Here is a 72,089-nt window from a genome sequence, read left to right as displayed (position 1 = left end):
AAGTTTGAGTCTCTGCGCAGCGAACGCCTCGAGACGAGCTTCTTCCTGCAGGTCGGACACTCTTTGTTCCTGAGGAGGGAGCAGATGTGTTTAACATGACACGAGTGTTAACTCTTCATATTAAAACTCTGCACAGCCAAAATATGTGGATTTTAAATACACTGCAATAAAAGTTTGACTCAAGAACGTAGCTTATGTTCTGAAGCATTTTCACGATTTTCTGCTCTGTTAAATGAATTAAAGTGCCCAGAACACTGCAGTATAAATCCAAGCAAAACAGTTCAGCTCATAAAAAGTTTTAAACACAAACACAAGTGTAGCAAGGCTGCAACTAATGATGAGATTCATTGTTTGGTCAGAAAATGTTGATCAGTGTGTCAAACATTCTAAGACGACGTCCTTGAATGTGTCGTTTTGTCCACAACCGAAGACATTGTCAGCCTGTCGGTCGCGGCGGCGTGCTCACCCGGATCGCAGTGCGGTGACGATGCAGTCGGAGCAGAAGCGATGCAGACACTCTTTGGTCGTCATGGTGTTCTTCAGCATGTCCAGACAGATGGGACACATCAGCTCGCTGTGCAGAGAGCGAGGAGACACGGCCACCTCCGTCCCATCCATGATCGCCTCCTGAACACACACACACACACACACACACCAACACTTTTATAAGATTACATCACATATCAAAGTTACCACGGGTGAATCACGTGATATGGAGGATACTAAAATGATGTTTGCCAACTTTCCCAGAGCAGATGGAGACACCAGCAGAGGACGTCACGTAAATATTTATAATATGTTGACTTTTCCTCTAAGAAGCAGACGAGGTCAAACAAGCAAAAACAATCAGTGCTTCTAAATGTTGAACAGATAAAATGGAGGTTCCCCGACTCTGATGTTCACCAACAGCCCCGGGGATCAGGTGGTCGCACCGTCACCTCACAGCGAGACGGGTTTGATTCCCGACCGTGTGCATGTTCACATGACATCATAATAAATCAGCTGCTCAGTGGCCGCCTTCTTAAATACAGAGAAAAAGTTCCACCATGCTGTGCCGAGTGTGACTGTATGTATGAAAACAATTTATCTTCATTAATGTTATGAAAAAAAAAAAAAAAAACAGGTGGATAAAGAACTTTTAAACTGCTGATATCTGGTGTTACACACACACACACACACACACACACACACACATTACCTGAGGGCTCCTGTGAAGCTCGTACAGACTCAGCTCCCAGGTCTTGCTGGGAGTAATGTTTACCGGAGCCGCCATGATGGCTGAACACCACCGACGTCACCGGACTGACAGAGAAACAGAACACACACATTAACACACCTGCACACCTGTTCACCTGCACACCTGTTCACCTGTACCTGTGAGGCACAGACGGCCTGAGTCAGTTTATTTCCATCTGCAGCCAGTCAGACTCAGGACTCAGATCTCTGCAGTCTGTAGGATCAGAATTCTGTTTTCATGTGATTATAATCACCAGAATCTGAGACTGGTTGTGTTCAAATAAAATGAGCCTGTTGTGTCTTCAGAGGGAGCGAGTCGTCTTCGTCTACAGTAGCCCAGAAGGGACAAACCGGCATATAGCGCACACTGTTTTCATATTTTATTCAGTTCTTCCCTGATTGCATCCTGACCTGCAGAATCTTTATTGATCTGTTCTGATGTTGTGTTTGTTGTTATGAATCAAATATGTTGTATGTGTGACTCACTTCCTGTCTGTGGTTTAACACAGAGGTTATAAAATGAGGTTATTATTATTATTATTATTATTATTGTTATTATTACAAACTCAGCTCACATCCAGGCGGTTGAAACTCAGGCATTTCAACATTAGATCAGATCTGCACACATAATTAGATTTGAGAGGCTCCGAGCTGCTGCAGTTTCTCTCTGGAGGATGTAGAACATGACATCAACACAACAGACACACTCAGATGTCCTCAAGTGACCTGATGAGAGGCAACATGAAGCTCAGACAAGTTCAGGAACACACAGTAACACATGAGGAAGTCATCAGAGGAGGATTTATGGACTCCGAGCGCAGTTTATCTCTCCTCTCCTGGAACAACGCAGCCGAGAGCCGCTCAACGTTCAAACTTCCTGCGGGGAGCAAACCGGGACTCTTCTGCTCGGTTTCAAATCAATACACAAGTTTGTAAAGTTGTTTTTGTGTCCGTGGTGAACAAACACAGAACAAACTCCGTGTAATCTCCGACGGACACGTTAAAGTGGAGACGAGAAAGCAGGAAATTAAAAGCAGAAACTCACCTGACGGTTAAACTGACGGACAGCTGACCGGGGCTGACACGACCCCCTCCCCCGGCACGAACACACAACACAGCCGCCAAAAAACTACTTAATTACTCGCTCCAGTTACAAACTCTGAGGATTACTTCCTGCCTGAGGCGTTACACTGTCGGCTGAGTAGGTTTTAGAGACGGCTGCGTGTGTTCGAAGAGGAAAATACGTCAATAAAGATCGAGAGCGCGACATTTTTCGAGCCCCACCTGCTAGCTAACATTAGCTGTGGCCATCTTTCTTCTTCTTCTCCCCGGAACGACTGCTGCTGTCCCCGGCTGCTCGGGGGGCGCATCGCCGCTCTGCCAGCGGTGGTGACACCCAGCGGCCAGTCGGGGAACTACAACAGAAAATTAAAAATCAAGTATGAGATAGATAGATAGATAGATAGATAGATAGATAGATAGATAGATAGATAGACAGATAGACAGACAGACAGATAGATAGACAGATAGACAGACAGACAGAAAGACAGACAGATAGATAGATAGATAGATAGATAGATAGACAGATAGACAGACAGACAGACAGACAGATAGATAGACAGATAGACAGACAGACAGACAGACAGATAGATAGATAGATAGATAGATAGATAGACAGATAGACAGACAGATAGATAGATAGATAGACAGATAGACAGATAGACAGACAGATAGATAGATAGATAGATAGACAGACAGACAGACAGATAGATAGATAGATAGATAGACAGATAGACAGATAGACAGACAGACAGACAGACAGATAGATAGATAGATAGACAGATAGACAGATAGATAGACAGATAGACAGATAGACAGACAGACAGACAGACAGACAGACAGATAGATAGATAGATAGATAGATAGATAGATAGATGAACTTCATTTCTGACTTTAGGCTTAATGTAGCTGCCATGTTATTGTCATTTGAATTGGTTATTATTAACAATTATAAATATGTTCTTACCTGAAGTTCACTTGAATTTATATGACATTGTGCTCCACTATTGAACCTGAACATGTTGCAGCTGCCATATCACACAAATTGTAAAACAGGAACCAAAATACATTAAATAGTAAATTGAGGAGCCAAATTCTTGTTAACTTTACCGGCTGCTGCAGCTTCATGCAAGTTTTGCAAACATTTTAAGCCTTTATTGCTGAAACACAGAAGTATAGTAATCAGTACTGGAGAGGATTAAGAGCAGCAGACTCCCCCTGGGGAGCGAGAGAGTTGGGAAAAGAGCCAAATGCTAATCCAGATTGGTTTAAACTGCTCCTGGCTAATGTGAAATCAGAGACTGTTGTGTCTGCAGAGACCTGTCTCCATAATGTCTTTACAGAGACCGGTCTCTACCGTGTCTTTAGAGAGATTTGTCTCCACCATGTCTTTAGAGATGTTTCTCTACCACGTCTTTACAGAGACCCGTCTCCAACACGACATCTCTGATCAAGCTGTACAGGACTGCAGCTGAACGAGGAGAGGTGGACTCTGTGTTTATAACATCAGTGCTAACACTGACACACAGTCGATGGACAGTGTTTACCTGATGCCGGCTTTTAATGGGAAGACGTCGACCACATTTTCATTCAGAGTTCATTCAGATCATCTTGTTGTTGCAGTTTAGATTCACCTTCACCCAGATTCATCAGATGTGTTTATGTATGTCTGCACAGAACTCATCCTACAGTCTTGTTTTGTATGATGACAAATAAAAGAATCTTGAATTAAACGTGTAATTAAATAGTTCCAGCTCTGAGTGATGATGATGAACGTGAGTCATATTCCAACTAAAAGTTTCAGGGAGTGTTGTGGTGTCATCATGAGTGTTTCCCTGGTAAATTATTAAGGAACGATGTTTGGAATGTACTACTTTCATTATAAAGGTCAACCTGTGGCTTCCTGAACCACGCCTCACATTGCAGGTGTTAAGTTAATCATTTCCTGTTGAAAAAAATTGTAGAGCTTGTGTACCTATATAACCTGACAAAAATGTAGGTCGACACAGAACCAATTTATAGCCTGCCAACCTCCAGCAAGAGTGGAACAGAATTAAAATAGCTAAAGATAATTGATGCAATCTTGCAAAGTTGTGTGTAATAACAGGCCTTGAAACCAGGTCAGATATAGCCTACGCCAACAATCAGTTCTGACAGTCAGTACGTTTACATGCACAGCTTAGTCAGATTACAGCCATAGTTCCACTCTGCTACTCAATCAGACAACTGCAATTGTCCGAGTATACATGCCGGTGAGAAAATCGAGTTATTGTCCGGAGCATGTCATACCCGGTACGCTAGGTGGCGCTGTACCCATTTCAACTAGTGGTAACAGAAACACCTCCGGCTGACCTCTTTACGTCACCAGCAACAACAAACTGCCTCAACATTCAAGAAAGATGGCATACGAAGAGAAATCCAATCCGGACCGATTTTAGTCAGACTAAGGTGTATACATGCATCTTAAAGATCCCACCATAGTCGGACTAACACAGTAATTTGGTTTTCTCGAGTGTCATGTAAACGCACTGAGTGGAGCTTAAACTAAATGTTAAGTATGTTTACTGAGAAAGAAAGGAACAGTCTTGGTCACTTTGTTTGATCCGTGCTTGAACCCATTTTGCATGATGCATTTAAGGTTTACTGACCGGCATCAAGGAAACAGACACCTAGATCAATGCAGATTGAAAAAACAGGGAGAAACATTAGTAGAACAAGTGAACTGAGAACAGAATGAAGACTAGCGATGAATATCAACAATCTAATGGTGGAAGTCCCCAGTTAGTTTTACTCCTCGGACAGAGGAGTATTCCTAAAACCACCCTGCAAAGACAAGTGAAGGGTCTCGTAGAGGAAAACAAACTTGTCTGGAATGAAGACACAGAACAGGATGAGGCCAACCTGTGTGAGCTCTGTTGCAAAGACAAGCTTTACAATGAGATAAATGAAGGTTTAGAAGCTTGCATTTTGATTTGCAAAGGTGGATGGTCTTAAAGGCCTCTTGGGGAGTAAGGGAGGAGCAGGTCAGAAGGCCTCTCAGCAGCCCCAGTTTGTCAGTTTCAGTCCAGCCATTATGGGCCAGCGGTTCCACCGGTACAATCTTGAGGTTTTTGCGAATCAGGGAGGTGAGACCACCGCTCTCAGGGCCGCCGATAGTCCCCAGATCCCAGGACAAGATGATCTCCAAAAGCCACTCGAGCAGATTCTTTTTAAAGGGTTAGTGGTCCATGAACCGGGGCCCTGGACAACCGACCTGATGTTACCCTACCCTAACCATCCTCCTCGCAAGTCTCAACATGGCAGGGGAACACGGCCCACCGTTGGTTATCGTCATTGGTCGCACCATGAGTAGTGCTACAGGATTCCAAAAATCAGACTGTTCAAAGAAAACAGATCGGGTGGATCAATACTGACGTGCTTCTGGACCGGGGAATTACTCACTAGATGAGCTCGGGTTGATTTGTAGCAGGAAAGTAATTCCTCGGTCGAGTTTCTGGACCGGAGAATTACTTCCCTGCTGTAAAATGACCCAAGCTCATCTATCATCCTCCTGCATGGCTACTGCTCACATGTGATTATTTATCAGCCATGAAATCTTTACTTTTACTAACGTATGACTTGAAGAACCTTTTCAAGCTGTACAGATAAAGTTGAGAGTTGGAACCACAGACTCAATGAAACAGAAGGAGGCAAAAATTCATTGATCATTCATTTATTGACAAAGCAATCAGCATGTTCATTAGAAAATTCAGGTTAGTGCAATCACAAACATTCATTATTAAAAATAGTGATAATTGTATTGAATATAATTTATTTAAACTATATGATTATTAAAATGATACATTTGTACATCTTTTGCACACACACACACATACACGCAGCACAAGAACAATGATTTGACGTGAAATCAATCCAGAGATCATTTTCTGTTATTGAACACAATAAATAGGACAATAAATAGCATAATTTAAACCTATATAACATTATATATATAAGCTGTTTGCCTCTGTTATTGATTCTTGAAAGTTATTATTAATATTTTGATTACTTCACCCAGAGTCAGAGGACCAGCCGATCCTTCCTCTCCTTTCTGAACACTTCCATTTTCTGAATTTTAATAATTATGGACATAAACATGATACATGATACATGACAAGTAGAATAATAAATATATAATTGTATTGGACAGTCCATCAGTCCTGATGTAGCTGCGTCGTGTTGCTCTTTACAGCAGGACAGCAGCTACGACAGCCACTGTGACAGAAATCAGACCCATCCTGTTGTTGCCTGCGGCTGCTGTTGTTGTGTTGGATCCGTCTCCTGCTCCAGTTTCAGCTTCGGCTGTTGTTTCTGCTGGTGCTGCCGTTGTTGCTGCTGCGTTGCTGGAAGGAGCTCTCGACACTGCTGCCTCAGCCGCTGCTGCCGCTGCCTCGGCAGACGCCGCTGCCGCCTGCATTGCTGACGTCATGGCGGCTGCTAGGTCTGCTGCGTCTGCTGCTGAAGTTGCTCCTGCTGCCTCTGCTGCTGTCTCTGCTGCTGCTTTTGCTGCTATTGCTGTTGCTTTGGCCATCGCTGCCACCACCTGTGCCTCTGCGACTGATGCTGCCGGTGACCCTGGGGTGTCTGATAACATTCTCTGCAGTTCTTCTGCTGCCTCTGCTGATTCTGCGGCCACAGTTTTGGCAGCTTCTACAGCTTCCGACATTGTTTCTGGTGTTGCTCGGGCAGATGCTGCCTTTTCTGCTGCTTTTGCTGCCGTCTCTGCTGCATTTGCTGATTTTAATGCTGACACAGCAATTTGTGCTGCTTCTGGTGATGCTGATGCTGCTTGTATTGCCGCTCGTGATGCTGCATCTGCTGCATCAGCTGCTTTCCTTGCTGCATCTGTTGCCGTTTTAACTGGAGCTAACCCTGCTGCAACTAAGTTTGCAGCTATTGCTGCTTCTTTTGAAGCTTTTGCTGCATTTCTTGCTGCTTCGAATGCTTCTGGTCCAGCAGCCAAAGCTGCTGCTGAGGCTGCTGCCGCAGCTGATGATGCCGCCGCCGTGGAGCTGACCACCGCTGCTTCCTTTGCTTTATCTGCTCCTGTTGCAGGTGTTCCAGATGTGCTTGCCTGTGGGGCTGCAGTCACTGGTCGTGGTGTTGTTCCTTCAGGTGCCTTTGATAGAGCAGATTCTGCTGTTTTTGCTGCTGCTGCTGCAGCGTTTGCTGCTGCTGCCATTAATCCTGGTATCTCTGCGGCTGCAGCTTCTGGCACTTTTTCTGCTATCTTTGCATTTGCCTCTGTGAAATTCGCCACAGTTTTTGCTATGTCCATTGCTGATTTCATAGCTTCTGTCATTTCTCCTGCTTCCTCTGGTGTGACCGCTGATATGGACTCTAATGTTCCTTTTGCTGCCGTTGCTGCTGTTTTTGCAGCTTCTGCAGCGGCTGTTATTGCTTCTGGCGTTGCTGTTTCAGAAGCTGCCTTTGTTGCTGCTGTTGCTGCCTCTCTGGCTGCTAAAGCGGCTGTTGCTGAAGCCTCTGCCATTTGTTTTGCTATCTTGGCTGTTGATGGTGGAGCTGTTGATGCTGCCTGTAATGCTTTTAGAGCCACTGCTTCTGCCGCTTCTGCTGCTTCAATGGCAGCCTTTTCTGCCAATGATGGTGATGCCTTTCCTGCTGCCACTAATGCTGCAGTTGAAGATGCTACTTGTGCAGCTTTTACTGCACTTTCTACTTCTTTGGGCGGTACTCCAGCGGCTGCTGCTGTTGAGGCTGCTAATGCTGTCGCTGCTGCTGCTGTTGAGGCTGCTGTTGCTGCTGCTGCAGTTTTTCCCTCTGTGTCTGGGTCTGTTGCTTCAGGTGTTGGTGGCACTGTGGATAAGTTGAAGCCTCCATCTGGGAGTGTGGCTTTAGCTCCTGTTGCGGCCGCTGCTGCACCTCTTGCTGCTGCTAGTGCTGCTGATTGCCTTGACCTGGACAGGTCCGCACTTCCAGGTGCCGTTGCTGCTGTTATTCCTGTTGCTTCTGCCATTACTGCCACTGATAGAGCTGCTGACAGTGATACACGTCTTGCTGTTGCAGTTGGCCCTGGGATGGAAGATATTTCTGTTTCTAATATTTTTGCCACATCTCTTGATTTTTCTGCCACTGTTGTCGCAGCTTCTGCAGCATCTGTGATCGCTGTTGGTCCTCCCTGAGCTGCCGTTCTTGCTGCTGCTGCTGCCTTTTCAGCGGCATCTGCTGCTATTGATGCTGCATTTGATAGTCGTGCAACTGCTTCTCGTCTTGATTCTGGTGCTGTTTTTGCTTCTTGTGCCGCTGCCTCAGCTGCTTCTTTGGCATCCTTGGCAGCTTGTGTTGCTGCTTCAGCTGCCAGTGTTGCTGGTGCTGCTCCTGTTGCCACCAATGCAGCAGCTCTGGCCGTTGTTTCTGCAGCCAGAATTGCTTTTTCGGCAGCTGGAGATCTTGTTGCTCCAGCAGACGTTGAAGCGGCTCCTGCTGCTGCGGCTGCTGCAGAAGCTGCTGCAGCCGCTGCAGAGGCTGATGATGCCGTCACTGTGGCCACTGCTGTTGGTCCCATCGTTACTGTTGGCTGCACAGTTGTTGTTTTACCCCACGCTCCTGCTGCTAGGTCTGAGAACACGGCTGCTGCTTTTGCTGCGCTGATTGCCTCCTTTGCTTTTTCTGTGGATAATGCTGCCAGTTCGTCTGCCGTCTCTCCTGTTCCTGTAACTGCGATTGCTGCTGTTTCTGCTGCTGTTTTAGCTTCGTTTGCAGTTTCGGCTGCTTTCTCAGCTGCATCTATTGCTGATTGAATTGCAGATGCTGTTTCTGCTGGAGTTGGTCCTGTAGCTGCGGTTTTAAGTATTGCTTTTAGTTCCTCTGCTGCTGCTTCTGCTTCCTCTGCTGCTGTTTTTGCAGCTCTTATGGCAGCTGCTTCAGCTTCTGGTGTTGTCTCTGATTCTTGAAGATGAGCTGCTAACTGTGCTGCTGTTGCTGCTGCTTTTGCTGCTGCTGCAGCTTTTATTGATGCTGCAAGTGTTCCCTCGGCTAGTTCTGCAGTTGCTGCTGGTGCTGCTGTTGCTGCTTGTATTGCTGCTGTTGCTGCTGCTGCAGCCGCGTCAGCTGCATCTGTTGCTGCTTTTGCTGCCATTGCTGGTGATGCTCTTCCCTCTATTACTGCCTCTGCGGCATCAGCTGCTGCGAGAGCAGCCATTGAAGCATTTTTTGCAGCTGCAGATGTTTCTCCGGCAATGGCTGCTGTTGTTGCTGCTGCTGCTGCTGCTGCTGCAGACGCTGCAGCTGTTGCTGCTGTGGCCGTGGCTGTTGCTACAGTTGCAGGGGTTGGTAGTGGTTGTGTATTTGTTGTCATTGGTCCAGTTGTAGATGATGATTTCATCGTAGTTTCCACTGTTGGCGATGCTGCGGTGGTTGTTGCTGTGGGTCTTGGAGGTGTTGCTGCAGAAATGGCCGATGCGGCTGCAGCAGCAGCTGCTGATGTTCTTCCTGCAGCCACAGCTGCGGCTGCTGTCGCTGCTGCTTCCTGAGCTGTTCTGACTGCTTGTGTCGTATTATCAGCTGCGTCTTCTGCTGCTAGTTTTGCCTTCATGACTGCTTCTAAAGCCAATTCTGCGGTTTGTTGTGCTGCTACAATTGCTAATTCACCGAAGTCTGTGTCTGGTCCAGCTGTTGGTTCTTTGGCTTCTGTTAGCGCAGCCTGTAACGCTTTCAGAGCTTCTTCTGCAGCTGCAGCTGCCTCTGATGAAGCTGATGCAGCGGCCTCTGCAGTTTCTGGTGTCGTTGCAGATGTAGCCTTTGCTGCAGCCTCTGATATCTTATCTGCTGCACGTGATACATTTAAAACTGCCTCTGCAAGTTTTTCTGCTACTTCTGGACATGCGGAGTCAGTTTCAGCTGCTTCCTTTGCCGCACTTGTTGCTATTTTCGCTGCTTCGGCTGCTTTCTTTGCTAGTTCTCCTGCCTCTTGTGGTGACATTGATCCATTCAGTACTGCGGCTGAAGCCATCGCTGCTTCATGTGCCGCAGCAGCAGCATCTTCTGCAGCTGCTGCAGCTGCTTCAGCGGCGGGTCCGGTTGTGGCGGCTGCTGTTGCTGCTGCTGTTGCTGCTGCCGTTGCTGCCATCGCTGCAGCTGTAGCTGCTGTGGAACTAACTGCTGCTGCTTCAGTTGATGGTTCAGTTGATGGTGCTGTTGGTCCTCCTGTTGTTGGTCCTGCCGTTGTTGGTCCTGCTGTTATTGGGGCCATTGTGGTTGACCTTCGTGGACATTTCCGTTTCAGGCTTCCTTCAGCAGGCTGGCTGTTGGATGCTGTTTCAATTAAGAGTTTGATCAGAATTAATTAATTGATTGTCATTTTGAGTGCTGGTTTCCAATTTAAATAATCCTTCGAACTTACCAATAAACAGAAAGACGACAATAAAGGTCTTGATGATCATTGTGACCGGTTTCCGTTCTCCCCCGCTCTCTCCTGTATCTATACCACCTGTAAGATAAGATGAAATGAAAATATCTGTAAAAAGACATTTTTACTCTTAAATTAACAAACAGTTATGTAAATACATAAATAATAACATGCATTTTTCTCACACACGATGTGGAAACACAATAAAAATGCAGGACGGTGCTGAAAAAAATGTTGTGTATTCAGAAATGAATTGGGATTTGTTTTCCACCTCCCTGTATATCAGTCATATGTAATTAATTTTGATAAAAAGACTGTAATTGTTTTATCAGCCATCTGTCAGCAATCATTTCAGGTTAAACTGCTATTATGAATTCATATGAAGTTCGTGTTGCAACATCTTACACACAGGAGACATTCCTTTATTTTAAACCTGTGTTGGTGTAAATGATTCATACAGAAAGGTTTCCACCTCAGCTGTGACTCGGCCGTGATAACTGGATCACAATCCTTCGTGGTGACTCAGACCAAGAAAGTTCTTATGAAAAATGTTCTTATTACTCAACAAAAAGCTCTCTCTCTCTCTCAGAACACACACACACACACACACTCAGAATAACAACCTCAGTCTGCCAGTGACAAAAACCCTAAAGGATTAAATCGCATCGTGAGGTGTTCTACTGGACTGATTCTTAAACTTATGGTAAGAAGTTATCACTCACACACCAAACACGATCATAGAAATACCAGAGTGCACCTTTCAGGACCGCAACAACAAGCGAACACAAACAGGCAGACGATCATGTTTTTCAGGTCCTTCTGATCTGATCGATGTTTAAATGTGAAGAGAACACGTCTGCGTACGTGATGTCAAAAGTCAGAACTCAAAAGTGTTTTAACAGTGGCACTAATCCTCTTCTGTACGTGTGCAATTCTATTGATGTCGCTTTAAGAAGTGGGAGGGTGACATTTTTTTTGTTGAATCAAAAAATATGCATAAAACAGTAATTAAAGACAAACCTCAGATGAGAGAAAGTGAGAACCAACAAATGTTTAAATTCTTAAACACGACAAGCAATCGATCTGCTTCAGGTAGAAAACATTTTAGTTGGAATGTAGAAATCCAGTAATGATTTTGAGACACATTTCGTTCCCAAATCAACATGTATGCATTTAATTTAAATCATAAAAGAGTTTCAAAGCTTCTGTAAATTCTTCTATTAGTAAAAAAAACATTTTGAGTTCAAATGTAAGATTTATTTTTTAAGGAAAATAAAACATTTCAATAGAGTGTTTAATTAGTGGAGTAAATGATCATCCTCCCTCCAGGTTCAGACTTCAACTATTCCACATAGAAAAGATGTTAAAGCTCAATTAAATCTAAAAGTTAATGATTGCAAAACATAAAGAAATCAGACATGAAGTGATTTTACTCACCGGGACGATGAAGTGAAGTGATGAAGTCTGTTTCCTCTCCTCGTCTCTTCTTCTTCTGCTGGAGTTCGTCTCGCTGTGTGTCTCTCGGTCCGCTCGACCTCCAATATATATACAGCACCAGTCGCACTTTCAAAAAAAAAAAGACTTACGTATAACAAAAACAATTATAAGGACCAATTAATAATAATCATAGAGTGGAGACTTTCCCCTCCCAGGTGAGGTGTTCCCTTCTTCTGATGATAATTAGATGCTGCATGGTCGTTAAAAGAGGCGTGTAACTAGTCCAGTAACATTTCACTGTGCAACCAGCAATGAAGAAATGTATTGTTTACTTTATGTTGGTTCTACTTTTAATCTATGTGTTTAAGTGTAGAACCGGACATTTTCATTTCATCTGTGTGCTGCTGCAGGCGTCACAGAGTCTCAGCTGCTCCCTCCATGTGACCTGCTTTAAATATTTTTTGATGCTTTATGAATCTTTATTTTTGAGTTTCGTGTCCCCACCAGGGTGTGGGAGAAAAGCATGATTCTCCCAGGACATTCTGACTTCATACGATAGGATGTCAGCGTCATATGTAACCTGTTTAAACGTTAAGGTCACGACAAGGACATAATGATGTCTGATATGAGTTTATATCTCATGATCTTTACAACTTAACGATTCGAAACTACTGTAGAAAATCTACAGAGCAGACGCCCTACAAACCAAAACAAACAAGATGGCCGCGGATCAATCGTACTGTCTGCTACACATTTTCTAACTTCTCCTTCCTTGTCGTTAAGCAGATGTGTTATGTGATGTTGGTTCTCTTTGATCAAGTTTGTATTAACTACTTCAACTCGAGTCATCTGTGTCTCTGAGTCGGCTTCATCTCTCCTGAACGGTCAAACGAGCTGAAATTCCACAACACAAATCGAGAATCGATTCATTGACAGAAGGTAGGCGGTGATATGCACCTTTTCAGCTAGTTGCTACCGGACCTTCATCCGGTTGACCTATGACATCGCAAACCAAACAATTTAACATGGATGACTGAACATTACATGAGATATGTATCATATTAATACCTTCGTTGTCTTCCGCAGTTGGAAGACTTCCAGGTCAGTGCGCAGTGCTGAGTGTGGTGCACGTGCAGAACGCCGAGTAAATCGACTTCCAGCCACATTATCTGAGTTAAAGTGTGTTAGTCCGACTTTGAGAAATCTGATTTAGTGTGATTTTAGTGTTAACATGGACTTTAAAATCCGGTTTCAGTCAGACTAACACAATAGTCACAACACTGACGATCACAGGCCACGATGACGTCAGCACATAAACTCAATCGCTAGTTTATGAGGTTCATTTACCGCCTTCATGACAGCTATAAAGTTCAGTTTTTGTTGAAACTGTTGGAGCAGATGCTGTTTTTCGAGGATGCAGTCTGTGCTGCTGCTGAATTGAATATCATAACTTTAATAAAGAGTATTTAAATGTGCAATATGTAAGATTTTAGTTGTAAAACATTAAGAAAGTGCACCGAAATGATCAACATAATGAGAAATCTTAAGTTAGCATGCTAACCAGTGAACACCAGCCTGTCCTGGTCCAAACATTCACTCCTCCGGTGCGTTGAGCTTCCAGTCTGGACGAGCTAATCTGCTAATGGTAGCTACAGTTAGCGGCACTTAGTGGTTACTGTATGCTATGCTAAACTGGGTAATAAACTGGTGACTGATTGTTTATCTGCAGATTAACGTTTCCTGTGAACATAATCCAGTTAGAGACTTCGTTACCACGTTCTTGATTCCCAGTGTTTTTACAGCAGTACACCACAGGTACGTCCGATGTTGACATCTGTACCAAACCTGTCATATCACAATCACATTATATGGTTTATTAGCTTCCTTCCACATCAGGAGGTGGAGGAGACGGTGCTATTGGTGTTATTACAACCAACAAAGCTGCCAAACGGTCGAGCCACATTTCACGTCACACCAGTGGATATTTTTAAGGAGAGCTGCAGATATTTCCATGATTCTGGTCGCCCACAGGAAGTCGGATCACCTCCAGGTATTTCAAGACAACCCATGATGATTTCCCAACGCTAACCGAGTGGAAATAGAAGATTCAACCTAAACAAACTTAAGGGTGCAACATAAAGAAATGTTCAGTTCAAACTTGTCTGTGGTTGGTTGATTCTGTTGATTGGGTTGTTGAGTAGGATGGAAGATGAAGAGGATCAGAGGATGATGTGAGCTGACTGGATAGTTGTGGCGACATTTCATTTTCAACATCTGTAGGCATGAAAGTACTAACTGGATATTTATTTTCTACGAGACGTGATGACAGAACCAGGTCATTTAGCCCAGAACAAGATATTTTCTAACCCTAACCAGGTGTTTTTATGTGCCAGAACCTAAACAGTGTTGTAACAGCAGAAAATTCAAAATGAAACCAAAAGAAATGTACATTGCAAACATTTATTCTGTTGTTAGACTGAGATGGCAGCCAAAGAGATGTGGAAACTAGGCGAGACTACAGACTTAGACAGAATCATGTGGTTCTTTGTGGCGGTTGTGGTGTTCCGGTCTGGAGTCTTCTCCTTTATCTGTTCCCCAATGAAGGAAAACAAAAGATTCAGAAAGTCCAAACGCTGAGAAATGAAAGCCGACAGGATTTGGCTCACAAAACCTCGAAACATGAACATTCAGACACCTAAATTAAGGAATGTAAGTGAGTTTAGTTTGTAAAAACACTCCTTTGTCGCCTCACTGACTCACAGCATCAGACTCTCAGAGGATGCTGCTGTGATCTGTCCACCTCACAGGTGTAGTTGCAGTCATTTGTTTGGTGGTAAACACACCTCCGCCTATCACTTTTGTTCTGAACCCTCTAATGCTGCAGGCACTCCTACATCTAAATGATAGGTTATTAACATAAATTGCTAAACTTCATCTCAATTCTTCTCTGCCACCAATAGAAATGTAATTGATTACAAGAATGTATCAGCCATTGTTCTCACTGTTTGTCCACAAGCAACGAGGCACGGCCTAAATGAACCAACAAACAGACAGAAAACAGGCTGTCAGCTGTACGTTTGGACCTGAAGCACAACAACAAACAAATCACTGTGTCAAAATTGATTTATATTCACCTTAAAAACAGCCACTTTGATCGAAGTTGAGAAATTAAGGTCAGTATTTTGAGTTAAAGTCACAACAAACTTGATTAAACTGAGAAATGAGGAAATAAAATTGCATCAACGGTAATAACATTTCCCAAATCACATTTTTCACATTTATTTATGCTCAAAATATCCTTTAAGTTGCGTCTCTTACATTCAGATCAACCTATAGCAAATCAATAATGATGATGGAGTACCAGACTGAGGTGGAGGTTGTGTCTGATTGCTGTAACCTTGGATTCAGGAGGAACAACGTGTTAGCGGACCATCTCTTTAACCCTTGTAAGCTTGCTGAGGGGGTTTATGGGAGTTTGCCCTGCTGGTCTACATGTGTTTAGAGGACGTACGACCGTGTCCTGCTGCAGGATTATGGGGCTGCCAGTTGTCTAGTTCCTGTGTAACCAAAGTGTGTCCGTATACTCAGCACAAAGTCAAAGACCTTACCAACCAGGGTTGCCCCTTGTCTCCGATCCTGTTTGTGATATTCAGACAGGAAATGAGAGTTTCCAGTTCGGGAATCTCAGAATTACACCTCTGCTTGTTGCAGATGATGTAGTTCTGTTGGCTTCTTTGTTTCGTGACCTCCTGAGTGAGGTGTGTGAAGCTGTCTGGATGAGGTTCTGACACCATGATTCTGTGGATTGCCCCTCTGGTTTTGGGGGGTGCCCCCTGCCCCAAGCAAAAGACTTTCTCCTGGTTTTGTTCATAGATGACGGGAAGATGGAGCATGAGTTGGGCAGGCAGTTTGGTGCAGAGTCAGCAGTACTGCAGGCATTACGCCGGAAAGTGGTGGTGAAAAGAGAACTGAGTGGGATGGCAAAAACAGTCCATGTATGTTTCAACCCATCATAAGCTTCAGACAGTGACCGTAAGAACGAGATACAAGTGGCTCAGATGAGTTTCCTCCAAAGGGTGGCTGGGTCAGCTTTAGAAACAGGGTGAGGAGCTCCGAGTGGAGCCAGCTGAGGTGGTCCGGGCATCTGATTAGGATCCTCCTGGGCACCTTCTTTTACACCAACTGGGAGGAGAGCCCCAGGGCAGAACCAGAACCAGAAGGAGCTAGAAAGTGTTGCTTGTTAGAGAGACATCTGGAAAATCCTGCTGAGCCTGCTGACATCGTGGCTGACAGGAGGAGAAGGATGGATGGATGATTGTGCGTTTTATAATAATGACCAGAGAGTTAATATATGAAGTAAGAAAAAGTTACTCGACTTGGGTTTCTTGAGACTTGGACCAAACGACTTGAATGTCGTGAACACTTGTTCATGTTGTGATGAACCACAAATGCTGTTGCTTTTGTTCATTAATTAATTTGTGTTGTTTGTTGTAGATGATATTTGGGCTTTTTCTCATAAATTTGGGCAGATTTTTAACAATAATTGGTCTCAAACCTTCCGTGACAGAAGTCATTTGCATCACAAAGCATCCGTGACGCTGGAGAACCGAACGTAAACTTACAATTCCTTTTTCCATCACAGTTAAACAAGAAACCGACAAGAATTTCTAAACAGTTTGGCAGCTAGGTGTGCCTCTAATGAGCAACACCACCCGGTGATTGCAGCCATTGTGTTTAGATGGTGACGCAATAGATCACTCCTCGGGCTCTTTCAACTTATTAACCAATCACAGATCGCCTCTATTTCAGAAAGGTGAACGTTTTGGTTGATTCCTTCATGTCTCAAGTCTTTCGCTGACACTTTCCTCTGAAGAAACTCACATAAGGTGCATTCAACCACGTGGACCCGCTCAAAAATTACATTTCAGACATCACAGCAGACATTTACATCCGCTTCATCAAATGTGCTGCACAGCTTCAAATCCAAGATGGTTTTAAATAGTTTATTAGCTTAACGAGGAGGATAACTTTAAACACATAAAGGAACATTTGAACCTTCAGTTCATCAAAAACAGATAAAATCAACAAATCTGGAGAGACGTGGTGTTCAAACACAATCACCAGAATAAATGTGAGCTGAGGACGTTCCTGCAAAACCACAGATTAGAGTTAGAGCTACAGTTAGAACTGAAAATTTTTTTTCACAACACGAGCGAAAAATCACTGGGTTAGGTTTAGGAAAACATCATGGTTTGGCTTAAAATAGCCCATCTTGGTCGCCAAAAAAACGTCCAGAGAAGCCTTTCGTCACCAGGACTTACTCGTCCACCTCCAGATGTGAAGGTCAGCCAATAAAACAACAGTATAATGTGACCGTGATACAACACGCTTGGTACAGATGTTAACCTTGGGCGTATGTGTGGTTTGCAGAAACATTATCTGCTAATATTATATCGTAGAGACTCTTTTTTTGCTGTCATGCCGAGAGATGATTTTAGGGAAACTTAGCGCAAACTGTGACCAGAGTCAACAAAAACAGCTTTATTGATTTAATTAAAGTTACATAACAGTTTGGTGTGTTTTGCTGGTCCTCCTCACGTTGACATATGATCAACCGCCAACAAGAAGAAAAGAAACCTGCCGCGGGACTCGCACAGTAGCTTCTCCTTGTTGATGCTGTTGTGTGGGTGTCCACAGCAGGACACACCAGTGTCACTCTGAAAGAATGAGACCAATTAGGTGTGACTGCAGGCTTGTGATGTGACTGTTATTAAATTTGTCACCATGTAATAAATGCCTCTAATTATTACATGTTTGAAATGCTGAGAGGTTTGGCTACCGGGCGGATTCACGTAGTGGAAATAAACTTTGACATTTGGAAGCCGAACAGAACAAAGAGACAATCATCAGCTTTTTGTTTGCTAACTGCTAACATTATATCCTGGAGACTGGGCTGACATCCAGTCAAGTGTTGTTCTTAAATACAAATTTGAGGTGATATACAGAAACACGTAGTGCGTCTTTTGAATCTGCGTCAGGGTGAATGTAAGCGGCAGCAGCGAGATGGTCTGAACGAGCTCTGAATGATAACGTGGTCGACGGTCCATCGACTGTGACTGTGTGTGAGCACCAAGCATCGATGTTATAAACACAGAGTCCAGCTCCCCTCGTCCAGCTGGAGTCCTGCGATCCATCGGCTCAGAACATCCACCCATCGAGAGAAACAGCAGAGACCTGTCACCACCGGGTCTTTAGTGGAGACAGGTCTCTGATCTCATCTTGTCAGTCCAACCTGAGTGCCATTCCAACTCTCTTCCTCCCTGGGCCGGTCCAACGGTCAGGTTCCAGGACCACTCTGGACTCAGTGGGCTGTGATGGCCTCAAAGTCCGCTGCTGACATCAGCAATACGTGTTTCAGCAACAAAGCCGATCAAAGTCATGGTTGAAAAAAAAAAAAAAGTCGCTTAATTTTGAGGAGCTACCAACCGCTGCATCTTCATGCACCTCCAGTACCATACCAACTCCACACTGGCCCAGGACCGACCCGGTGGGCCGTGACAAAGTGCACGAGGAGTCAATCAAAAACCCTCAGATCCAAATACGGTCGAGTGTCAGAGAGACATGATGCAACAAGTCTGATCCAGTTCTGTTGTCCATTTGTGCACTGAGATGGTCTTTGGGTGTTGTGTTGCTGCCTTGATGAGTGGAGCAGGGTTGTTTCGATTCTCTGCCGAGACAAGAGACTCGTGTTTGTACCACGACCCGGAGGCCCGCCACTTCTCCTGAAGCCCAAACAGAAGCTCGTCTGGTTCCATTAAATGCATGTTGAGCTTTAACTGCATTCTCTTTATGAACCTGAAAACTCTCATCAAAGATATAGTCATGGAATCACATTCTCATCTTCTCTGACCTCGTGTGGGCTGAGCACATCTTTGAGTCCTGCATCAACTGGGTGTAAAGTCTCTCTCACACTCCTGCAGCGCCACCTGGTGGCCACATGTCCAACAGGCGCCTTCTGTCACAGATTATAACTGAGACAGTTTTAAAATGAAGATAAAATCAATATGAACAGTTGTACTACAGATTTATGATGGATCATGTAAATGCTTTGATCTGATCAGAACTCTGAAGGTGTTGAATACCCGAGCTGATGACAGAACACAGTAACTGAAGTAACAGAACAGAACTTTTGTCAGGAAATGGTGAAACTGCCAGAAACTATGACATCACAGCAGGTATATACGGAAGCCCTGAGGGGCGAGTGACAATCTCTTTTTTCCTGTTGATCCATTTTCTCAAGTCTGATCTAAATTATTTCTTAAATTCCTAAATTATTAATCTGTGGAAACGTGAAAAAATAAATAAATGTGAAGCCGAGTGAAATCCTGTAAAAAACATAGACATTTCAGTGGTTATTTTTTCATGTGTGCGACAGAGCGTTTCTTTTGTTTTTTCTGAGGATAAATGTTGTTTTTTCACCGCCAGGTTTGACATGCCAGAATCAAATCATGACAGTAATGTCACATAACCTGTTTGTGTGCACAGAGGGATCAGGGCCGTGGTGCAGTTCAGCCTCTTGTGGTCAAAATGAGTATCACAAACACAAACACTTAAAAGTCTTACAAAGAAAAACAACATTGTTTTTGTATTCAATTCATTTTTTTCACTCAGATACACACACACACACACACACACACAAAATCTCATGTAAAAGCCTTCAAAGCTCATCAGCACCGGACCTACGAATGTGTCGATCGACAGCGAGGCAGATCGATCAATTTGTTTGTAATGACTCATTTAAATCTCGTATTCAGGTCTGGACATTTAAGGCCAGAAGAGAAGACGCCCTGACTCTGACATTAACAGGAAACACCACCTGTAATAATGATAACAGTGAGTTGATGATGGAGGTAGAACATCACCTGTCACTCCACCTGTGTAACATCTCGTTAATACAGACAGATGATGATTCATCATGTAATTGTATAGTAGAGTTTGTGTTCTGTGGTTTCTATTGTAACCTTATCTGACTGATGCACATCTCATTGTTTGCACTGAGGGAATGTAACTAAGTACATTTACTCAAGTACTGTACTTTTAACAATTTAACTTTTCTTGTAATTCATTTGAGTATTTCCATTGTCAGCGACATTCATCAGCTCAGTGTCTTTACTTTAAGTCAAGTAAGACTTTAAGGTGCCTCTGACATCACAGGAAGCAGGTTTTCATTTGTGTTCGTCTTTGCTGGTTTTCTGTAAGTTCAGTCAACATTTGCATCACTTGTGGTTTGAAGGTTTGAATCCACTTTTCAGCACCAGAAGTCCGACAGTGTGTCGGACCTGATGTGTTTACAGGATGGTTCTGGTTCTTTAAATGAAGCGGGAGGATCTGAACACTAGTTCCAGCGCCTCTCTGATTATATAAAAGATGTGCAGGTCATTAAACCTCTTTGACATGTGTACAAAGAAAACAGGCAGTCGTGAAGTTCATTATTTAAACTTTAAGCAACACAGGAGGCCGACTGCTCCGGTCCAGACTCTGCAGTCCGCTTACACCTGACGGAGAGACATCTTGCCTTTATGACAACAATGTGAACATGTTGTCCAGAGAAGACAGATGGTTTGAAAGAGGAGTCAAATAAGGAGGTGGCCTCTGACATCACTTATCACCTACAATCCTGTACTGAGTTATTCCCCAGACAGTTTAACAACCACTCACAGATCAATGAAAGAGGGAAAAAAAGAACATTAACTCAAACTTTTTATCTAATTTCATTTATTACATTTTTAGGGACAACACATCTTTTTAAACCTCTTATTTACAAATTCAAATCTTAATATTTCTTTCGGATTAAAGTCAGTGTCAGTTTTAGAATCTTTATAAAAACAACAATGAGATTGACATGAAGTCAATGAAGTGACGTCACAAACAAAACACTTCATGCTGGAGCATTTAATAATTTTGCATTAGCATAGCATAGTAGTCTTAGCATAGTATACTATAGTATAGCATAGCACTGTAGGATTATCCTAGTATAATATAGCATGCTACTAATAGCATAGCATAGTCTTATAAGCATAGCATAGAATAATTAGCATTGGATAGTTAAGCATAGTTGTATCAGCATTGTAGGATTAACATGAATTCCAAAACTTACTGGCTGGCAGACAGGTAACAGGTAGACAGACAGGTAACAGGTAGACAGACAGGTAACAGGTAGACAGACAGGTAACAGGTAGACACACAGGAGGCAGAATCAAACCAAACAAAGCTCTGAGGCAACATGTTGGAGCTGACAGAGGATCTGAGCTGAGTGAAGAGTCACTGTGAAGGGTAACGAGGTCCAGGTGAGGTGACGGACAGGAAGCTCAGGTGACGGACAGGAAGCTCAGGTGAGGAGACGGAGAGGAAGTTCAGGTGACGTGACGGACAGGAAGCTCAGGTGTGGAGACGGAGAGGAAGTTCAGGTGACGTGAAGGACAGGAAGCTCAGGTGTGGAGACGGACAGGAAGCTCAGGTGACGTGACGGACAGGAAGCTCAGGTGTGGAGACGGACAGGAAGCTCAGGTGACGGACAGGAAGCTCAGGTGATGGACAGGAAGCTCAGGTGACGTGACGGACAGGAAGCTCAGGTGACGTGACGGACAGGAAGCTCAGGTGACGTGACGGACAGGAAGCTCAGGTGACGTGACGGACAGGAAGCTCAGGTGTGGAGACGGACAGGAAGCTCAGGTGACGTGACGGACAGGAAGCTCAGGTGACGTGACGGACAGGAAGCTCAGGTGAGGAGACGAACAGGAAGCTCAGGTGAGGAGACGGAGAGGAAGCTCAGGTGAGGAGACGGACAGGAGGCTCAGGTGACGTGACGGAGAGCTCAGGTGACGGACAGGAAGCTCAGGTGACGGACAGGAAGCTCAGGTGACGGACAGGAAGCGCAGGTGAGGTGACGGAGAGGAAGCTCAGGTGAGGAGACGGACAGGAAGCTCAGGTGAGGAGACGGACAGGAGGCTCAGGTGAGGTGACGGAGAGGAAGCTCAGGTGAGGTGATGGACAGGAAGCTCAGGTGACGTGACGGACAGGAAGCTCAGGTGAGGTGATGGACAGGAAGCTCAGGTGAAGAGACGGACAGGAAGCTCAGGTGAGGTGATGGACAGGAAGCTCAGGTGAGGTGATGGACAGGAAGCTCAGGTGAGGAGACGGACAGGAAGCTCAGGTGAGGAGACGGACAGGAAGCTCAGGTGAGGTGATGGACAGGAAGCTCAGGTGACGTGACGGACAGGAAGCTCAGGTGAGGAGACGGACAGGAAGCTCAGGTGACGGACAGGAAGCTCAGGTGACGGACAGGAAGCTCAGGTGAGGTGACGGAGAGGAGGCTCAGGTGAGGTGACGGAGAGGAAGCTCAGGTGAGGTGATGGACAGGAAGCTCAGGTGACGTGACGGACAGGAAGCTCAGGTGAGGTGATGGACAGGAAGCTCAGGTGAGGTGATGGACAGGAAGCTCAGGTGAGGAGACGGACAGGAAGCTCAGGTGATGAGACGGACAGGAAGCTCAGGTGAGGTGATGGACAGGAAGCTCAGGTGAGGAGTTGAACAGGAAGCTCAGGTGAGGAGACGGACAGGAAGCTCAGGTGACGTGACGGACAGGAAGCTCAGGTGACGTGACGGACAGGAAGCTCAGGTGACGGACAGGAAGCTCAGGTGACGTGATGGACAAGAAGCTCAGGTGACGTGACGGACAGGAAGCTCAGGTGACGGACAGGAAGCTCAGGTGACGTGATGGACAGGAAGCCCAGGTGAGGAGACGGACAGGAAGCTCAGGTGACGGACAGGAAGCTCAGGTGAGGTGATGGACAGGAAGCTCAGGTGAGGTGACTGCAGGGCAGATGATCATGTAGAGAAGAAGAAAAGTCTGCTGCCATCTGGTGGACAGGTGAAGAACAACACTGAAGCGTTCTGTGCTGATACATATGAAACATACTGTTAGAATATAAAACCTAATAATTTATAGTTGCAGAACAATCATTTCCTTCATCACTAGAATACGTAATAAAGTGCTTTTGTAATATTAAATAAATACAGAATGAACAAAACAATCATATACAATAATATATAATTATTATGTAATAAACATATTAATGTTACATGTAAACAGTGTAAAAAAGGCAAACATCTTCTACTATACATACATAATATATGAATATATATATCTGTAATTATATCTGTATCTTGAATAAAGTACATAAAGAAACTGTATAAATTAATTACTCAGTATTTAAAAAATATATACAGTTCTGTTCTTGTAACTGTGTATAAACACTATATTATGTATTTTTCATTAAAAGTCTTCTATCAGAATCACACAAGTGTAATATTTGAACTAAATTAAAGAGTCGTTCAGTCATTTTCTCAGATATGTTCAGAGTTCGGTGTGTTTAATGATGTAATCTCTGAAACTGACATGAAGGATTACAGTTATGAAACGATCTGCTCTGACATCACACACACGTCAACACACACAGACACACACACACAGACACGCTTCACTGTTGGTTCTGTGACGTCTGCAGACAAACACACACAGCACAAAAGAATTTCCCATCATGCTCTGATGACCTCACGGCTTCCTCTGAGGAATGTAACGAGTCTGCTGAACTGAAGTCGAGACGTCACTGAACACAACACGAGTCTGGTTTCTATGTTGCAACACAACACAACACAACACAACACGACACTGAGTTCTTCCTGTGATGTGGTGGAATCTGAAGTCTGCTGCTCATCTCACATTCTTTACTCAAACTTACACATTCAAGTTAAAGTTGAATTTGAAATCTGACTTTAGTGAATATAAAGTATCACAGTAAAAGTATTCACGACGTTCTCTGTCAGTAAAGATGCTCTGTTACAAGATCACTGACAAAGTGTCTGATATTTAATGTTTCATCGCCTACATTTCCCACAATTCAGCTTAGCCACTGAGTGACATCACACGGCATTAATCAGACTGCATGCAGTTTCATCTGGAGCCACAAAAGGTTCATGGTGCGTTCGTGTGCTGTTGGGATAATCGGAATCCTCCATCAAGTCGGAGAGTTGGAACATTTCAGTCCACAAGTTGCTGAGTTGACGCTGAAACATGATTTGAAACTTTGTGTCGTCCAGTCGTCGAGTCATTTCACTCGGATGCTGGAGACGCTGAAACGCTCTGAGCAGCAACTTCTCTGTGGCGGCCATGTTGCTTTCACACACAGAAGTCAGAGGAAAGTCTTCCCAACTCCAGAAACAGGGCCTGGTGAGGAGCACCTGAACGCAGCATTACATCACTACACGATGATGTCATCCTGATGTAAATCTTTCTGAACATTAAAGAAACTGATTCAGTGTGTTGAGAAGGTTCATAATTACTCTGAATCACAGCTGTGATGACACGTTTAAATGCACCATGCAGGTGAGGATGTCGAGATAAAGGCTGAACAAGAGGACGCCAACACTGACGGTGTGGACGCTGTGATCAGAGGTGATGACCCGGCCCTCCGTTCAGGATCCTTACAGGCAGAGGACAGGCAGGTAGCGTCACCTGCAGCTTCTGGCCTCTGGGCGGCGCTGCAGAACAGCCGCATGTCAACACGAGCAGGTTCTTCCTGCAGGTTCAGAGTGATGAGCTGTCAATCATCAGACCTCATCTTTATTTTCATCACTGTCAGTATTAATCCTGCTCTCTTTAATGTCACTATACTGTAAATCCTGTACACATCTATATACATAATCTATATAATAATCTATATAATAATGTATATACATATGCACCTGCACAGAATCCATCACACAGGTGATCCGAACACTCTCAGCTGTCACGGTCCAGTTCTGATGAAACTGATAAAAAGTTCCATTGTAAATATTAATTATGAGATAAAAAAGTTTAAACTTTGACTTTTATCTCCACAATTCAACTTCTTATTAATCTCATAATTATGATGTTTTCCTCATGATTATGGTTTTTAATCTCATAATTTGTATTTTCATCTCTTAATCTATGATTTTGTTTTCATAATCATTACGTTTTATTCCATCCCATAATAATGACTATTTTCTCATAATTTATCTAATTATTTCGCTTTTTAATCTCATTATTATGATTTTCCCCCTCATAATAATGTTTTTTAAGCTCTTAATCTGAACATTTAGATTTTTAATCTCAGAATTATGACTTTTTAGATAATAAATTATATTTTTAATTCCATGATTATGACACTTATCTCATAACAATGAGTTTTTATACAACAAATTAGATTTTTAATACTTAAAAAAAAAATGTATTACAGGATATATCAGATAATTATGATTAACAAGAGATTTTTCTTTTAATCAGGTCTGTTTCATACATTTGTTTTGTTTCTGGTGGAAATGGACTTCCACAGTTTTGTCTGTTAACAATGATGTCTTTCTATTTTTAATCTAAAAATCTTTTAATCTCATATCTTTGTCCTGTAGTTGCTGAGTGTTTGTGACCCGAGCTCTGGGCGGGACGTCTGCTCCTGACACACTGTGACCAGTTAAACCCGCTGCCACCTTCCTGGTTCTGGTGCCAAGTGTGACCCGACTACTATGTGCTCTACAGTATGATAATTACCTCAACCTATAATAAGACAACGAAAAAAACTACACACCCAAGTCTCCATATGTGTAATTTTTGTCTTCTGTGTGTTTACTGTCATGATGAGGAAGTTTATTCATTTATCCATTTGGATCAGAACCTGAACGACCTCGTGTCTCATCTGCCTGTGTGCAGTGAGGGGATGTAACTTTTACTCACCAACTGTAATCCAGTACAGTTTGAAGGTACTTGGCCGGCATGTATTGTCCTTTACAACACATTTATTAGCTAACTTTAGTTACTAGTTACTTTGCAGATTACAAACTACATCAGAGCCAAAATATTTTGTTGGAATTATAAAAAAACCTGGAAGAAACACTGAATATCTGAAATATGTGTAAAACTCTTCTAATACTTGTATTTTTGAGACGTGAGTAAGTTTTATATCAGATACTTTTACTCAAGTACTCTCTGTATGGTTGACATGTGACATGTTTTTACTCTCAGGTACTTTTTGCGTCAGTGCATGACGTCTGTCTCAGTGTCTGTTTAATGAGTTCTGTATGTCTGAAATGAAATCCTGTGCAGGACTGTGGAGGTCCAAGCCGTCCTAACGCGCTCTGGTTCAGTCTAAACAGATCTCATCAGAATATCAGTTGACTCGGGATGTTTTAACAGCTGAAAAGATCTTTTGTTCTTTTTGAAAGATAGTAAGTGATCCGTGGCGGGCAAGGGCAGATGCACAAGGCTGCAGAATGCACTATACAAACAGCTGTAACCTGTCCTGAATGGAGGTTATTTCAGGTTGTCTTCACACACATTTACACACAAGCGTTTGTTACGTAACTGGACCTTTAGAGGAACAAAACCTCCCTGCTGGATGCCATGCCTGCTTTCTTTGTACACGCGTCAAAGAGGTTTAATGACCTGCCCGTGTTTTCTATAATCAGAGAGGTGCTGGGGAAGTGTTCAGATCCTCCCGCTTCATTAAAAGAACCAGAACCGTCCTGTAAACACATCAGGCCCGACACACTGTTGGACTTGTGGTGCTGAAAAGTGGATTCAGACTTTCAAACCACAAGTGATGCAAATGTTTGACTGGACTTACAGAAAATGAGCAAAGAAAAACACAAATGAAAACCTGCTTCCAGTGATGTCAGAAGCACCTTAAAGCATACCTGAGTAAAAGTAAAGATACTGAGTAGAAATATTACTTTGGTAAAAGTAAAATTTGCCCAAACGAACAGCAGAACTATTTCTGGCAATCAGTGTAATTTGTTATCAGTATGAGTCGACTGATTATCAGATCTGATATTCAGCATTTCTCCGATTATAATATACTCAGAGTACTTTGACTCTAATTCAGTATGTAATCTAGAAAGTGACTAGTAACGAAAGTTATTAAATAAATGTAGTGGAGTAAAAACTTTCACATGTAATTCCAAAATGTGGTGAAGTATAAATGTAGCTGAAAATGGAAATATTTATGTGAAGTACAAGAACTTAAAATTGTTAAAAGTACTTGAGTAAATGTGTTTAGTTACATTCCCTGACGGCAAACAAGGAGAATCAGTCAAATTCAGGTGATGAAAATGAGGAAGTCACTCGTTAAATTCCCAACAGAAGAAAGAGACAAACTTCCTCATCAAATACAGTAACAGACAAAAGACACTAAACACACACACATGCCGAGATTCGGGTGTGTAACATATTCAGTGGCTAATTATAGTAATGATAATAAATCCACTTACGATTAATAAACGTTGCTGGCTAATTAGCATCCAGTAAAACGCGTCATATTTGTGTCAAACTCTTCCTTAATGTTACATCATCTGCAGGAAAAGAAAATATAAACACAAGTTCCTTAAAGTTTGGACTTAAGTGTTGTACTTGAGTAAATGTACTAAGTTACGTGCATTCCTTCACAGTTCAGTTGTGTGATTAAAAAGAGGAGCAGCTGATGGAGATAACTCTCCAAACCGCAGAAGAACACTGTAAAAAGAAAAAGTTGAGAAAACGTAAAATATCAAGGCAACATGATGCAAGAGATTTTTGAGTTTTCTCAACTTTTGCCTGCTGTTGTTGACTTAACTAAGGTTTTTAAGTTCTGCCAACTTGGATCTTCTTGTTCACCTAATTAAGAGAATCCTGTGAGACTAAAACAGAAATTCTTGCTTGAATGCCATGTATTTCTACCTGCACCAAACACAGATTGTTTAGTTGAATTAAGAAACAACTATTATATATATATACATACATATATATGTATACATATATATATATATATATATATATATATATATATATATATATATATATATATATATATATATATATATATATATATATATATATATGTGTGCCATATATTGACAGAAACAAACCACGACGTACGCAGAACTCACAGTGGTAAAAAGGACTGTTACCAGCATGATGTAGCTGTCCAGTAAGAGGAAACAAACATAGCATAGTTTGGCAAACTTTATCTAAAATTTTCCCAATTATCGCGTATACTTGTGAAGCTTAACAGACGGGAAGTCTGTCTCTGCAAACACCCCTTCACTCATGGTGCCAACATTTTTATCATCTTTGTTAACTCGACACAATTTAGTCACAGAACAAGGATGTGAATTAACCTGCAACCGTCTTACACATCATCTTATTCACAACCACATTCACGAACCATAATTACACCAACAACAACAGAATACCCAAGAGTCTTTGCGCTACAGTCCACAAGGGGCGTTACACTATAAATCACTCGTGATTGGTTGGCAGATCTCTCTCTCTCTCTCTGATATATATATATATATATATATATATATATATATATATATATATATATATATATATATATATATATATATATATATATATATATATATATATATATACATATATATAGATATGTATATAAATAGTCACATTGACCAAAAATGGATCTCATCTAATAAATCGACTGGATCAACTCCGAGCTGAACTCGTCACAGCTTCTGCCTGCGATGCAAGATCTGGTTGTTTACCTGAAGCTCCTGTGGACGCACCTGTTCAGCACAGAGCTGTTACATACTGTTCCAGCTGGTTCAGACATGCGCACTTTGCGCAGTGTTGCGCACTTGAAGAATCTACGAGTTGGCCCAACTTAACTCAGAAATCTGCTCAAAGATTTACAAATCCTTGTTGTGCTGATTTTGAAATAGTAGTAAGACAACAATGAGGGAAATTTTCTGGGCAAACAAGATTTTATAGATAGCTTATTGCAAAGCTTTTTTCTGAGTCAGTTTAATTTGAAAACTCTAATGACATAAACAATTACTAGTTATCATTTTTACAGTGAAGAAGAAGACACCCAACAGGATGACATCATAACAAAAAGTAAGTTAAGGGTTGCATTTGTGAGTTAAACCACTGAATATGTTTATAAAGGAGCAGGCAGCCGTGATGGTGACGACAGAAAGAGATTTTACAAACTCTTGACTAGTGACCCGACTGTAAGCACAGCGCCGTGACAACATCAAATTAAAATGTAACCTAAAAACACATTAACAACCTAAATACACAGAGATGGACAGAGTACTGGACCCCAGTACTTGAGTAAGAGTACAAATACTACTGGTCAAAAGTTAATCCGTTACAAGTAAAAGTAGCTCAGTCGACATGTTACTCGAGTAAGAGTAAAAAAGTACTTGCTTTTAAAGGTACTTAAGTATCCAAAAGTACATGCTTTAAATTTACTTTAAGTAAAAGTAAGAGTAAGAGTACATTTCTTATTTTTCACATCAATGAATTACTATAATTTTTTCTAAATGAATTTAAGGATCTTTTAACTCTTGTTTCTGAGAAGGAACTCTTTGAAACCACCTGCACTGATGTGCTTGCTTTTAGAACCACAATGTTATATAAAGCCTGCAGAAACACCCATAAAAACAGATAAAATGAATGGGATCACAGGAGGACAGCAGATGTTGCAGATGCAGATGTTTATTAACAATCATTAAAACTGTAACCAAATGAACCTGCACCGTCCAACTAACTCTCTATCATTTAGTTAAGTTGGGAACTGGAACCCCCTCAGAGACCAATGTTGTCCCCAGACCACTGGTTGGGAATCACTGCTTTACAAAAAACTACATCTGATGCAGCTATTGTCGCGGTTTTGTGTTGACAAACGCAGTCAAGAGCGTGGCTACTTTGGTGGTATCCTTATGAGGAGGGATGACGTATTTCTGCTTTAACGTAGATCTCAGTGGAGAGCGTGCACTGTGATAGGTACTTCTTTGACAAACACAGCTTGTGTCCAATAGTATTTTAGAAAAAACCTGAAAGTAACAAGTACTTTTCAGCCTTCCTAGAAATTAACTCGAGTAAAAGTAAAAATATTTGTCTTGGAAATGTATTTAAGTAAGAGTAATAAGTATCAAAGAAATCTAATACTCAAGTAAAGTACAAATCCTCTGGATATGTACTTAAGTACAGTACTCAAGTAAATTTACTCCGTTACTGTACACCACTGTAAATACATGTAAAGTTTCAACATGTCTTTGGTTATATTCATATTTGAATATCCTGGTTTATGTTCTTGAAGATCAGAATCATTTTCAGTAAATCAGTGAGAAGAAAATATTTGCAGCCACCTTTAAGTTATGTTTCCCTCCCGGATTGAGCCAGTGTGACGCGGCAACAGAAACAAAGCAAAGGTTGAGCTTTTTATGTAGGAATGTGACCTTCATTATAAACATGTCATTAAAGGTGTACATGAATACCTGTGGTGGAGGGAGAGTCCCTGAACAGCGCTCCTGCTGTCATTGTGCTGGATCGACCTGTTCTGTTCTCAGCCTCAGAACATAAATCAGTCACAGCTGCTGCCAGTTATTGTTTTTGTGAAACTGACGTTAACCACAAGCTGCTAATGCAGACAGGAACCGTTTCATCTTATATGAAAAACAAAATGATGATTTAGGAAACATTTGCTTTCAAGGAAAAGCTCAGACCTCGTCCTGTTCAGAGTTCAGATTCTAATAAGTTTAAATTCTGGTTCTGTTCTCCCTCTGAATATCCATCACCATGTATTTATAAATGATCCCGTGGTTCTGTGGTCAGCAGAGTAAACTGTGGAGTTATCTTTGTGTTATTCTGTTGTTGTCTCTCTTTGTCTTGTTTACATTTGTATCATCATTCAGTCACCGTGTTGGAACAAGAAGATTTCTCTGGTGAGGAGTTAATAAAGTCTCATCTTCACCTCTTTTATCTCATCTCGAGGCTGTCCTCCTCTCCTCCTCCTGATGATATAAAGTCCTCCTCTCCTCCTCCTGATAATATAAAGTCCTCCTCTCCTCCTCCTGATGATATAAAGTCCTCCTCTCCTCCTGATGATATAAAGTCCTCCTCTCCTCCTCCTGATGATATAAAGTCCTCCTCTCCTCCTCCTGATGATATAAAGTCCTCCTCTCCTCCTCCTGATGATATAAAGTCCTCCTCTCCTCCTCCTGATGATATAAAGTCCTCCTCTCCTCCTGATGATATAAAGTCCTCCTCTCCTCCTCCTGATGATATAAAGTCCTCCTCTCCTCCTGATGATATAAAGTCCTCCTCTCCTCCTCCTGATGATATAAAGTCCTCCTCTCCTCCTCCCGATGATATAAAGTCCTCCTCTCCTCCTCCTGATATATAAAGTCCTCCTCTCCTCCTCCTGATGATATAAAGTCCTCCTCTCCTCCTCCTGATGATATAAAGTCCTCCTCTCCTCCTCCTGATGATATAAGTCCTCCTCTCCTCCTGATGATATAAAGTCCTCCTCTCTCCTCGCTATAAGTCATCCTCCTCCTGATGATATAAAGTCCTCCTCTCCTCCTCCTGATGATATAAAGTCCTCCTCTCCTCCTCCTGATGATATAAAGTCCTCCTCTCCTCCTCCTGATGATATAAAGTCCTCCTCCCTCCTCCTGATGATATAAAGTCCTCCTCTCCTCCTCCTGATGATATAAAGTCCTCCTCTCCTCCTCCTGATGATATAAAGTCCTCCTCTCCTCCTCCTGATGATATAAAGTCCTCCTCTCCTCCTCCTGATGATATAAAGTCCTCCTCTCCTCCTCCTGATGATATAAAGTCCTCCTCTCCTCCTGATGATATAAGTCCTCCTCTCCTCCTCCTGATGATATAAAGTCCTCCTCTCCTCCTGATGATATAAAGTCCTCCTCTCCTCCTCCTGATGATATAAGTCCTCCTCTCCCTCCTGATGATATAAAGTCCTCCTCTCCTCCTCCTGATGATATAAGTCCTCCTCTCCTCCTCCTGATGATATAAAGTCCCTCTCTCCTCCTCCTGATGATATAAAGTCCTCCTCTCCTCCTCCTGATGATATAAAGTCCTCCTCTCCTCCTCCTGATGATATAAAGTCCTCTCTCCTCCTGATGATATAAAGTCCTCCTCTCCTCCTCCTGATGATATAAAGTCCCTCCTCTCCTCCTCCTGATGATATAAAGTCCTCCTCCTCTCCTCCTGATGATATAAAGTCCTCCTCTCCTCCTCCTGATGATATAAAGTCCTCCTCTCCTCCTGATGATATAAAGTCCTCCTCTCCTCCTCCTGATGATATAAAGTCCTCCTCTCCTCCTGATGATATAAAGTCCTCCTCCTCTCCTCCTGATATATAAAGTCCTCCTCTGCTCCTCCTGATGATATAAAGTCCTCCTCTCCTCCTGATGATATAAAGTCCTCCTCTCCTCCTCCTGATGATATAAAGTCCTCCTCTCCTCCTGATGATATAAAGTCCTCCTCTCCTCCTCCTGATGATATAAAGTCCTCCTCTCCTCCTCCTGATGATATAAAGTCCTCCTCTCCTCCTCCTGATGATATAAAGTCCTCCTCTCCTCCTCCTGATGATATAAAGTCCTCCTCTCCTCCTCCTGATGATATAAAGTCCTCCTCTCCTCCTCCTGATGATATAAAGTCCTCCTCTCCTCCTGATGATATAAAGTCCTCCTCTCCTCCTCCTGATGATATAAAGTCCTCCTCTCCTCCTGATGATATAAAGTCCTCCTCTCCTCCTGATGATATAAAGTCCTCCTAGTCCTCCTCCTGATGATATAAAGTCCTCCTCTCCTCCTGATGATATAAAGTCCTCCTCTCCTCCTGATGATATAAAGTCCTCCTCTCCTCCTCCTGATGATATAAAGTCCTCCTCTCCTCCTGATGATATAAAGTCCTCCTCTCCTCCTCCTGATGATATAAAGTCCTCCTCTCCTCCTCCTGATGATATAAAGTCCTCCTCTCCTCCTGATGATATAAGTCCTCCTCTCCTCCTCCTGATGATATAAAGGTCCTCCTCTCCTCCTGATGATATAAAGTCCTCCTCTCCTCCTCCTGATGATATAAAGTCCTCCTCTCCTCCTCCTGATGATATAAAGTCCTCCTCCTGATGATATAAAGTCCTCCTTATATCATCAGGAGGAGGAGAGGAGGACTTTATATCATCAGGAGGAGGAGAGGAGGACTTTATATCATCAGGAGGAGGAGATGATGATATAAAGTCCTCCTCTCCTCCTCCTGATGATTTAAAGTCCTCCTCTCCTCCTGATGATATAAAGTCCTCCTCTCCTCCTGATGATATAAAGTCCTCCTCTCCTCCTGATGATATAAAGTCCTCCTCCTGATGATATAAAGTCCTCCTCTCCTCCTGATGATATAAAGTCCTCCTCTCCTCCTGATGATATAAAGTCCTCCTCTCCTCCTCCTGATGATATAAAGTCCTCCTCTCCTCCTGATGATATAAAGTCCTCCTCTCCTCCTCCTGATGATATAAAGTCCTCCTCTCCTCCTGATGATATAAAGTCCTCCTCTCCTCCTCCTGATGATATAAAGTCCTCCTCTCCTCCTCCTGATGATATAAAGTCCTCCTCTCCTCCTGATGATATAAAGTCCTCCTCTCCTCCTCCTGATGATATAAAGTCCTCCTCTCCTCCTCCTGATGATATAAAGTCCTCCTCTCCTCCTCCTGATGATATAAAGTCCTCCTCTCCTCCTCCTGATGATATAAAGTCCTCCTCTCCTCCTCCTGATGATATAAAGTCCTCCTCTCCTCCTCCTGATGATATAAAGTCCTCCTCTCCTCCTCCCTGATGATATAAAGTCCTCCTCTCCTCCTCCTGATGATATAAAGTCCTCCTCTCCTCCTCCTGATGATATAAAGTCCTCCTCTCCTCCTCCTGATGATATAAAGTCCTCCTCTCCCTCCTGATGATATAAAGTCCTCCTCTCCTCCTCCTGATGATATAAAGTCCTCCTCTCCTCCTGATGATATAAAGTCCTCCTCTCCTCCTCCTGATGATATAAAGTCCTCCTCTCCTCCTCCTGATGATATAAAGTCCTCCTCTCCTCCTGATGATATAAAGTCCTCCTCTCCTCCTCCTGATGATATAAAGTCTCCCTCTCCTCCTCCTGATGATATAAGTCCTCCTCTCCTCCTCCTGATGATATAAAGTCCTCCTCTCCTCCTCCTGATGATATAAAGTCCTCCTCTCCTCCTCCTGATGATATAAAGTCCTCCTCTCCTCCTCCTGATGATATAAAGTCCTCCTCTCCTCCTCCTGATGATATAAAGTCCTCCTCTCCTCTCCTGATGATTATAAAGTCCTCCTCCTCCTCCTGATGATATAAAGTCCTCCCTTCCTCCTGATGATATAAAGTCCTCCTCTCCTCCTCCTGAGGATATAAAGCCCTCCTCTCCTCCTGATGAGATAAAGTCCTCCTCTCCTCCTCCTGATGATATAAAGTCCCCCCCTCCTCCTGATGATATAAAGTCCTCCTCTCCTCCTGATGATATAAAGTCCTCCTCTCCTCCTCCTGATGATATAAAGTCCTCCTCTCCTCCTGATGATATAAAGTCATCCTCTCCTCCTCCTGATGATATAAAGTCCTCCTCTCCTCCTGATGATATAAAGTCCTCCTCTCCTCCTCCTGATGATATAAAGTCCTCCTCTCCTCCTCCGATGATATAAGTCCTCCTCTCCTCCCTGATGATATAAAGTCATCCTCTCCTCCTCCTGATGATATAAAGTCCTCCTCTCCTCCTGATGATATAAGGTCCTCCTCTCCTCCTGATGATTATAAAGTCCTCTCTCTCCTCCTCCGAATGCTCTCCTCCTCCTCGATGATATAAAGTCCTCCTCTCCTCCTCCTGATGATATAAAGTCCTCCTCTCCTCCTGATTTATATAAAGTCCCCTCTCCTCCTCCTGATGATATAAAGTCCTCCTCTCCTCCTCCTGATGATATAAAGTCCTCCTCTCCTCCTCCTGATGATATAAAGTCCTCCTCTCTCCTCCTGATGATATAAAGTCCTCCTCTCCTCCTCCTGATATATAAAGTCCTCCTCTCCTCCTCTGATGATATAAAGTCCTCCTCTCTCCTCCTGATGATATAAAGTCCTCCTCTCCTCCTGATGATATAAAGTCCTCCTCTCCTCCTCCTGATGATATAAAGTCCTCCTCTCCTCTCCTGATGATATAAAGTCCTCCTCTCCTCCTCCTGATGATATAAAGTCCTCTTCTCCTCCTCCTGATGATATAAAGTTGCAGCATTCTGCTAAAACTGAGGCAGCTGAAGACTTGAAGATTTAAAACACAGAAAATGACCAAAGTAAATAAATTAAACTTCATTTAAACTTTGCAGAATGATCTGTTAGCACTTCCTGTTAGCAGTGAACCAGACGAGCAGTATGGAGACATCTGATGTTTCCTCTGTTGTTTCTCAGTTTTAAATCAAGTCTCCAGCTGTTACATTTTTTTTTGTGAACTGTTCCTTTAAACCAACACAGACCATTACAGGACTTAGAAAAAAAGAAGCATCCACAATTCCAGATCTACAAACTCTGATCTTTGGGTAAAACCAAAAGGTTCCCTGACATATTTTGTGTCTTTGGAAACTTTGGACCTCTACTGGTTTGTTACGTACCGTTTAAAACAGAAAGACACGTAAAGGAAATGTTGATGTATATTTAGATTTCCTGACAACATCAGACGGGACGTCATGCATCTCTGATGGTAATCTGTGCAGGTGTCTTAAAGTCAGTGAAGCGGAGAAGGTATTGTGATCATTCTCTGAGGCTACAAACAGACAGCGGACAGTCATCAGCCAACACAGGAGAACACGTCTGTGTGTTGGGTGTGTTGGGTGTGTGCAGGTGTGTTACTAAAATTATATTCTGCAGTTCAGGTAAACATGCATGGCTGAGATTCTTACCACCATCCTCACACACTGGCTCTCTTTGTCTCTATCAGTGAGGTAAACAACTCACCCACATGATTCTACGTTTGATGGTTCTATTCCCGAACATGTTCTTATAAAAACATCTGCTGTCGTCACAGCTGAGCAGACGTCAGATAAACACAATCTCTCCCAACTTCCAGGAAATGGAATGTAAAAACTGCAGCTCAGTGTAACGTATGAAAGGTTTGATGCAAAAATATATGTTCGGTAGTTTTTTAAAGGATCCAGTGAAAGAGAAATGTTACAGAAACATTTTTGTCATGTACTTTTTGTTATGCTCACATTTTGATGTCGCTGATTGTTATGTTTTATGAGTAACGCTTTATATATAATTAATCCCATATAAGTAATTAATAAGACTTTGTAAGTGTTAAAAATTGTTAATCATAAATGTGTTTATAAAGATTATAAGACATTTATAAGTACTTATAAAAAACTTCTAGCTGGAAACGGCTGATTTTTAATGGAATATCTACATAAGTGTGTTCTAATGGTACATCGTGTTAGCTAAAAGGCTAACTGATGATTATAAAACCCTTGTGCAATCATGTTAGCACAGCTGAAAACTGTTATGCTGATCAGAGAAGATATAAACTGGCCTTCCTTTGAGCTAGTTGAGTATCTGGAGCGTCAGGATTTGTGGGTTGGATTCTACTCTGAAAATGGCCAGAAAAAGAGAACTTTCTTCTGCAAGTCGACAGTCCATTCTTGAAGATTTCCTACAGCGGTGTGTACTACTCCCACCGTGAAGAGGCGACTCTGGGATACTGGCCTTCTAGGCAGAGTGGCAAAGAAAGAGCCATATCTGAGACTGACCAATTAAAGGAAAAGATTAAGATGAGCAAAAGAACACAGACATCGGACAGAGAAATCAAAGTTTGAGGTGTTTGGATCCCACAGAAGAAATTTGTGAGGCGCAGAACCAGTGAAAAGATGCTGTAGGAGTGCCTGATGCCATCTGTGAAGCATGGTGGAGGTAATGTGAATAAGGAAGGTTATCAGTCCATTTTGCCACGCCATGCCTTACTCTGTGGACGGCGCTTGATTGGAGCCAGTTTCCTCCTACAACAGGACAATGAACCCAAGCACACCTCAGAAATATGCAAGAACTATTTAGGGAAGAAGCAGTCAGCTGGTATTCTGTCTGTAACAGAGTGGTCAGCACATCAAGCCGATCCAACCTGTGGGAGGTGCTTCAGGAAGCGTGGGGAGAAATTTCTTCAGATTATCTCAACAAACAGACAGCTAGAATGCCAAAAGTCTGCAATTGCTGCAAATGGAGAATTCTTTGACAAAAGCCAAATTTGAAAGACAAAATTATTATTTTAAATAAAAATCATTATGTCTGACCTCGTCAGTGTCTTGGCTATATTTTCTATTCATTTCACAACTTATTTGATGAATAAACGTGTTGGAAAAAACCTGAAATTGTCTGGGTGACCCCAAACTTTTGAACAGATTTCAGACAGATTCTGAGGACTACGACACGTCACCTGACTTTATATCATCAGGAGGAGGAGAGGAGGACTTATATCCTCAGGAGGAGGAGAGGAGGACTTTATATCATCAGGAGGAGGAGAGGAGGACTTTATATCATCAGGAGGAGGAGAGGAGGACTTTATATCATCAGGAGGAGGAGAGGAGGACTCTTATATCATCAGGAGGAGGAGAGGACTTTATATCATCAGGAGGAGGAGAGGAGGACTTTATATCATCAGGAGGAGAGGAGGACTTTATATCATCAGGAGGAGGAGAGGAGGACTTTATATCATCAGGAGGAGGAGAGAGGAGGACTTTATATCATCAGAGGAGGAGCGAGACTTTATACACTCAGGAGGAGGAGAGGAGGACTTTATATCATCAGGAGGAGGAGAGGAGGACTTTATATCATCAGGAGGAGGAGAGGAGGACTTTATATCATCAGGAGGAGGAGAGGAGGACTTTATATCATCAGGAGGAGAGGAGGACTTTATATCATCAGGAGGAGAGGAGGACTTTATATCATCAGGAGGAGGAGAGGAGGACTTTATATCATCAGGAGGAGGAGAGGAGGACTTTATATCATCAGGAGGAGAGGAGGACTTTATATCATCAGGAGGAGAGGAGGACTTTATATCATCAGGAGGAGAGGAGACTTTATTCATCAGGAGGAGGAGAGGAGGACTTTATATCCTCAGGAGGAGGAGAGGAGGACTTTATATCATCAGGAGGAGGAGAGGAGGACTTTATATCATCAGGAGGAGGAGAGGAGGACTTTATATCATCAGGAGGAGAGAGGAGGACTTTATATCATCAGGAGGAGGAGAGGACTTTATATCATCAGGAGGAGGAGAGGAGGACTTTATATCCTCAGGAGGAGGAGAGGAGGACTTTATATCATCAGGAGGAGAGAGGAGGACTTTATATCATCAGAGAGGAGAGGAGGACTTTATATCATCAGAGGAGGGAGAGGAGACTTTATATCATCAGGAGGAGGAGAGGAGGATTTATATCATCAGGGAGGAGAGAGGAGGACTTTATATCATCAGGAGGAGGAGAGGAGGACTTTATATCATCAGGAGGAGGAGAGGAGGACTTTATATCATCAGGAGGAGAGGAGGGACTTTTATATCATCAGGAGGAGGAGAGGAGGACTTATAGCATCAGGAGGAGGACTTTATATCATCAGGAGGAGGAGAGGAGGACTTTATATCCTCAGGGAGGAGAGGAGGACTTTATATCATCAGGAGGATGGAGAGGAGGGACTTATATCATCAGAGGAGGAGAGGAGGACTTTATATCATCAGGAGGAGGAGAGGAGGACTTTATATCATCAGGAGGAGGAGAGGAGGACTTTATATCATCAGGAGGAGGAGAGGAGGACTTTATATCATCAGGAGGAGGAGAGGAGGGCTTTATATCATCAGGAGGAGAGGAGGACTTTATATCATCAGGAGGAGAGGAGGACTTTATATCATCAGGAGGAGAGGAGGGACTTATATCATCAGGAGGAGGAGAGGAGGACTTTATATCATCAGGAGGAGGAGAGGGACTTTATATCATCAGGAGGAGGAGAGGAGGACTTTATATCATCAGGAGGGAGAGGAGGACTTTATATCATCAGGAGGAGGAGAGGAGACTTTATATCATCAGGAGGAGGAGAGGAGGACTTTATATCATCAGGAGGAGGAGAGGAGGACTTTATATCATCAGGAGGAGGAGAGGAGGTACTTTATATCATCAGGAGGAGGAGAGGAGACTTTATATCATCAGGAGGAGGAGAGGAGGACGTTATATCATCAGGAGGGAGAGGAGGACTTTATATCATCAGGAGAGGAGAGGAGGACTTTATATCATCAGGAGGAGGAGAGGAGGACTTTATATCATCAGGAGGAGAGAGGAGGACTTTATATCATCAGGAGGAGAGGAGGACTTTATATCATCAGGAGGAGGAGAGGAGGACTTTATATCATCAGGATGAGGAGAGGAGGACTTTATATAATAGGAATGAGGAGAGGTAGGACTTTATATCCTCAGGAGGATGAGAGAGGACTTTATATCATCAGGAGGAGGAGAGGAGGACGTTATTCTCACATGAGGTAGAGGAGGACTTTTAATCCTCAGGAGGAGAGGAGGGACCTTAGATCATCGGCAGTGAAGAGGGAGGAGGACTTATATCATCAGGAGGAGGAGAGGAGGACTTTATATCATCAGGAGGAGGAGAGAGGACTTTCTATCCTCAGGAGGAGGAGAGAGGACTTTATCTCTCAGGAGGAGAGGAGGACTTTATATCATCAGGAGGAGAGGAGGAGGACTTTATATCCTGAGGAGGAGAGGAGGACTTTATATCATCAGGAGGAGGAGAGGAGGACAGCCTCTCCTCACATGTGCAGAACTTGCCTTAGAAACATCATGTTTTAAGTTTCCTTCAGTATCACAGTGATCCAGTGATAGTTGTCTGTACATCCACAGGTTCACTGCTAACAGGAAGTGCTAACAGCTGATTCTGCAGAGTTTTAATGGAGTTTTGCATGGGGTCAGGAGATAATGATTGACTTTACATTTTTTGTGAACTGTTCCTTTAAGCCAACATGGACCTTTAAAGGGCCCGGAAAAAAAGAAGCATCCACAATTCCAGATCTACAAACTCTGATCTTTGGGTAAAACCAAAAGGTTCCCTGACATATTTTGCGTCTGGTTTGTTACGTACCGTTTAAAACAGAGAGACACGTAAAGGAAATGTTGATGTATATTTAGATTTCCTGATAACATCAGACGGGACGTCATGCATCTCTGATGGTAATCTGTGCAGGTGTCTTAAAGTCAGTGAAGCGGAGGAGGTATTGTGATCATTCTCTGAGGCTACAAACAGACAGCAGACAGTCATCAGCCAACACAGGAGAACACGTCTGTGTGTTGGGTGTGTGCAGGTGTGTTGGGTGTGTTGGGTGTGTTACTAAAATAATATTCTGCAGTTCAGGTAAACATGCATGGCTGAGATTCTTACCACCATCCTCACACACTGGCTCTCTTTGTCTCTATCAGTGAGGTAAACAACTCACCCACATGATTCTACGCAGCATGAAGTCTATGTTTGAATCTGGGGTTTAATTAGAAGTAGAGATGCACCGATCGATCGGCAACCGATCGCAATCGGCCGATAATGCTTCTAATAGCCTACAAAAACTTGCCAGCCATGCCATGCCAGCAGACATATGCCTCTGAACTCAAGTTTTATTTGTTAAAGAAACATAGCTGACATGTTTGGTCACATCACAGGAACACTGAGGCAGAACTGGATGTCAGGGCAGAGTCGCTTGTTGACACGACTCATGAGCAGTCTGTCAGAGTTTTATCAGACAGCCGGTTCTGTTTGGACACCAGAGTTCAGCTTCACAAACACTTTGGACATTTTGAGATTCAAAAGCATTTTGTTGTTTTTGACTTGTAGAGCTCACATGTGACCACGTAGGTCGCGTCTGCAGATGCATCTATATCCAACATGCAGGGGAGACCGGGGATGGTTGAAACAAAGGGATAGATGTAACAGCATCACTTTCACCAATAAGGGATAACGTAAGAGTCATGTCATCAGTGTTGTGTATAACCACTCCCTCCTGATCTTGCATGTGAATTTGCATGGCTGTGAGAAGATGTGTGCAGATTTAGAGGCAAAACAAACATTTTCAGGTAACAAAGTCATTTTTTGGACCAAGTCTAAATTTTGATTAGTACTGATACTGTTGATGTTTGAATTAGGTAACTGATGTTAGTTTATAAAGTAGCTTCTTATGTAAAATATGAGTCATTTCATCTCTGCTACTTTCAAACAACCATGCTGATGCAGCAAGCTAAACAACAGCTGACAGGGGTGAGAAAATGTCCCCCGAATCACAGTTCACATATTTTATCTACTCTGGATAGAAAGCTGCCCAGTGTGGCGATCACTGCAGTCAAAAAGTCTTTGATGCACAACAAATTTCAATCCCCAAGAAAAGTGTAAATTGCAGAAAAGGTCTAGAAGCACGAAAAACTGCGCCGCTGGAAAACCTCCATACACCTGTCAGCACTGTGACTGTGATCCCTCTGACAGACACATGTGCATGATTGTTGGTTTACTAATTGTCGAACATCTTCCTGTGACTTTACGTGGACTATGAGCTACTTCTGACCTCCTGCTGTAGGTTCCCATTTTTATGTGTATAACATTCGTAGGTATTATCACAAAAAAATCTATAAGAAAGCTCTTCTAATGTTAGGATCCACACCACTGACACTTCATTTAGCCATCAGTGATGTGTTATTCTGAAGCACAGGAAGATGCTTTAGTGTCGGCACATGCACAATAAACTTATATAGATGCATATTTTGTGGTGTGGTCTCAGTTTTTAGTTATTCACTCTTACTGTTACAATAGACCCCAGGTTGTGTTACAACATACCCTGGTAGTGGGGCGAGGTTGTAACAATGGCACTCCTTGCATTTGACATCAAATAATGAATTCTGTGATATATATTGTCTACTACAAATATATATACATATTTGTAGTAGACAAACAAAGGTACTTTGTGTCAAGATTTTAGTGCCCTACCGCAAACATTCTGCAAGTTATAGGAGCTGAGACAAAAAGTGTTCCAACCATCCCCGGTTGGGCTGGTGCGTTCAGGGGCACATCGGGGGTAACAGGAGGGTCGTGCATGATGTACCTGTGCCGTATGAGCTCTGCCCTCCTTTGCACAAAGACCCGCCCACTCTGTGAAGCATCTGAGTGCTGCCAGAGCGAGCCAATCAGAGGCAGCGCTGGCTTAGCATGTCATGCCATGTTTCATGCCTTTTTTCAAAGAAAAAAATAAGGAAATTTATATTACATCGGTCTTTTTTATTTTTTAAATACAAAAATATTTCATGTTATTGGCCAAAATTGTAGTTTGTAAATTGAGAAGTTAAACTACAAAATATGACCCAAAATGAGTTGAAATACTTGACCCAGCACAAAATATGAATGTAGTTTACCTACCAGCAAATTACAGCAAATTGTAGTTGTAGTTCAACTACATGTAGTTTAAGTCTCCCAGACACTGAACATCACATAGTCTCAATAAAGGGTTTTATAAACCGTCCTTTTAGAAAAAAATTAAAACGAGTTAATTGGAAATATTTAGAGGAAAAGCTGAAGCTCAATGTTTAATATTCATGTTCAGTAGATTTATGCACTTGGTCAGTTTAGAGCATCATCATGTTTTGACTGCACAGAGACAGAGATGTCCCGGCATCGCGTCTACAGTATCCAGTTTTTTGCCACAAGCACGGCTGGAAATCATCCCGAGGTCCTTAAACAGCATCCAGCACTTCCACAGCTCCAGATGTTGGTACGCTGTCAGCTGTCGTCAGTGGCTTGGCTGCCTTCTCCCAGTCCAGTCTTATCTCCAGATATCATGTTAGCAGTTAATGTTTCTGCAAACCACAGTCACATCTGTATATCATTATATGCTTATTAGCTGACTGTCACATCAGTACATCACCTGGGAGATGTTTCTGTTGCATTAAATGCAGTTTTCTTTTCAGGACACCTGCACGTTTTTGTAGCTGTTTCATGGGAAGTCAGACCGTCTCCATCTGTGACCGAGGCGACCGAAACAGGACAGAAGAACAGCGTTTTCACAAGAGAGACATAGAAAACAGATCAGATGGAAAACATTTGTTTTGAACTTGAGCCAAGATGAATTCTGCCGACTGGGTTTGATTGCTTAACTCTGCTGCCAACCTCTCCATGACATGATAAAACATGTGCTGTAGAAATGTCAGCGTGACATGTCAAACCAGAATGTATTAATGGTTTGACAGTTAATGCCAACAGCTTGTTGAGGTGACTGGGCTGGTCCGAGCCAGACACACAGTGCTGCCTTGTTGTGTGTTTAAACCTGAAATCAAAATGACTTCTGCACGTCCCATCCAGTCTGAACCCTCAAACACTCTTTCAGTTTTCAGAACGTAAACCTCCTGATCACTGTTTCTTTATAAATGTGCTGCCTGGAGCACAGAAATTAAGAGTGCTTGGTTTGCGGTCAAACTGGTTTATTTGCATAGCTGATTGACAGAGTCAACATCAGGCGCTGATGTGTTTGTGGAGGGAAAACCTCGTCACAATCCATGAAGAGGGGACAGTGGACGCATGTACATCATGATTATTACGATCATCTTCATTTCTCTGTCTCAACACAATAAAACACCTGTTGTCTTCACGTCCACACCCCGCTCCGACAGCCGACTCTCTCATCGACGAATAAAGGCAGAAATATGCGATGTACCAACAGTCGGGCACAATAGACTGAGAGACACACCCGATGATCCTGCTGATGACGAGCAGCTGACAGGGTGGACAGAACTTCATCTTATTATTACATTATATCTGAGCTGCAGCTTGAGAAGGAGAAGAAACAATATGTAGAAATATTTCTGAAAGCCAGAAATACAGAACAAAGAAGTGAATAAAAGACAGATGAAATGAAAAAATGATTCTCCAACTCCAGCCACTGAATAAATGTATGCAGCGTGGCAAAACATAAAGAAACAACAAATTAAAGGTGCAGTTTGTAAGAAAAGTTTGTAAGATTTCTGAGTTTCAGTCCATCTCCAGAAACACGACACTTCGGGATGACGGCCGACCCGTCGTACGATCCCAAAGTGTTGAGAGTCAGACTCAAAAATCAACTTTCCAACTAATTTCAGCCATCAGGTTAAAGTTTGCAAAATTCTCATGAATGTCATGATCACATTTAACCCAGTCTGACTTAAAAGCCGCAGATCAAAGTTCATTGTTGACTCTGGAACTCAGAACTGAGTTGAGACGACATAAAGAACCAGGAAGGAAAAACAATTGATGGACGAGCCTTTAAGATTCTGCTGATTCAGATGTTGTGGTGTGGTTGAACCGTCAGGAACACTTTCTCTAATTGACCTGGAGTTGTTTCAGATGGACTTGACCTACAATCTATTGTAACGTACGTTTAATCGTCTAATTTCTTAGGTAAACAGCAGTTACAATGACCGACAGGCTGCAGCTCGTCCAGGAACACATTCACAGCCGAGTCGGACTGCTTAGCAACAACAACAACAACAGTGAAGTAGAGCCGTCATGGCTCCAGCGTGTGAAACTATAGGTGTGACCTTCCAGGTGCCTGCAGGATGACCCACCCTGTGACTCAGCCGTGTGACATCTCTGCAGAGCGCTCTGCATCTCAGGTTTGACGCAGCAGAATGATATCTTCATCAACATCTTCGTCCTGAACGTGCTCAGTTTTCCATCAGAATGTTGTGCAGTGTTTACAGAAAAACAGTGGAAGCAAATGCAAACTAATCAATATGACTGTTATATGTATATTAGAAGTTAAACACCTCCAGATGAACTGTTGGAGGTGGAGCTGATCCACAACCAGGCTCTGCTGACAGTATCACTGTACTTCACCAGATAAGGTGGTTTTATTCAACTACTGCAAAATTGGAGGTGACGATGAGTTCTGATCATCAAAAGACAGAAAACGTGTTGATGTCCGGTATTAATGTTAATGCTCTGGCCCCCAAACTGTACACATGTACCGAGTTTCGTGCTTTAATGAAACATTTAACGGTTCACCTCAGATTTGTGGCATGTCGTGTGGACTAACGGACAGAAACAACCTCAGATCATCTTCAGTGTCATCAGTGTCCAGGCTGACATTTTAACATCATGTCAGCAGTCATAAAGAGTCTTACAGGTGAAGTTAACGTCTGCACGACCTCTCAGCCTCTGCAGCTCACACGTCTCTCTAATTGTTGTCATGGGATAAAGAAGGACTCTGCTCGGTTTGGTTCTGAGCCCAGGAATCTTTCCCTGTGAACAGAAGGGAGCGGCTGGAGCCGTGCAGAAGGTGACTGAGATGTGTCTGTGCAGGTCTGCTCGGTACTGGTTTTACAGGTCAGCCTGCTGTCTGTCCATGATTTTCCCACAGTTCATCACAACTGCTGTCAGTTTGTTTCTGGGAGTGATTCTGAAAATGTCCATTCAACACAACAACACAGGATCCTCTCAGGACGGATTCTAAAAGAAACAGAAACGCCATCAGCACATGAGCAAAGTGACCTGCTCATCTAATACATGCATTACAACGATGATGACAATGATGTATCAATAAACACGACTGAAAAGAATTAAATATGATACGACATGATTCATTCTGTTATTTTGCAGCGATCTTTCAGATGTGGTGATCAAACACTTCTCAGATAATATCATGTGACGGAGGAAAGATGTTTTATAGTTTAACAATGAACTGAAACAGAAAACTCTGCTCAAATTATTTTAAAACAAAAAAGAGTTTCATATCGGCGGATATCGACAACACATATGCTGATACTGAACGTATAAACAGTGGAAGTGAGTGAATTTGCTAATTGAATTCACTAATCTGCTTTTTATTTATATGTCTAAAAGAAACAAAAACTGCAACCTGGACTTGTTTTTTATTTCAACTAATCCGGAATTAAACTAATCTTTCAATTCAAGATTAGTTGTGTTCTTATATACAAATATTTATATTATTACATCTGTACTGTGTGAAGGACCACATGGATCGGTGAAACATGTCTTGTACATGAACTTTAGATAACAAACAAATGACTGTGGTATTATGGATCAGAACCAGCTTTCTTGGTTGGTATTTATATGCATTAAATAATTTCAAATCTGTTTTTCAATGAGTGCATGAATAAAATAAGATGGATGTTTAGGAAGACGCAGTCAGAACAAGGACAGGAAAGCTCAGCATGCTGCAACATACATATAAACATAAAACTAGTTAATGGGAGCAAACTGAAGTACAGAGTTTGGTTCTGTCCAGTCTACAGAGGAGCTCTCACAGCTACTTACAGTCAAAGATAACATCTATTCAATTCTGCTATAAATCAGGCCGAATTAAGTGATCACGCCTTTCAAACTCTTCTCTCCTGGGTGTGTTAACCTCCAGTCCTTCATGACGAAGATGCTCAGACACAAATGTGTTCACAATGACACAACTGGACGGAAAATAAACAAATGTTTAAAATATCCTCACATACCGATGGACAAGACATCAGCTCGCGTCACGTCTACATGACATTTGCCACTCAACCAGTTTTTTCTTTACAATTAGAGGATAATGAATAGATAATTAAAGAGGCGGTCACACCTTGCAAATTACTTCAACATTACTCACACAATTGATTAACGTCTTTGTGCAGAGCTTGATGTAATCTCACCTGTCGATTGTGAATATAAGCTGCTGTCTGTTCTGAGGAAAGCATCACAAAGCAAACAGTGAGGGATACTGAGCAGGTGGAATCAGAGAGCATCCCAACGTCAGCCAGCACCTGGACACCTGTAAGTCAATTATTATTTAATGTTATTATCATTATTTTTGTCACATTTCAATTCAAATGGAAGTTTGCTTTTATTTCACATCTCAGATTGTCAATATTAAATTATCCATCAGTTCCGTATAAGTGACTTTATGTTTTCTGTGCTGCTTGAGAAAAAGGAAAAGGTTGAAAAGGGTTTTGTATTTTTGGTGGTTTAGTTATTGTTAGTGACCACAGCTAAAGTCATGTAGATATCTGACAGTTGTTTTTAACACAAATTTAAGTAATCCTGGCTAATTCCTGACGAACATAATTCAGAGAACCAAACATTAATTTTGTTGCTATTGAAATGGAAAAAGCTCAAATTACCATGAAGCAAAGTTTGATTGTCTGATAGAAGCAGTTGTTAATGGAATTGTATCATTATCAAGACATTCTGGTTATCAAATAATTTAGAATGATGTAATGATAATAAAATGTTGCCATGTCTAAAACTAGTTGCTACAGTGCTTTAATAAAATGTAATTGTTGTATTTTCAAGAGATAAGAACCTTCCTGCCATGATGATGAAGATCTTTTTCATCCTTCTTCTGCTTGTTGGTAAGTCAAAGAAATGACTCCTTCAGAACATTTGCTGTGAAGATTTGCTTTAAATGCGACATGATGAAATATTAATGTTTTACTGATCCATCTATGACATTGTCAAACAGCCTCAGGCAAAGCACAGACCACAGCACCTGCATCAACCACAACCACAGCTGCTGCAACAACCACAACCACAGCTGCCCCGACAACCACCACCACAGCTGCCCCGACAACCACCACAACAGCTGCCGCAACAACCACAACCACAGCTGCCCCAACAACCACCACCACAGCTGCCCCAACAACCACCACCACAGCTGCCCCGACAACCACCACAACAGCTGCCGCAACAACCACAACCACAGCTGCCCCAACAACCACCACCACAGCTGCCCCGACAACCACCACAACAGCTGCCGCAACAACCACAACCACAGCTGCCCCAACAACCACCACCACAGCTGCCCCAACAACCACCACCACAGCTGCCCCGACAACCACCACAACAGCTGCCGCAACAACCACAACCACAGCTGCCCCAACAACCACCACCACAGCTGCCCTGACAACCACCACAACAGCCGCCCCGACAACCACAACCACAGCTGCTCCGACAACCACCACCACAGCTGCCCCGACAACCACAACCACAGCTGCCCCGACAACCACCACAACAGCCGCCCCGACAACCACAACCACAGCTGCTCCGACAACCACAACCACAGCTGCTGTGACAACCACAACCACAGCTGCCCCAACAACCACCACCACAGCTGCCCCAACAACCACCACAACAGCTGCCCCGACAACCACAACCACAGCTGCCCCAACAACCACCACCACAGCTGCCCCAACAACCACCACAACAGCTGCCCCAACAACCACCACAACAGCTGCCCCGACAACCACAACCACAGCTGCTGCAACAACCACAACCACAGCTGCCCCGACAACCACCACAACAGCTGCCCCGACAACCACAACCACAGCTGCTCCGACAACCACAACCACAGCTGCTGCAACAACCACAACCACAGCTGCCCCGACAACCACCACCACAGCTGCTGCAACAACCACAACCACAGCTGCTGCAACAACCACAACCACAGCTGCCCCAACAACCACCACCACAGCTGTCCCAACAACCACCACAACAGCTGCCCCGACAACCACAACCACAGCTGCTCCGACAACCACAACCACAGCTGCTGCAACAACCACAACCACAGCTGCCCCAACAACCACCACCACAGCTGCCCCAACAACCACCACAACAGCTGCCCCGACAACCACAACCACAGCTGCCCCGACAACCACCACCACAGCTGCTGCAACAACCACAACCACAGCTGCCCCAACAACCACCACCACAGCTGCTGCAACAACCACCACCACAGCTGCCCCAACAACCACCACAACAGCTGTCCCGACAACCACCACAACAGCTGCCCCGACAACCACAACCACAGCTGCTGCAACAACCACCACCACAGCTGCCCCGACAACCACAACCACAGCTGCTGCAACAACCACCACCACAGCTGCCCCAACAACCACCACAACAGCTGCCCCAACAACCACCACAACAGCTGCTGCAACAACCACAACCACAGCTGCCCCAACAACCACCACAACAGCTGTCCCGACAACCACCACAACAGCTGCCCCGACAACCACCACCACAGCTGCTGCAACAACCACCACCACAGCTGCCCCAACAACCACCACCACAGCTGCCGCAACAACCACCACCACAGCTGCCCCAACAACCACAACCACAGCTGCCCCGACAACCACCACAACAGCTGCCCCGACAACCACAACCACAGCTGCTGCAACAACCACCACCACAGCTGCCCCAACAACCACCACCACAGCTGCCCCGACAACCACCACAACAGCTGCCCCGACAACCACAACCACAGCTGCTGCAACAACCACAACCACAGCTGCTCCAACAACCACCACAACAGCTGCCCCAACAACCACCACCACAGCTGCAGGAGCAACAACAACCACAGCTGCTGGAGCAACAACAACCACAGCTCCAGGGGCAACCTCCACCACAGCTGCAGGAGCCACAACCACCACAGCTGCGGGAGCCACAACCACCACAGCTGCTGGAGCAACAACCACCACAGCTGCAGGAGCAACCACCACCACAGCTGCTGGAGCAACCACCACCACAGCTGTGGGAGCCACAACCACCACAACAGCTGCAGGAGCAACAACCACCACAGCTGCAGGAGCAACCACCACCACAGCTGCTGGAGCAACAACAACCACAGCTGCAGGAGCAACAACAGCCACGGCTGCAGGAGCAACAACAACCACAGCTGCTGGAGCAACAACAACCACAGCTCCAGGGGCAACCACCACCACAGCTGCTGGAGCAACAACAACCACAGCTGCAGGAGCAACAACCACCACAGCTGCAGGAACAACAACAACCACAGCTGCTGGAGCAACAACAACCACAGCTCCAGGGGCAACCACCACCACAGCTGCGGGAGCCACAACCACCACAGCTGCAGGAGCAACAACAACCACAGCTGCAGGAGCAACAACAACCACAGCTGCTGGAGCAACAACAACCACAGCTGCTGGAGCAACAACAACCACAGCTGCAGGAGCAACAACAACCACAGCTGCTGGAGCAACAACAACCACAGCTGCTGGAGCAACAACAACCACAGCTGCAGGGGCAACAACAACCACAGCAGCAGGAGCAACAACAACCACAGCTGCAGGAGCAACAACAACCACAGCTCCAGGGGCAACCACCACCACAGCTGCAGGAGCCACAACAACCACAGCTGTGGGAGCCACAACCACCACAGCTGCTGGAGCAACCACCACCACAGCTGCAGGAGCAACCACCACCACAGCTGCAGGAGCCACAACCACCACAGCTGCTGGAGCAACAACCACCACAGCTGCAGGAGCCACAACCACCACAGCTGCTGGAGCAACAACAACCACAGCTGCAGGAGCAACAACAACCACAGCTGCAGGAGCAACCACCACCACAGCTGCTGGAGCAATCACCACCACAGCTGCAGGAGCCACAACCACCACAGCTGCTGGAGCAACAACAACCACAGCTGCAGGGGCAACAACCACCACAGCTGCAGGAGCCACAACCACCACAGCTGCTGGAGCAACAACAACCACAGCTGCAGGAGCAACAACAACCACAGCTGCTGGAGCAACAACCACCACAGCTGCTGGAGCAACCACCACCACAGCTGCAGGAGCCACAACCACCACAGCTGCTGGAGCAACCACCACCACAGCTGCTGGAGCAACCACCACCACAGCTGCAGGAGCCACAACCACCACAGCTGCTGGAGCAACAACCACCACAGCTGCAGGACCAACAACAACCACAGCTGCAGGAGCCACAACCACCACAGCTGCTGGAGCAACAACCACCACAGCTGCAGGACCAACAACAACCACAGCTGCCCCGACAACCACCACCACAGCTGCTGGAGCAACAACCACCACAGCTGCAGGAGCAACAACCACCACAGCTGCTGGAGCAACAACCACCACAGCTGCAGGAGCAACCACAACTACAGCTGCTGGAGCAACAACCACCACAGCTGCTGGAGCAACAACCACCACAGCTGCAGGAGCAACAACAACCACAGCTGCAGGAGCAACAACCACCACAGCTGCAGGAGCAACAACAACCACAGCTGCTGGGGCAACAACAACCACAGCTGCAGGGGCAACAACCACCACAGCTGCAGGGGCAACAACCACCACAGCTGCAGGAGCAACCACAACTACAGCTGCTGGAGCAACAACCACCACAGCTGCTGCAGCAACAACCACCACAGCTGCTGGAGCAACAGCAACCACAGCCGCCCCAGTTACCACCACCACAGTTGCCCCAACCGCCAGTACAGCTGCAGGAGGAACAACTACCACAGCTGCTGGAGCAACAGCAACCACAGCTGCCCCAGTTACCACCACCACAGCTGCTGGAGCAACAGCAACCACAGCTGCCCCAGTTACCACCACCACAGCTGCTGGAGCAACAGCAACCACAGCTGCCCCAGCTACCACCACCACAGCTGCTGGAGCAACAGCAACCACAGCTGCCCCAGCTACCACCACCACAGCTGCTGGAGCAACAGCAACCACAGCAGCTCCAGCTACCACCACCACAGCTGCTGGAGCAACAGCAACCACAGCTGCCCCAGCTACCACCACCACAGCTGCTGGAGCAACAGCAACCACAGCTGCCCCAGCTACCACCACCACAGCTGCTGGAGCAACAGCAACCACAGCTGCCCCAGCTACCACCACCACAGCTGCTGGAGCAACAGCAACCACAGCTGCCCCAGCTACCACCACCACAGCTGCTGGAGCAACAGCAACCACAGCTGCCCCAGCTACCACCACCACAGCTGCCCCAACAGCAACCACCACGACAACAACAACAGCTGCCTCCTCTGCGGTCATCAACAAGACAAGCTTCCTTTTTGTCATAGCAATTGTTACAGCAGTTCTGTGGAATTAAGGACTTATCCAAAACAAAGGACTAAACACATTTTGGACTCCATATATCATATTTTAAAGAAATGAAGAATTTGCCATAATGTATTGCCATTATTATTGTATGTAATTTTGATTCTGTATTATATTTATCAAGCTTGAACATACTTTAACTGTAACTCATTATTTTCCCAAACACTAAATTATTTTTTTGATAAACGATCTCATGACTTAATGTACACTGACAATCTGTCGACGAACACATTTATCTCCTGTTAACGTTGACACAGACCCAATAGACAGAACAGTCATACAATATATTTATTTATTACTTACTTACACTTTCAGAACCTTACTGAACGGAAAGCATACTGTGGTGATTGCTTTGTGCATGTTAATAGTCTAAATGGTATTCAAACTATTAGCGCGTGAAATGAACCACATTTTGTTTTTTGTATGTTGAAAAATACCTTTTTTTTTCTCTGTTGTGGCTCATGTATTCTCAGCATCTCATTAAACACATTCAAATGACTGTAGTTCATCATTACAGCCAACACGAGTCTACAAAGAATAAAAGCACTTTGTGTAATGTGAGAAAATGATTGATTGATTGATTTTTTTTTTTGTTTTTTGTGTCATGCACTTTTTGCCCAAACCTCATGGGTTAACAAGGTACAGCAGCAGCAGTCAAACTATTCATTACATTTAATTTCTACACAAAATTAAAAATTATTTTGCAGCTCGGTCTTCAAAGAAATATTCTGCTGAGTTTTTCATAATCATCCAGACAAAAGATATCAAAAGTACGTCCTTTACATCATCATAGACAGGACGGTAAATAAAACATGAACCTGATTCTCAATTTCACCTGAGTAGACCACAAACATGGTCTGTCCCCGTCTGGACCTCCTCCTGGGACCCTTTATGGAAACTTGTTTTCTCAAACAATTTTCTGAATCATCCCGGTGCTGTAGCTCCCAATTTGATAGATTTCAATAAAAGTCAACTTCTTGACTTCAAGACAAAATACACAATAATCAAATGCAGAATGGATGACTCCATCTCCAACACAGTTTGTCCCGAGGCCACTCTTTATAGGTGCTCTTCTGCAAAATGGGATCCCTTATTTTTTAGATAAAGTAATTAATTAAACATTTTAATGTCAAAATAAAAATGATACATGTTTACATTTATCAAAAGGGTGAAATGAGTATAGAGTGGATCCATAATTAGTTTCATACACAATTACCCACATCCCATTCCAAAACATATTGGAATGAAGCCATGAGTCTTTGTTTCTACATTTCTATCAACTTGAACATTTTTATCTCGACATTGTGATTGTGGCTGCAGATCTGACCACATCTCATCTGACTTCACTGTGTGTGATGAGTTGAGGATATTTTCAGCTGCTCACCTGTTGTGCCACAGGCGGAGGTGGAGGTCCGTCCAGTGTGGTGTGCGTTTGATGAGCTATATGAAATTATTAACTCTTTGTCATCAGATCACAAAAGAAAAGAAAGTAAAAGCTGAACTAAAGGTTGTGAAACTGTCAGTGGTCCAAGTGAAATAAGTACAAATAGAACAGGAGAAGAAAACTCAGGTCAGAGCTGCTTCGGGCCGTACTGCAGGACTTTTCTTTAAAAATACGGAGGTTGTGTGTGAAATAAAACAAAGCCCAGTCGGCTGTGAAGTTATCCTGAATGGTGACTAAACAGAAATATTAAGGAGAAATGCATTTACATAAATCTAAAGGAGTTATTTTCCTCATTTTACAAGACATTTTAAGATGGTTCCTCCAGTCCAGTCACCAGGATGTCAGAATTCAATATCAGATTGTGACTGATAGAAATAAAGAGCCGTGTATCAGATGATTCACCTGAATGTTCAAACAATCTACAGTTCACCTGCAGTGAATCTACACTGTAAAATAAATGTATACAAAACTCCATAAAATTATGAATTAAAAAAACAACTGTTAAGAATTATGTCAATAATGAAAAAATACATTTATTTCTCATTTTCGTACAGTAAAATTACTTTATTATTTACAGTCTTTTCCAATTTTTTTAATTACTTACAAACTATGTAAAATTACAATCATTATCTGTAAATAAATATTTAGCTCTTAATATAAAGATTTGCATCCATACTAACAAATTTGAGCTTTTTTTATTTATATATATTTATGTATACTGTAACATTCAAACTGCTGCATTCAAACAAATCAGATGAGAATAAGAGAGCGATAAAAGACAGTTAAAAAACCTAAAAATATGTACAAGAGGCCTGCAAGCAATACAATAAATAAAAACGTAATTATACAATACCACAGTTAAAAATTAAAAAAAAATCAATCAATTCTTCCTTACAAAGGTTTTCATTATAGTGCCGAGAACCCTGAATGAGTTTGTAAAACAATGGTCTCCTCTCAGTTCAGACTTTGGCTGCGAGTGGTCGGTAATAACCTTCAGTGGAGCAGATTGATCGCAGTTTGCCCATGAAGCCTTTTCTGTAGTTTAGAATTTCTCCCCTCTGTGTTTGTCTTTTGTGTTTTGTGGTCTGATTGTGTGTTTTGTTTTGTTCATGCTGGTACAAAGAAAAGCGCCGTACCTATTCTGACCATGAGTTGATGCTGCTCCAATATGTCCTGTTCTGTCTTATTTCAAATAAATCTAATAGTAAAAAGTAAAAGTATGTGAGTACAACCTGAGGATGTAAAAGTAAAACTAACCAACTAACCAACATAATAGTTTGAGGTTTCAAGTATTGATGGGAGGCGTGTGGCTCGGCTCTGGTTGGCCATCATCGATCATAAATGAAAGACATATTCATCTATTTAAATTATGTCTTTGTGAAGCCTCTAATGTCCTCCGTCCCTGCTTTGTCCTCTTATAAAAGCTGATGTATTATCAGGGGATGACACCACAAAGCAAACAGCAAAGGACGCAGAGCAGGTGGAATCAGAGAGCAGCACAACTTCTGTCACAGCGGACACAATCAGAGCAGAGAAAAATCTGTGAGTATTCATTCATTAAGAAAATATATATTCATTTTTATTTATTTCATAGTCTTTTTGCTGCATCTTGAGTTTGTTTTTCCTCAAAGACATAATTATCTACAGTTATACCTGTACTATTACTATTAAATGTCAATAAGTGCACAAAAAAAATGCACACCATTCTTACACTGACATTTTTCCTCATATATTTTCTTTCACATTAATTTGTGAATATGTTTCGTTGTCTGAAAACTACAGTAGATGATGTAAATAAGATGTATTGATGTGAAATGATGAGACAAGATGAGATAAGGCAGGATAACATGAGCATTAATGGATCTCCTGAGTGTTTTACAGCAGCACAAGGAAACAGTAAATGTGTTACAACACTCTGATGGTTAAATGATGTAGATTAATGGCTGATAATGAAAGTGTACGCTTGATGAACCTGACTGTGTCTTAAAAAGAACAACACAATGACACACATATTCTCTTTTTTGTAAAAACATTCATTGTGTTTTCAGACAGTGAACTGTAACAATGACGATGATCTGGTTCACCCTGCTGTTGCTTGGTGGTGAGTTGAATAATCAATAAAAACAAAGGAAAAAAAAATTAAATCGATACAAACGGAGAAAAAACAAAGAAAAGAATGTGACACTGATGCAATGTTTATCTAACCACAGCTGCAAGATCAACTGCCCAAACTACAACCACAACTGCTCCGACAACTACAACTACAACTGCTCCGACAACTACAACTACAACTGCTCCGACAACTACAACCACAACTGCTCCGACGATTACAACCACAGCTGCTCCGACGACTACAACCACAGCTGCTCCGACGACTACAACCACAACTGCTCCGACAACTACAACCACAGCTGCTCCGACAACTACAACCACAGCTGCTCCGACGACTACAACCACAGCTGCTCCGACAACTACAACCACAGCTGCTCCGACAACTACAACCACAGCTGCTCCGACAACTACAACTACAACTGCTCCGACAACTACAACCACAACTGCTCCGACGACTACAACTACAACTGCTCTGACAACTACAACCACAGCTGCTCCGACGACTACAACCACAGCTGCCCCGACGACTACAACCACAGCTGCTCCGACAACTACAACTACAACTGCTCCGACCACTACAACCACAGCTGCTCCGACAACTACAACCACAGCTGCTCCGACGACTACAACCACAGCTGCTCCGACAACAACCACAGCTGCTCCGACGACTACAACCACAACTGCTCCGACGACTACAACCACAGCTGCTCCGACAACTACAACCACAGCTGCTCCGACGACTACAACCACAACTGCTCCGACGACTACAACCACAGCTGCTCCGACAACTACAACCACAGCTGCTCCGACGACTACAACCACAACTGCTCCGACGACTACAACCACAGCTGCTCCGACGACTACAACCACAGCTGCTCCGACGACTACAACCACAGCTGCTCCGACAACAACCACAGCTGCTCCGACGACTACAACCACAGCTGCTCCGACGACTACAACCACAGCTGCTCCGACAACTACAACCACAGCTGCTCCGACGACTACAACCGCAGCTGCTCCGACGACTACAACCGCAGCTGCTCCGACGACTACAACCACAGCTGCTCCGACGACTACAACCACAGCTGCTCCGACAACCACAACCACAGCTGCTCCGACAACAACCACAGCTGCTCCGACGACTACAACCACAGCTGCTCCGACGACTACAACCACAGCTGCTCCGACGACTACAACCACAGCTGCTCCGACGACTACAACCGCAGCTGCTCCGACGACTACAACCGCAACTGCTCCGACGACTACAACCACAGCTGCTCCGACGACTACAACCACAGCTGCTCCGACAACTACAACCACAGCTGCTCCGACGACTACAACCGCAGCTGCTCCGACGACTACAACCGCAGCTGCTCCGACGACTACAACCACAGCTGCTCCGACAACAACCGCAGCTGCTCCGACGACTACAACCACAGCTGCTCCGATGACTACAACCACAGCTGCTCCGACAACTACAACCACAGCTGCTCCGACGACTACAACCGCAGCTGCTCCGACGACTACAACCGCAGCTGCTCCAACAACTACAACCACAGCTACTCCAACAACCACAGCTGCTCCATCAACTACAACCACAGCTGCTCCAAAAACTACAAACACAGCTGCTCCAATAACCACAACCACAGCTGCTCTGACCACTACAACTACAACTGCTCCCGTAACTACCAACACATCTGATCCAAACAACACAACTGATCCAACAGCTATTTCTTACACCACCACAGCAGTCATGGATGAAACAGTAACAGCGGCACCACAAGCAGCAACAACATCACAACCAACAAACGCAGCTGCCTTCGCTGTCATCAACAAAACAAGTTTCCTGTTAATCCTTGCTGTTGTTTATCAAGTTCTCCAGAATTAAGAACTGGACCGGAACAAAGGGACTTAATCCCACCAACCTACCAGCACTGTGCTGTGAGTACAGTGCAGGGTTTCACTTCATCTACTTACTTTTCTTTATCATATTCAGACTACTGCTGTATTCGTTAGGCTGAGTAAAGTTTGCATGGTTTAATTATAACATAGAAATGTAATACACAGAAGAGAATGTTATTAAGACTGATGTACTCCAATATTACTCCAATATTTATACTCAAATATTAACCTGCAAAAGTCTGTAACTCTTGATTTAAACTGCAAAATAAAACTAATTTGGCACAGTTTGGTAAGTGACCTGGATTGAAAGCAGCACATGTTATCATGAAGCTATATGTTAATGTTAATAATCTTTATCTCTTTGGAACCTTTCTTAAATCATACATTTATTCGATGTGAAACAATAATATGTTTATCTGCACATTACATATAGTGAGTGGATTCTTATGGGTTTAAGATGCAAACTTGATGATTTATTTTCATTGGGGAGGTTTTTTAAAGTGTTTAAGAAGGATACCACCTGCATCTCCTTCACGAGACACATGCTTTGAACTGTTACAATTTAGAGGGGAAAGGTTTGAAGGAATTTTTCAGTTTGAATAGGTGAAAGGATAGCTGTTGGTGGCTCGGCAGGTGGTACAGCTGGGGCTCTTGGTAATGGGAGGTAGAGGCTGAGCTGGAGGCACAGGTGGATCCCAGAGGCATTTGTCTTGTGGCTGAGGTGGACGAGTGGTAACAGTCTGGCTGCGAGTGGAGAGAAGACCAGAGTGTTTAAGCTGAAGCTGATGAGAAGATGAGCTGCACAGACACGCAACACAGACACACAACACAGACACAAAAGTCCACAATCAACAAACATGTTGGGAAGAATCTTAAAAGTTAAAGAAATTACAGTTTTTCTCAATTGTTTACAGACAAAAATTGTTACTTGAGACACAATGACCACAACATGTAACTCATGCATCTTTCCTCAGAAATCACCGCAAGAAAGAACGCCATTGTGCATCTAGTTTGTGTAATTATCATGTACACCATTCGTACGCCATCTTTCTTGAATGCCGAGGCAGCCGGTGACGTAAAGAAGTCAGCCGGAGTTGGCCCCGTTAACACTAGTTGAAATGGGCACAGCGCCACCTAGCGTACCGGGGTATGACATGCTTTCGGCAGTAATTCGATTTTCTCACCGGCATGTATACTCGGATAATTGCAGTTGTCCGATTGAGTAGCATAGTCGAACTATGGCTGTAATCTGACTAAACTGTGCATGTAAACACACTGACTGACTCATCACATGGGCAAACACCTGGACACCCTTCACAACACACTCATTCCACCAGATCAGCTTAGGTACGTTGTCATTTGGGACAACGTAAGTTTCCACTGGGCTGCTCTGGTTCATAACTGGTTCACTGCCCATCCACGCTATATAGTTGTCTATCTCCCTCCATATTCCATATGGAAAGTGCATCACCGAAATCCACAAATGCTGGATTCACCATGCTAGGTGATGTTTCTCTTGCTGCTTGGCCAGGGAAAACATTGCTTGTGATGTGGATGAGGTGCTGTGGCCAGACCGAAACAGAGGAGAGCATGCTGAACAGTTTTGTTTTGTTTGTTTGTTTTTTTACTGTAACTGTGTACAGTAAATTATTCTGTTGTTTTGTATGTAGACCGTATATTGTTGTATATGCAACTTTGTGTTGGTTGGGATGTACACTGTGTACATTGTGTTTGTGGGAAAAATAAAATATATCTGTTACCGTGTATTTGTGTGTTCTGAGTATAAAAACAATATTCTCAAATATTTTACAACACACTTATGTATGTCATTATGATGAATGAAGAAGAAGTGTTGTCCATTCATCATAGTGTTTTACATTGAGCACATCAGTGTTCAACTGGTTCTTATAAATGTCTATTCATTGATGGTTTGTGTGTGTCATTTGAAAACAAAATACCATTTTGAGGAGAAATAACATTGTTTTGAATGTAAAGTTTCATTTTGCAGGAAAATTGAGGGGTTTTGCCCGTTGAGTGTGTGATTTTTGATTTGTGTGTAGAGTTCTGAGAGTATGAGGCATGCTTTCAGGAAATGTGTGTAAACAATCGAGATAAACTGTAATTTACAGAAAGTTTTAGTTGTGTCTTCGCTGCACACTTAACATCTGGCCTCATCTGTACCTGATAACATCTGACAGGCTGACACATGCAAACACGCCAAGTATTTACTTGTAATACTCACTTTTGGCCACAAGAGGGTGACTGCACTCATGTCTCTATTCTTCAATCAATCTTAACAGCTGCATATATATTGTGTGTTAGCAAGTTGTGCTACATTACTGTCACGTCTCTCTACTGGCAAAGGTTTACAATGTCCTGTCAGTGTGAGTCTATGTCATCAGAACGTCAGATGCAGTAGAATAACACATATTATTTTTACATTCTGGTTTATGAGCATTTTCCTGTTAAATCAAAGCTTTTTGTCACGTTGCAGCAATTTGAGTGTTTTCTGATCCCTCACATCAAACAAGAAGACTTCAAGTTCATTTCATCAAACAAACTCAAGTACAGTTCTTGTATATTTTCACAAAGGCTGCTTTATGCAGTAAGAACACTAATACAAATGTACTTGTAATGTACGAGCCTACCTCTTTGAACTAAATTGGCCCCTTTGTAGATTCTATAAGTAAACTTATGTTCTGTGTATACTTTAAGAGTAATGTTAGGAAACTTTGAGTGTCGAGACAGCAAGACAGGCAGAAGAAATATAATGATAAAATGCATTTTGACTACCTCTATAGCCTGAGCAGATTTCTTCATCATGATGGTATTGAATATTATTTTTAACCCCAAACATGGACGCCCGCTGTGAAAAGGTGTTTGATGGAAAGTCTGCAAACTTCACAACAGTCGAGGGCACTTCAGTAAAGACAGGATGAGTCGGCTGTTAACATACTGTCCAAGACTTCTGTTGAGCACAGATCAACTGATCAAATCTTACCTGAGCTTCCGACTTGGAGTTCTGTCTCAGATGACTTTTCGACTGCACTTTTCCATGTCTTGAGGTCCAGGTGCAATAGCATCAGTATTTGTAGACTTGAGCCCGCAATCCAAAAAGTCTGTGAGCCTATTAGAGCAGTGAAGTTCGGACATTGCAGCCAGAAATGATGCTGCATTTCAGACAACTTAGAACTTGAATGTTTTTGACCTCCTACAAGAAAAGTACAATGAAATGCCACTACGAGACTAAATTCCTTCAGGTCTCACACAACAGTGACAGTGAATGTAAGTTTATTAAACATTATTATATGATATATGAAATGCAATGGAACACTCCATTAAATCTGTGAAGTCTGCAGAAGCTTGGAGGCCTTCATTGACTAGATGAGCTGAGGAAGCAGCTTCACTCCTCCATGCCATTGATGGAGTGAAGGGGCTGTATTGTATGAAGATGGTGTCATGAAAACGTTACATGTGTTGATTGAAACTGATTTATTTGACAGTGTGAGTCTCATTCAAACAGGTAGACATGTCTGGACTGGTGTGAGTCAATGGGTCACATAACCTGGAAGCTATTTTGTGTTCATGCAGTATAAAATATTGATAAAGCATAAAAAACAACTCTTAAAAAGTTTCTGACCTCCTACAGTAAAACTACAATGAAATGCAACTAAAGGACTAAATTCCTTCAACTCTCACACAACAATGACAGTAAATGTAAGTTTATTAAATTTGATGATATGAAATGCGATGGAACACTCCATTAAATCTGTGAAGTCTGCAGATGCTTGGAGGCCTTCGTTGACTGGATGAACTGAGGCAGCAGCTTCACTCCTCCATGCCATTGACGGAGTGAAGGGGCTGTACTGTATGAAGATGATGTCAAGAAAACGTTACATGTGTTGATTGAAACTGATTTATTTGACAGTGTGAGTCTCATTCAACCAGGAAGACATTTCTGGACTGGTGTGAGCCAATGGGTTACATGACCTGGAAGCTATTTTGCTGTCATGCAGTATTAGATATTGATAAAGCATAAAAAACAACTCTTAAAAAGTTTCTGACCTCTTACAGTAAAACTACAATGAAACGCCACTAAAGGACTAAATTCATTCAGCTCTCACACAACATTGACATTGAATGTAAGTTTCTTAAATTATATCATATGAAATGCGATGGAACGCTCCATTAAATCTGTGAAATCTGCAGAAGCTTGGAGGCCTTCATTGACTAGATGAACTGAGGAAGCAGCTTCACTCCTCCGTGCCATTGACGGAGTGAAGGGGCTGTATTGTAAAAAGATGGCGTCATGAAAACGTTACATGTGTTGATTGATACTGATTTATTTGACAGTGTGAGTCTCATTCAACAATATAGGAAGACGTTTGTAACAATTTAAAGGGGAAAACTAAAAGGTGAACATAGGAGGCAAGGCAGGGGAGAACAAAAAGTGAGCTTTAATTTGACCAAAGCTGAACACCAAAACATTTTTTAAAAACACCGAAAAAAAAGGAGTCACCAGGACTAAAAGAAGATGATACTAATGCTTAAAGAAAGTAAAACCAAAAGCAAAGTTCAAATCAAACAGAAGAAAAAAACAGAAGCTAAAATAATAAACATACAATACAGGAGTAACGGGAGTAATGAGACACAGGAGACACAGGAGGAGTCACAGGCATCACACACAAAGAAACGACAAGGAATGCATAGGGAACAAAGGCCTAAATACACAGACACACTGATTAGGGGATGAGGAACAGGTGAGGAGAGAGAGGAGGGAAGAGGACAGGTGAGATAATGAGGGGGAAGCACAGAAGAGAAATATACTGGCAGACAGACGGAGACAAACATGCAACAAGAAGGAAAGGGAAAAACGTAGAGGGACGAACACAGGGGACACTACAAAGACAGAAGGGACACAAGAAGGCATGAAAACAAAACACAAACACTGAACCATGACAACATTTCTGGACAGGTGTGAGTCAATGTGCCACATGACCTGGAAGCTATTATGCATTCATACAGTATGAAATATTCATAAAGCTTAAAACAACTCTTAAAATGTTTCTGACCTCCTACAATAAAGTACAATGAAATGCCACTAAAAGACTAAATTCCTTCAGCTCTCACACAACAATGACAGTGAATGTAAGTTTCTTAAATAATATGATATGATATGAAATGCGATTAAACGCTCCATTAAATCTGTGAAGTCTGCAGAAGGTTGGAGGCCTTTGTTGACTGGATGAACTGAGGCAGCAGCTTCACTCCTCCATGCCATCGACGGAGTGAAGGGGCTGTATCGTAAAAAGATGGCGTCATGAAAACGTTACATGTGTTGATTGAAACTGATTTGTTGGACAGTGTGAGTCTCATTCAACTATTCAGCTATTGTGTGTTCATACAGCATAAAATAGTCATAAACCATAAAAAACAACTCCAATAGGAGTTAGGGTTAGGGTTACTAACTAATATGTAAATACACGTTTTGAGCTAGGACTTGAATGAGCTGACAGGTAAGGCCGACCTATTCAACAGGCGGCCCATGGGCCAAATTCAGCCTCATAACAACCTCATGCCGGCCCTTTGATCCTCTTGTGAGTAGGCTCATTAGCCCATTTATCAATTTTATCAGCAAAAATACTCAAAACACAAATGTGCCATGAGAACAAGAGTGAAATAATATCATCCATGTTTAGATTTTTGATCTTGAATATATCGACACAAAGTGGAACAAATGAAACACAATGGATTACAAACAGTGAAGCTCCTGCGTGTTGTGCCACAAACAATCAGGAACTTGCTTTACCACTTTGTTTTTATGTAAAGGAAGTCTGACGTCATGGCAAACACATTATATATGAACATATAATCAAGTGCTGTCACATTGTTACAACCGTCATGTGGGCTTGGTTCAGCGTTGGAGGTGGTTTTGCTAGTTTAACAGGTAATGTTAACACCACAGCAGCTGAGGTCTCTGGGCGTCTTCCTCTTTTTTCCTCTTGTAAAGTAGTATTGAACACGTCTAATCATTTCTCATGGCAAATTAAAGCTCCTACTCCTGATTGTCACGAGCACTGAGACAAACATAAACCTTAGACAGGTGTTTATTCCACCTTTGTGTGAACTGCGTCATTGTTCCCCTATGATTTAGATGTCATTAACTGAGGGGCTGAAAGAGGAAACACAGAGAAAAGTAGAGGACAGCATGTGGATATTATTCACTTTGGACAGACAAATGCAACATGAGGTCGGGAAATAGATAGATAGATAGATAGATAGACTTTATAGATCCCAGGCTGGGAAGCTGGGAATTATGAAATAATGAGGAAAAAAAACATAATGTTGGATCACTTCTGCTGACTGTCTTCTTTTAGAAAGGAGATACAATCGCATCAGACAGAATATTTGTCATCCAGATGGTCAAAATTATCTTTCAGGGTTTTGGCTAAACTTTTCAAAACTGCTTTGAATGTTAAACAGCTTGTTTCATGTGTGTATGTGGAGAGTTAATGACAATCTCATCTCTTCAATATTCATATATTGTGTGTTTGCCATGATGTCAGACTTCCTTCACATGAAAAGTGGTAAAACAAGTTTCTGAGTGTTTGACGGCATGTGGTACAACAAACAGGATGAACTTCAGAAACTATTTTGAATGTTAAACAGTTTGTTTCATGTACGTATGCATGTATTTATTTTTAACTGCTCTACTTCCCTCCTGAAATGTACAGATAATCTTCAAAGATTATTGGTTTTGAAACACTTCCCTCTCTGTGAAACCCATATGTTGTTATAGCTGAGTCTGTCTGAGGAGCGGTTCAAGTTTAACCGAACCCTGAACAAGACAAACTCGATTCTGACTGACGGTTGGATGGATGCTCAGTAAACAGTCTAATCTATTCAGTATCCATCAATGTCGTAGCTGAAACCAACATGCTGATGAGTCAGCATTTTCCAACTGAGTCAGCTGACGGTTTTCAATCTCCCCGGTGTTAAAATCAAATTAACCAACAAGTCTTCACAAACCACACTGTCTGTACTGTACTGATAATCACTGTTTGTTATATGACTTTTATCAGTGAGAGTCTCATCAGACTGATTTCACCAAACATGTTCAGGTCAGTCAAGTGAAGGAGTGTCGAGGTCTAGTTCCTGAACTTTACTCAGAATAACTTCATTAAATGTTTCATGCACAGTTCTGGGAACAACACGGACCACAGAGCTTAACACTGATGGGAACATAAAGATAGTATGTGTTGTGTTGTTATGGTAGACATCTCTTCCTCTCATACGGTCTGTGTGTCTGTGTGTGTGTGTGTGTGTAGGCTTTGTTATGGTTTTAGTTCTATATCTAGTGGACCTAAAAACATTTCAATTTTAAACATTAAAATTGATGATGATGTTGATGTAAAGTCAGGTGAGGTGTGGTAGTCAACAGAACAGTTCTGGAGCTTCACAGTAAAACAGAGTTGCAGCATTCTGCTAAACAACTAAAAGTGGCGTGAGACTTGATTTAAAACAGAAAAACAACCAAAATAAATAAATAAAACCTCAAAACTCCATTAAAACTCTGCAGAATCAGCTGTTAGCACTTCCTGTTAGTAGTGAACCTGTGAATGTTCAGACAACTGTCAGTGGATCACTGTGATGCTGAAGAGAACTTAAAACATGAAGTTTCTAAGGCAAGTTCTGCACATGTGAGAGACTGTTTTAAGGATTTCTAAGTGGATTCATGGAGTCCTCCTCTCCTCCTCCTGATGATATAAAAGTCCTCCTCTCCTCCTCCTGATGATATAAAGTCCTCTTCTCTCCTCCTGATGATAGAAAGTTCCTCCTCTCTTCCTCCTGATGATATAAAAGTCCGCCTCTCCTCCTCCTGATGATATAAAGTCCTCCTCTCCTCCGCCTGATGATCATATAAGTCCTCCGCTCCTCCTCCTGATGATATAAAGTCCTCCTCTCCTCCTCCTGATGATATAAAGTCCTCCTCTCCTCCTCGATGATATAAAAGTCCCCTCCTCTATATTCCCTCTCCTCCTGATGATAGAAGGCGTCCTCTCTCCTCCTGATGATATAAAGGCCTACTCTCCTCCTCCTGATGATATAAAGTCATCCTCTCCTCCTCCTGATGATATAAAGTCCTCCTCTCCTCCTCCTGATGATATAAAGTCCTCCTCTCCTCCTCCTGATGATATAAAGTCCTCCTCTCCTCCTCCTGATGATATAAAGTCCTCCTCTCCTCCTCCTGATGATATAAAGTCCTCCTCTCCTCCTGATGATATAAAGTCCTCCTCTCCTCCTGATGATATAAAGTCCTCCTCTCCTCCTGATGATATAAAGTCCTCCTCTCCTCCTCCTGATGATATAAAGTCCTCCTCTCCTCCTCCTGATGATATAAAGTCCTCCTCTCCTCCTCCTGATGATATAAAGTCCTCCTCTCCTCCTCCTGATGATATAAAGTCCTCCTCTCCTCCTCCTGATGATATAAAGTCCTCCTCTCCTCCTCCTGATGATATAAAGTCCTCCTCTCCTCCTGATGATATAAAGTCCTCCTCTCCTCCTCCTGAGGATATAAAGTCCTCCTCTCCTCCTCCTGATGATATAAAGTCCTCCTCTCCTCCTCCTGATGATATAAAGTCCTCCTCTCCTCCTCCTGATGATATAAAGTCCTCCTCTCCTCCTCCTGATGATATAAAGTCCTCCTCTCCTCCTCCTGATGATATAAAGTCCTCCTCTCCTCCTCCTGATGATATAAAGTCCTCCTCTCCTCCTCCTGATGATATAAAGTCCTCCTCTCCTCCTCCTGATGATATAAAGTCCTCCTCTCCTCCTGATGATATAAAGTCCTCCTCTCCTCCTCCTGAGGATATAAAGTCCTCCTCTCCTCCTCCTGATGATATAAAGTCCTCCTCTCCTCCTCCTGATGATATAAAGTCCTCCTCTCCTCCTCCTGATGATATAAAGTCCTCCTCTCCTCCTCCTGATGATATAAAGTCCTCCTCTCCTCCTGATGATATAAAGTCCTCCTCTCCTCCTGATGATATAAAGTCCTCCTCTCCTCCTCCTGATGATATAAAGTCCTCCTCTCCTCCTCCTGATGATATAAAGTCCTCCTCTCCTCCTCCTGATGATATAAAGTCCTCCTCTCCTCCTCCTGATGATATAAGTCCTCCTCTCCTCCTGATGATATAAAGTCCTCCTCTCCTCTCCTGATGATATAAAGTCCTCCTCTCCTCCTCCTGATGATATAAAGTCCTCCTCTCCTCCTGATGATATAAAGTCCTCCTCTCCTCCTCCTGATGATATAAAGTCCTCCTCTCCTCCTCCTGATGATATAAAGTCCTCCTCTCCTCTCCTGATGATATAAAGTCCTCCTCTCCTCCTCCTGATGATATAAAGTCCTCCTCTCCTCCTCCTGATGATATAAAGTCCTCCTCTCCTCCTCCTGATGATATAAAGTCCTCCTCTCCTCCTCCTGATGATATAAAGTCCTCCTCTCCTCCTCCTGATGATATAAAGTCCTCCTCTCCTCCTGATGATATAAATTCCTCCTCTCCTCCTGATGATATAAAGTCCTCCTCTCCTCCTCCTGATGATATAAAGTCCTCCTCTCCTCCTCCTGATGATATAAAGTCCTCCTCTCCTCCTCCTGATTGATATAAAGTCCTCCTCTCCTCCTCCTGATGATATAAAGTCCTCCTCTCCTCCTCCTGATGATATAAAGTCCTCCTCTCCTCCTCCTGATGATATAAAGTCCTCCTCTCCTCCTCCTGATGATATAAAGTCCTCCTCTCCTCCTCCTGATGATATAAAGTCCTCCTCTCCTCCTCCTGATGATATTAAAGTCCTCCTCTCCCTCCTCCTGATGATATAAAGTCCTCCTCTCCTCCTCCTGATGATATAAAGTCCTCCTCTCCTCCTCCTGATGATATAAAGTCCTCCTCTCCTCCTCCTGATGATATAAAGTCCTCCTCTCCTCCCTCCTGATGATATAAAGTCCTCCTCTCCTCTCCTGATGATATAAAGTCCTCCTCTCCTCCTCATGCTAAAGTCCTCCTCCTCCTCCTGATGATATAAAGTCCTCCTCTCCTCCTCCTGATGATATAAAGTTCCCTCCTCTCCTGATGATATAAGTCCTCCTCTCCTCTGATGATATAAAGTCCTCCTCTCCTCTCCTGATGATATAAAGTCCTCCTCTCCTCTCCTCTCCTCCTCCTGATGATATAAAGTCCTCCTCTCCTCCTCCTGATGATATAAAGTCCTCCTCTCCTCCTCCTGATGATATAAAGTCCTCCTGATATAAGTCCTCCTCCTCCTCCTGATGATATAAAGTCCTCCTCTCCTCCTCCTGATGATATAAAGTCCTCCTCTCCTCCTCCTGATGATATAAAGTCCTCCTCTCCTCCTCCTGATGATATAAAGTCCTCCTCTCCTCCTCCTGATGATATAAAGTCCTCCTCTCTCCTCCTGATGATATAAAGTCCTCCTCTCCTCCTCCTGATGATATAAAGTCCTCCTCTCCTCCTCCTGATGATATAAAGTCCTCCTCTCCTCCTCCTGATGATATAAAGTCCTCCTCTCCTCCTCCTGATGATATAAAGTCCTCCTCTCCTCCTCCTGATGATATAAAGTCCTCCTCTCCTCCTCCTGATGATATAAAGCCTCCTCCTGATGATATAAGTCCTCCTCTCCTCCTGATGATATAAAGTCCTCCTCTCCTCCTCCTGATGATATAAAGTCCTCCTCTCATCCTCTTGATGACCCTTAGCAAAAAGTAGTTTATTCAAGTGTACAACAAGTATACTTATTTTATACTAAAACTGAGGCAGTATACCTGAAGTGTACTTTTTATATACTATATTTTATATACTTAAGAAAAGTATAGTGAAGTATACTTGGCTTATACTGAAAAGTATAAAGAATAGTCTGAGACTAAGTACATTAATACTTAGACTTACACTTATACTTTAATACTAAAGCTTATTCTTGTACTTTAGTATACTGTGAACTGTGGCGCAAAGACTCTTGGGTATTCTGTTGTTGTTGGTGTAATTATGATTAGTGAATGTGTTTGTGAATAAGATGATGTGTAAGACGGTTGTGGGTTAATTCACATCCTTTGTTCTGTGGTTAAATTGTGTCGAGTTCTCAAAGATGATAAAAATGTTGGCACACTGAGTGAAGGGGTGTTTTCTTGGCCAGACTTCCCGTTTGTTTAGTTGTTAATGTGTGTGGTAATAAAAAGTGAATTTCTGGCTAGAACTTGCCAAATTACAAGTACTAATACTTATTATATCTTGATCTAAGTGCAGATTAAGATCAAGTCATTGACTTGCGATTACATTTAAATTAACAGAATAAAAATGTTTTTCACTACACACATTTGCTTTGAGGTTTTACCCTTGTTATAAACTTACATGTTAATAAACTAAAATGTGGACTAGAAGTATATACTTAGTACACTATTAGTATATAGATGAGTGAACTTGTTGTATACTTGAAAGTGTACTTCTGTAAATTTAAAATGACCTTATAAAGTATACTTAAAGTATACTTTCATATACTTAAAATGTTGCAATTTAGTCAGAAGAAGTATAAAATTAGTATACTTTCTAGTATGCTACAAGTACATGGTTCATAGTATACTTGCTATACTTATTCATAAAATGAACTTCAAGTATACTACTTTTTGCTAAGGGGGTAGTCAGCTGAAATGTCAAAACATTTGTGGAGCTTCACAGTAAAGCAGCAGCATTCTGCTAGCAGCTGAAGAAGCTGGAGACTTGATGTAAAATGTAAATACGATGACAGCTGGTATTATCCGAGGCTCTGGGAGGTCTGAGATCCCACACTGATTTGAAAAGATGTCATGTTTCTACTGATGTGAGATTTCTTACAGTCACCGGTCAGAGACTGTTAACCAGTTTTCCACTGGAGTGAACAAACTGAATGTGTTTTCTTGAAGGGAAGTTGAGACCATCATCCGCTTTTTACTTCCAAGTTCTTTCTTTTAAATATTGACTTGTGCGTGTACACATATAGGCGACATCCTCTGTTCCTCAGTGAGGAAGTAGATCAGAATTACCGCCACAGCTACCACATGATGTGCAACAGTATAGAATAGAATGTCAGAGCGATACAACAAGTTACAGTCACTCATATAAAATGTAAAATGTCATGTCAGAAAAATGTCTCCGAGCATTGAAGACATCACAAGACATTATTTTGTTTGGAATGCTGGAACAAAAACAAGCAGACGTAATTCAAGTGGTACACACCTTAAAACTGTGACGAGACGTGCTATTACTCACAGCATACCTGCACATGTTTCCTTTGTCCCCGCTCTGATCCTATCACCTGAGCTCTGTGTATAAATAGAGGAGCTGGAGTCAGAGACCAGCATCACATCATCACAGCTCCACCGCCGAGGAGGACGACACCTGAGCACAGAAACATCCACCTGTGAGTACTGCGACTGTTTCAGAGTGGAGACATGATGAAATGTTAGATTAGTTTAGTTTTTTATATTAGATTTACTCACAGTTAACAGAAGTTTTGTCTGTTCTTTCATAACTGATTCAGCAGTTATTTAAGTGTATTCAATTCAGTGAAAGACAGATTGTTAACTGACAGTTTATCTCCTTAAAATCCAAAAAAGCATTTTCAGATTTTCAGATTTTCAGATTTTCATCCAGCTGATTAACACGACTCGTTTTATTTTTCAGAGAGACGAGAAGAGAAACTCCAGCAGCATCACCATGATCGCCAAGATTAGTTTCATCCTCCTGGTGTTTGTTGGTAAGACACACTCCTTCTGAACAGAACTGCTGAATGAGTTTCATATGTGGGACTCGATGTGAGACTGACCCGGTGTTTCCTCTTTCAAACAGCCTCCTGCAACGCACAGACAACTGCAACAGCTGCTCCAACGACCACAGCCACAGCTGCTCCAACGACCACAGCCGGAGCAACAGCATCAACCACAGCTGCTCCGATGACTACAACCACAGCTGCTCCAACAACCACAGCTGCTCCAACAACCACAGCTGCTGTAACAACCACAGCTGCTCCAACAACCACAGTTGCTGGAGCAACAGCATCAACCACAGTTGCCGGAGCAACAGCATCAACCACAGTTGCCGGAGCAACAGCATCAACCACAGTTGCCGGAGCAACAGCATCAACCACAGTTGCCGGAGCAACAGCATCAACCACAGTTGCCGGAGCAACAGCATCAACCACAGTTGCTGGAGCAACTACAACTGCAGCCTCCTCCGCCTTCCTCAACAAAATCAGTCTCATTTCCGTCTTTGTGGCGGTGATGACACACGCACTTCGCTCATATTGATGAAGGCATCATGTGCAGTCTCTATTCTGTCAATGAAGTGATATGAAAGACTGATTAAAATGACTCTTTTAATAAGCTAATGTGCTAATTTATTTTGCTGATGTATTCCTGAAGGTGTCTGGGTGATCCACACGTCTGTGATGACGACACTGTGTAGAAAACGTTTGTCCGGGATGGTTTTAAATGAAGGTTTTGCAAAGTTGTGAAGTCGTCTCTGTCGTAATCATCGCTTTGTTCGTCTGTATTTATCTGCTTTCACGTTTGTTGTGACCAACTATATAAAACAATGAAATAAACATTCACGAAAGAAAATGTTGTGTTCTTTAAGCATGACACACATGCAGAGATTCTCATCTATCTGTACGTTACTGATGCACACTTAAACAAACCAGTTTTCCACTGATGTGTGCAGCAGCAGCAGTTATAGCTTTCCGTTCCCACGCATATTTTTCCTTTAGAGCGATCTATATCAAGTACAAAGTGCATTTAGGGAGTGTCCGACTCCATATTTCAAGGTAAGCTGCGTATAATCCGAGCGCAGACGTTGGTTCTTCTTCTCTCTGCTGTGGAACGTTTAAGATTTCATATCTCATTTTCACTTTCGACTTTAAATAAATCATTGCTGAATTGAAACGGTGATTAATAAAACCTACTATTATCAGAGACAAGTTAGTAATCTAGTGAAATGACTTGCAGACTTGAGCTAACGTTAGCCATCATAAGCTAGTGGTGACAGCAGAGCACAGACGTCGGCTGTGGCGCGTGATTGGATGTTACTTTCTCGCTCTGCATGCAAATAAACTCGTTCGTTTCTACGCAAAAAAAGAAATAGATTTATTTACAACACACGGCGTATTAACAAGGCACAGATAATGAGAAATGTGCCACAATCAGCCTTTCAAAGAGTTCAAATGGATCAGTTTCATGATGCAGTCTGGTGGATTTCTCTCCCTCTTTATCTCCTTGCTGTTGATGGATGGTTGATGATTCTTCGTCCCGCCTCTCCTGATCAACAGGTTCCTGAGGCGTTCACAGTCTCTGAGGGTGAGGCAGGTATTGTATTGACAGATTGACAGCGTACTCAATTGGAAGGGAACGGCCGCAGATATGTGGTGATGAAATAACGATCATCATACCTGAATGAGGAAGGTCATATTAAAAAAAAATGAAATGACAAAACGGTTTGTGTTGATGTTAGAGGTGAACACAACTTCTGAAGGACATGTTTCTCAGTCAGTGTTTTCAGCACAGTTCCTCTGAGCGATGCGTTCATGTGAAATGTGCTTTTTTCTGTGTGTTTTATGGAC

At 43.0% G+C, this 72,089-nt stretch overlaps 4 protein-coding genes and 2 long non-coding RNA genes across 8 annotated transcripts in view; 4 read left to right on the top strand and 2 right to left on the bottom strand.

Moving 5' to 3' along the window:
* Nucleotides 1-2,628, bottom strand: part of LOC115577230 (E3 ubiquitin-protein ligase RING2-A-like) — a 6,807-nt gene extending 4,179 nt beyond the window's left edge. For 2 of the 3 annotated variants that reach the window (XM_030410212.1, XM_030410230.1), the window contains exons 1-4: nucleotides 2,282-2,582; nucleotides 1,199-1,302; nucleotides 467-627; nucleotides 1-69 (exon numbers count right to left, since the gene is read on the bottom strand). The exon at nucleotides 1-69 is cut by the window's left edge. In XM_030410212.1, coding sequence (XP_030266072.1) covers nucleotides 1-69; nucleotides 467-627; nucleotides 1,199-1,273 — 305 coding nt within the window. In that variant the 5' untranslated portion in view covers nucleotides 1,274-1,302; nucleotides 2,282-2,582. Of the gene's footprint in view, nucleotides 70-466; nucleotides 628-1,198; nucleotides 1,303-2,281 lie in introns of all 3 variants that reach the window. The other variant, XM_030410221.1, reaches the window with a different exon arrangement.
* A 3,892-nt stretch (nucleotides 2,629-6,520) lies between these two features.
* Nucleotides 6,521-7,000, bottom strand: LOC115579207 (antifreeze protein Maxi-like). The gene has a single exon (XM_030412766.1). The coding sequence runs from the start codon at nucleotides 6,998-7,000 to the stop codon at nucleotides 6,521-6,523; it is 480 nt and encodes a 159-aa protein (XP_030268626.1).
* A 40,694-nt stretch (nucleotides 7,001-47,694) lies between these two features.
* Nucleotides 47,695-48,372, top strand: LOC115579206 (gamma-gliadin-like; the record flags this gene model as incomplete). The annotated part of the gene is made up of 2 exons (XM_030412764.1): nucleotides 47,695-47,748; nucleotides 48,334-48,372. Coding segments are annotated over 2 exons (93 nt in total), but the record flags the coding sequence as incomplete, so codon positions are not given.
* Nucleotides 48,373-48,669: 297 nt separating this feature from the next.
* LOC115579580 (activating signal cointegrator 1 complex subunit 2 homolog) lies at nucleotides 48,670-49,200 on the top strand (the record flags this gene model as incomplete). Its single annotated transcript, XM_030413160.1, has 1 exon — nucleotides 48,670-49,200. A coding segment is annotated over one exon (531 nt), but the record flags the coding sequence as incomplete, so codon positions are not given.
* A 5,664-nt stretch (nucleotides 49,201-54,864) lies between these two features.
* On the top strand, nucleotides 54,865-55,765 carry LOC115578449 (uncharacterized). Its single transcript, XR_003983451.1, has 3 exons — nucleotides 54,865-54,959; nucleotides 55,466-55,518; nucleotides 55,628-55,765. It is a non-coding gene; the product is annotated as an uncharacterized LOC115578449 (long non-coding RNA).
* Nucleotides 55,766-69,840: 14,075 nt separating this feature from the next.
* On the top strand, nucleotides 69,841-70,477 carry LOC115578442 (uncharacterized). Its single transcript, XR_003983450.1, has 3 exons — nucleotides 69,841-69,896; nucleotides 70,160-70,232; nucleotides 70,325-70,477. It is a non-coding gene; the product is annotated as an uncharacterized LOC115578442 (long non-coding RNA).
* Nucleotides 70,478-72,089: the final 1,612 nt, after the last annotated feature.

The sequence above is a fragment of the Sparus aurata genome, chromosome 3 (genome assembly GCF_900880675.1).
Source record: "Sparus aurata chromosome 3, fSpaAur1.1, whole genome shotgun sequence".
Classification (NCBI taxonomy): domain Eukaryota; kingdom Metazoa; phylum Chordata; class Actinopteri; order Spariformes; family Sparidae; genus Sparus; species Sparus aurata.
This window is presented reverse-complemented; position numbering and strand designations above follow the sequence as displayed.

Bases quoted from the DNA above. Each gene is read 5' to 3' on its own strand.
- LOC115579207 (XM_030412766.1), bottom strand. From the start codon at position 7,000: ATGTCGGAAGCTGTAGAAGCTGCCAAAACTGTGGCCGCAGAATCAGCA.